Source organism: Oncorhynchus nerka, linkage group LG4, assembly GCF_034236695.1.
Source record: "Oncorhynchus nerka isolate Pitt River linkage group LG4, Oner_Uvic_2.0, whole genome shotgun sequence".
NCBI classification, from domain to species: Eukaryota; Metazoa; Chordata; class Actinopteri; order Salmoniformes; family Salmonidae; genus Oncorhynchus; species Oncorhynchus nerka.
Genome location: NC_088399.1, coordinates 11,574,701 through 11,646,789, shown reverse-complemented (window position 1 = coordinate 11,646,789; position 72,089 = coordinate 11,574,701). Strand labels below are relative to the sequence as shown.

The 72,089-nt window shown below is 42.3% G+C and overlaps 3 protein-coding genes across 4 annotated transcripts in view; 1 reads left to right on the top strand and 2 right to left on the bottom strand.

Moving 5' to 3' along the window:
* Positions 1-19,038, bottom strand: part of ca9 (carbonic anhydrase IX) — a 26,059-nt gene extending 7,021 nt beyond the window's left edge. The window contains exons 1-7 of the mRNA XM_029646628.2: positions 18,299-19,038; positions 9,028-9,060; positions 7,615-7,785; positions 7,302-7,444; positions 1,762-1,854; positions 1,445-1,511; positions 196-353 (exon numbers count right to left, since the gene is read on the bottom strand). Coding sequence (XP_029502488.1) covers positions 196-353; positions 1,445-1,511; positions 1,762-1,854; positions 7,302-7,444; positions 7,615-7,785; positions 9,028-9,060; positions 18,299-18,431 — 798 coding nt within the window. The 5' untranslated portion in view covers positions 18,432-19,038. The remainder of the gene's footprint in view (positions 1-195; positions 354-1,444; positions 1,512-1,761; positions 1,855-7,301; positions 7,445-7,614; positions 7,786-9,027; positions 9,061-18,298) is intronic.
* Positions 19,039-33,283: 14,245 nt separating this feature from the next.
* dcp2 (decapping mRNA 2) lies at positions 33,284-49,722 on the bottom strand. 2 transcript variants are annotated; one of them, XM_029646610.2, is made up of 11 exons: positions 49,437-49,719; positions 48,407-48,558; positions 47,991-48,118; positions 47,706-47,804; positions 47,402-47,554; positions 47,180-47,292; positions 39,852-39,956; positions 39,620-39,746; positions 38,122-38,205; positions 35,614-35,665; positions 33,284-34,985 (listed from the first exon to the last, which is right to left on the bottom strand). In XM_029646610.2, the coding sequence occupies exons 1-11, from the start codon at positions 49,487-49,489 to the stop codon at positions 34,843-34,845; spliced, it is 1,209 nt and encodes a 402-aa protein (XP_029502470.1). In that variant the 5' UTR covers positions 49,490-49,719; the 3' UTR covers positions 33,284-34,842. The 2 variants fall into 2 exon arrangements, with proteins under 2 accessions (XP_029502470.1, XP_029502476.1); XM_029646616.2 differs by lacking the exon at positions 38,122-38,205 and having other exon boundaries at positions 49,437-49,722.
* Positions 49,723-54,915: 5,193 nt separating this feature from the next.
* On the top strand, positions 54,916-67,697 carry reep5 (receptor accessory protein 5). Its single transcript, XM_029646600.2, has 5 exons — positions 54,916-55,133; positions 55,466-55,559; positions 57,589-57,727; positions 66,503-66,671; positions 67,299-67,697. The coding sequence occupies exons 1-5, from the start codon at positions 55,007-55,009 to the stop codon at positions 67,352-67,354; spliced, it is 585 nt and encodes a 194-aa protein (XP_029502460.1). The 5' UTR covers positions 54,916-55,006; the 3' UTR covers positions 67,355-67,697.
* Positions 67,698-72,089: the final 4,392 nt, after the last annotated feature.

Here is a 72,089-nt window from a genome sequence, read left to right as displayed (position 1 = left end):
GGTATCATTACTGACCTGCCTTCTGGACACTATGATGGTATCATTACTGACCTGCCTCCTGGACACTGTGATGGTATCATTACTGACCTGCCTTCTGGACACTATGATGGTATCATTACTGACCTGCCTTCTGGACACTATGATGGTATCATTACTGACCTGCCTCCTGGACACTGTGATGGTATCATTACTGACCTGCCTCCTGGACACTGTGATGGTATCATTGAACATTGTCCAGTTGACTGTTTGGAAGCAGGGAGGAGTGGTAAGGGAGCCATTATATCTGTAGAAGCGCTCCAGCTTGTTTGGCAAAAGATGACGGACATTGAAGGCAGGGATCTCAGTGTTAGACTCTGGAAAGGTGTAAAATAGTTCATCAATTGTGTGGACCATGTGGGTCCTTAAGCTGTCATTTTGTTTCTCCTTCATGACTATGTCTCTCCTTCTGTTGTGGATTTCTTTTAACGCACTACAGTTTCTTTATGGAATACACATTTCCGTGAAAACTGACATTAAAGTACTATCTAATCTAATCACTAAGAATGTGAGAAACACCATGGGGATTCTTAGTAATCTCTTGTGGACAGACGCACATAAATGCTGACTCCCGTTCGCAGCTAGCATACAGAAATCGGTGGTGGTAGTCAATGTTGTTTTTAACTGTAATGCAGTTGATTGGTGGCGATGACGTGAACATGTATTGGGTTTAACATTCATACAAGCATTATACTCTGATTTTACCTCAACATAGTGTGAAATATATATAAACATTAGCTTAAATGCAGGCAAAGTTTGCTGGGGGGGAAAGAGGAGAGTGGGGATCTTTCCCCAACCCGTTTCCATGGCATTCCCATTGTTTTGGTTGAGTTCCATTGACCTCTTTACGTATCTATGGAAGGGGAAGCTTTCCACAAGAAGTGAAGACAGTTGTAGGATAAGCTCATAGAGCTAAATGAATGGTTGAAGTGGAGATGCAGGTGGGGAAACCATGCAGCCTTTTCACTTCATGTTATCGTGGCTGAGTTCCTATGTCAAGCACCGGGAAATGGATTCCAAAATCTGAGAAAAGGTAAAGTCTTGTTTTTTTTCTCATTTAGCCAAATGCTCGTAATTAGCTGGATGGCTAGATTAGCCCTGAATCTCTACGAGGATTGAATGTGTATGACAGCCCCCCGAAACGCAAGAACTATGAATGCTCTTACTTCAGCAGATGTCAAATCTGGTAAATGTTGTACGGCCACTGAATTCAAATTGGAATTCATATGTTAGGTATAATACCCGTTGGGGATAATACCAAAGTGGAAATTGAATTATTGGAATTTACCTAACATTTGAATTGATAGGAATTTAAAAAAAAAAAATACATTAAAAGACTAACCTGGAATTTAATTTAATTTTGGCCACAAAAAAAAGGTCTATGGCTAGAGGTGTATCACGGGGTTACCTTCGATGCTGACATCAGCGAGCGCAGACAGGATCTTTTCATAGTTGTCATTCTCATGAAGACCAATCTAAATCAAAAAGAGTCAGAAAGAAGCAGATTAAAGTGATTACTTCTGTATAATTTATTTAATCATCTCGAGGATTCTTCTGATTAATGTCTGTTTTTAAGTGTGTGAAACCCAAGACAAATGTCTTATCCTAGAATCTTATCCAATAGTGGTGCATGAAAATAGACTAATGACACTTCAAACCTTTGAGTCACCATGATGAGTTATTATGAGGGTACTGGTATAATTCTACATGTGTGGAATAACTTACCCCGATGAAGCCCCCTAATACAGCTAGGCCATCTGATTTGCTGGCTGCCTCGGACAGATTTGCATATTTAGAGTTGTAATGAACTATGTGGATCTGGGAAGAGAAGCATGGGAACATGATGATTGCACGGAACACCCTTCCATCTCCTACTGCTCAAGTGAACAGCAAACCTGGTTTCAAAAATCAGATAAAGCAACACCTCTCCCCTATTTGACCTGAATATGTTGTATGCGTGTATTGATATGTAGGCTATGTGTAAGTGATGGCCTTGATGCTACTGAATATACATTTAATATATGAATATGTAAATGTTAAAGGCCTAGAATATGTAAGTATCGAAGAGTAAGTTTTTATTCTCAGAGTTGAGTCAGTACAGACACTGCAAGTGTCAGTGAAACTATGAACACCAGCTAGAAAGAATTAGTAGTGAATCATGTAAGTGATGAGCACTACTTCCGGGTTGGAGCGAGCGCACGCATTCGCACTTCGGCCCGCAGGTAGTATAACTTTTCATTACATTTCATTACATTTCACTATAGCACAACGGTTTGATTTGTCTAATCTTAGCAATTTCTTCTTAGCTAGCTACATAGCCGTCTTTGTATCAAAGATAATTGCGTAATTATCGTATTTCGTCGTCCTAAAGTAGTCTACACTGCTATCTGCCCAGCAACTAGCCAGCTAGCCAGCTAGCTAACATCCACCGTCTACCGAATAGCAGCACTGTAAAAACTATTACACTCAACTGAACGACTTGATTAGTGTAGTGTTAGCTAGCTACATAGTTGTCTTTGCTGTCTTCGTATCCAAGATAATTGTGTAGTTTAGAGCGTGTAGTCTTAGAGTGATTATCTTAATTTACCGAGGTTAGCTAGCCAGCTATTTGTCATCCTTAACGTAGGAGACACTGCTAGCTAGCCAACAGCTAGCCAACGTCTACCGAATAGAACTTCCTCACTCAACAACCCGGTCGCATTCCGCTTCGCTCCACAGGTAGTATCACATTTTCATTTCATTTCATTACAGTACAACGGTTTGATTTGTTTGATCGTAGCTAGCTACATAGCTAGCTACATAGCCGTCTTTGTATCAAAGATAATTGCGTAATTATCGTATTTCGTCGTCCTAACGTAGTCTACACTGCTATCTGCCCAGCAACTAGCCAGCTAGCCAGCTAGCTAACATCCACCGTCTACCGAATAGCAGCACTGTAAAAACTATTACACTCAACTGAACGACTTGATTAGTGTAGTGTTAGCTAGCTACATAGTTGTCTTTGCTGTCTTCGTATCCAAGATAATTGTGTAGTTTAGAGCGTGTAGTCTTAGAGTGATTATCTTAATTTACCGAGGTTAGCTAGCCAGCTATTTGTCGTCCTTAACGTAGGAGACACTGCTAGCTAGCCAACAGCTAGCCAACGTCTACCGAATAGAACTTCCTCACTCAACAACCCGGTCGCATTCCGCTTCGCTCCACAGGTAGTATCACATTTTCATTTCATTTCATTACAGTACAACGGTTTGATTTGTTTGATCGTAGCTAGCTACATAGCTAGCTACATAGCCGTCTTGGTATCAAAGATAATTGTGTAGTCTAGAGCGATTTTCTAGGTTAGCTAGCCAGCTATTGTCATTCTTTTAACGACACACTCAACGGAACGACTTGATTAGTGTAGTGTCAACAACGCAGCCACTGCCAGCTAGCCTACAAAGTCAACAACGCAGCCACTGCCAGCTAGCCTACTTCAGCAGTACTGTATCATTTTAATCATTTTAGTCAATAAGATTCTTGCTACGTAAGCTTAACTTTCTGAACATTCGAGACGTGTAGTCCACTTGTCATTCCAATCTCCTTTGCATTAGCGTAGCCTCTTCTGTAGCCTGTCAACTATGTGTCTGTCTATCCCTGTTCTCTCCTCTCTGCACAGACCATACAAACGCTCCACACCGCGTGGCCGCGGCCACCCTACTCTGGTGGTCCCAGCGCGCACGACCCACGTGGAGTTCCAGGTCTCCGGTAGCCTCTGGAACTGCCGATCTGCGGCCAACAAGGCAGAGTTCATCTCAGCCTATGCCTCCCTCCAGTCCCTCGACTTCTTGGCACTGACGGAAACATGGATCACCACAGATAACACCGCTACTCCTACTGCTCTCTCTTCGTCCGCCCACGTGTTCTTGCACACCCCGAGAGCTTCTGGTCAGCGGGGTGGTGGCACCAGGATCCTCATCTCTCCCAAGTGGTCATTCTCTCTTTCTCCCCTTACCCATCTGTCTATCGCCTCCTTTGAATTCCATGCTGTCACAGTTACCAGCCCTTTCAAGCTTAACATCCTTATCATTTATCGCCCTCCAGGTTCCCTCGGAGAGTTCATCAATGAGCTTGATGCCTTGATAAGCTCCTTTCCTGAGGACGGCTCACCTCTCACAGTTCTGGGCGACTTTAACCTCCCCACGTCTACCTTTGACTCATTCCTCTCTGCCTCCTTCTTTCCACTCCTCTCCTCTTTTGACCTCACCCTCTCACCTTCCCCCTACTCACAAGGCAGGCAATACGCTCGACCTCATCTTTACTAGATGCTGTTCTTCCACTAACCTCATTGCAACTCCCCTCCAAGTCTCCGACCACTACCTTGTATCCTTTTCCCTCTCGCTCTCATCCAACACTTCCCACACTGCCCCTACTCGGATGGTATCGCGCCGTCCCAACCTTCGCTCTCTCCCCCGCTACTCTCTCCTCTTCCATCCTATCATCTCTTCCCTCTGCTCAAACCTTCTCCAACCTATCTCCTGATTCTGCCTCCTCAACCCTCCTCTCCTCCCTTTCTGCATCCTTTGACTCTCTATGTCCCCTATCCTCCAGGCCGGCTCGGTCCTCCCTCCCGCCTCCGTGGCTCGACGACTCATTGCGAGCTCACAGAACAGGGCTCCGGGCAGCCGAGCGGAAATGGAGGAAAACTCGCCTCCCTGCGGACCTGGCATCCTTTCACTACCTCCTCTCTACATTTTCCTCTTCTGTCTCTGCTGCTAAAGCCACTTTCTACCACTCTAAATTCCAAGCATCTGCCTCTAACCCTAGGAAGCTCTTTTGCCACCTTCTCCTCCCTCCTGAATCCTCCCCCCTCCTCCCTCTCTGCAGATGACTTCGTCAACCATTTTGAAAAGAAGGTCGACGACATCCGATCCTCGTTTGCTAAGTCAAACGACACCGCTGGTTCTGCTCACACTGCCCTACCCTGTGCTCTGACCTCTTTCTCCCCTCTCTCTCCAGATGAAATCTCGCGTCTTGTGACGGCCGGCCGCCCAACAACCTGCCCGCTTGACCCTATCCCCTCCTCTCTTCTCCAGACCATTTCTGGAGACCTTCTCCCTTACCTCACCTCGCTCATCAACTCATCCCTGACCGCTGGCTACGTCCCTTCCGTCTTCAAGAGAGCGAGAGTTGCACCCCTTCTGAAAAAACCTACACTCGATCCCTCCGATGTCAACAACTACAGACCAGTATCCCTTCTTTCTTTTCTCTCCAAAACTCTTGAACGTGCCGTCCTTGGCCAGCTCTCCCACTATCTCTCTCAGAATGACCTTCTTGATCCAAATCAGTCAGGTTTCAAGACTAGTCATTCAACTGAGACTGCTCTTCTCTGTATCATGGAGGCGCTCCGCACTGCTAAAGCTAACTCTCTCTCCTCTGCTCTCATCCTTCTAGACCTATCGGCTGCCTTCGATACTGTGAACCATCAGATCCTCCTCTCCACCCTCTCCGAGTTGGGCATCTCCGGCGCGGCCCACGCTTGGATTGCGTCCTACCTGACAGGTCGCTCCTACCAGGTGGCGTGGCGAGAATCTGTCTCCTCACCACGTGCTCTCACCACTGGTGTCCCCAGGGCTCTGTTCTAGGCCCTCTCCTATTCTCGCTATACACCAAGTCACTTGGCTCTGTCATAACCTCACATGGTCTCTCCTATCATTGCTATGCAGACGACACACAATTAATCTTCTCCTTTCCCCCTTCTGATGACCAGGTGGCGAATCGCATCTCTGCATGTCTGGCAGACATATCAGTGTGGATGACGGATCACCACCTCAAGCTGAACCTCGGCAAGACGGAGCTGCTCTTCCTCCCGGGAAGGACTGCCCGTTCCATGATCTCGCCATCACGGTTGACAACTCCATTGTGTCCTCCTCCCAGAGCGCTAAGAACCTTGGCGTGATCCTGGACAACACCCTGTCGTTCTCAACTAACATCAAGGCGGTGGCCCGTTCCTGTAGGTTCATGCTCTACAACATCCGCAGAGTACGACCCTGCCTCACACAGGAAGCGGCGCAGGTCCTAATCCAGGCACTTGTCATCTCCCGTCTGGATTACTGCAACTCGCTGTTGGCTGGGCTCCCTGCCTGTGCCATTAAACCCCTACAACTCATCCAGAACGCCGCAGCCCGTCTGGTGTTCAACCTTCCCAAGTTCTCTCACGTCACCCCGCTCCTCCGCTCCCTCCACTGGCTTCCAGTTGAAGCTCGCATCCGCTACAAGACCATGGTGCTTGCCTACGGAGCTGTGAGGGGAACGGCACCTCAGTACCTCCAGGCTCTGATCAGGCCCTACACCCAAACAAGGGCACTGCGTTCATCCACCTCTGGCCTGCTCGCCTCCCTACCACTGAGGAAGTACAGTTCCCGCTCAGCCCAGTCAAAACTGTTCGCTGCTCTGGCCCCCCAATGGTGGAACAAACTCCCTCACGACGCCAGGACAGCGGAGTCAATCACCACCTTCCGGAGACACCTGAAACCCCACCTCTTTAAGGAATACCTAGGATAGGATAAAGTAATCCTTCTCACCCCCTCCCCCTTAAAAGATTTAGATGCACTATTGTAAAGTGGCTGTTCCACTGGATGTCATAAGGTGAACGCACCAATTTGTAAGTCGCTCTGGATAAGAGCGTCTGCTAAATGACTTAAATGTAATGTAAATGTAATGTCCTCGGTGCTTCTGGATGGAAATGTAATGTATGAATATGTAAATATGTAAATATGTAAATCCATAGAATATATGAATATGTAAATGTGTAAATGGTAACGTCCTAGAATATGTAAATGTTAAAGCCACAGAATATATGAATATGTAAATATGTTAATGAAAAAGCCCTAGAATGTGTAAATATGTATATGTTAAAAGCCTAGAATATTAGGTTTCTTTTCTTTTTCAGAACCTTTTTCTTGTTTTACATTTCTGTAGTTCTGTCCTTGAGCTCTTCTTGTCTATTAATGTAGTGTATTATGTCATGTTTCATGTTTTGTGTAACCCGGGAAGAGTTGTTGATGCTATCGCAACAGCTTATGGGGTCCTAATAAAATACTAAAATAGCTGTGTTGTCTTGTCAGTGTTGTCGCTTTTAGTATTTTGACAATGAGCCACATGCCAAAGACAACTTCCTGTCTTGACATATACATTTGATGGGCAATAAAATGATTTTGAGTTTAAACTAATTGAACCTGCAATAATTCTGGGGCATTTTTTCAGTTCCCCAGTATTTCTGACTTCCTCACCTCTGCAGGGAAATGGACGTTATCTATGGTGTGTTCAGATCCTGGCACCTCTTTGGTCCCCCAGTGGAAATGCAGTTGGGCGGCCCGGAACTCGTTGTCAAACCCACTGGTGATGCGCATGGTGTTGGGCAGGACCAGCTGCACTGGAGACACACACAGGGCACAACAACTACTTGGTTCTATTTAGTTTTTCCAGTGTAGAACCCTCTGCAAAGCCATCCACGTTTTGGTACAGCTTTATAAGGAAAAATGTTGCCTAATAAATGTTGCTTGTACCGTCAATATAATGCATATTGGACGGCCAGGAACTTACAGGTATGGCCGTTGTTCAACAGTGTCAATGCTGAGCTGTCTGTCAGATCATAGTCCTCCAGAGTTATGGGTGGCAGGCTGCGGTCATAGAGGGCTCTCCTGGTATCAATGTCAATGGGAGACTGGGATTTTCCACTGCAGTGTGAGAACTCAGAGGACCAGGCAGCTTGATCTGTCAGTAGGATGTGGGGAAATTATTAACAGAACAATGGCCCTTCGGCAGTGTGACTTAGTTAATGATAAGACACGGCTCTCTTCTTATGAACACAAGTTTTTTGCACATGAGATTTACACAGGAAATCCCAGAAGTCAATATGCATGACACTTCAAGTGTCAAAATGAAACTATGAACACCAGCAAGAAAAAGTTAGTAAGGAATCATTAAATACTAAATAGTGATGACCACCAGGAAATAGTGATGACCACCAGGAAATAGTGATGACCACCAGGAAATAGTGATGACCACCAGGAAATAGTGGTGACCACCAGGAAATAGTGATGACCACCAGGAAATAGTGATGACCACCAGGAAATAGTGGTGACCACCAGGAAATAGTGATGACCACCAGGAACTAGTGATGACCACCAGGAAATAGTGATGACCACCAGGAAATAGTGATGACCACCAGGAAATAGTGATGACCACCAGGAAATAGTGGTGACCACCAGGAAATAGTGGTGACCACCAGGAAATAGTAATGAATAAGCTCTATACTGTCTTATTTAACTCCAGGACGACAATATTTGATTAATGAAGTGGGAGTATTAATGTGTTTAGTTTAACACCTGTAACAAGAGGCTATAAATTAAAGTTCCTGATCACAACCAGTCATAAAGAGATCAACAATAGCAAACACAATTATTATTATTATCAATGAACTGTTTAATAACTATCAATCTTAGGTCACGCTAACTTCACTCATTCAGCTACATTATGGCTTCTTCTCACTAAGTAATACCAAGCTACAGGTACAAGATCGATCGTGGAGGTGGACATTAACAGTGGGATGTTCCACTCATATCAATGAAGACTAGATTCTAAGTAAGGTGTCTTGAGTATTGGTAGAGTTGACATCTCTGGCTTACATTATGGCTTCTTCTCACTAAGTAATACCAAGCTACAGGTACAGTGGGATGTTCCACTCATATCAATGAAGACTAGATTCCAAGTAAGGTGTCTTGAGTATTGGTAGAGTTGACATCTCTGGCTTACATTATGTTCTTATTTTACCACCGTAACTAAAACAAAATATGGTTCTCTCTTTATTACAGACATGATAAGCCTTTCTTTGAGCGACAGAAAGAGAGACTTGTGTTGGTAACTGATAGCTGGACTGATAAGGCAGATTAGCCTGTGCAGAGAGAAGGATACAGTGCATGTATTCTCGTAATAACAACGGTTGTGTATATTTACCTTCGTAGCCCCAGTGTCCACCATGAGGGACACCTGCAGAAAAAGAGGGAAGAGGATTAATTCATCAGTGATTTGTAGTGAAAGGCAGCAAAACAATATGAGCAAGCATGAATATATGCATTTGTGAGTTTATAATTTTACTGGTTACAAAAAAAGTTGACGTTATATTCGAGAATAATCATTCAAACGGTTTTGTGGCTAAAGCTTCAGGCTAACAAGTTGTCTCATCTGATCTTGAAATATTGTGTCTATTAAAGTTAATTGCAAACTATGCTAAAACAACATCAGGCAATTGCAGCAACCAAACAGAAATTGCCAAATGTACTCATCAAAAATATCACTTGGATTATAAGGCTGGGACATGGAACAACTGTAACCCATTCTTATGTGTTAGGCTAACCCAATACATATCCATTTATGACGAAAGTACATATTTAGGCATAACTGCACAATTCTGGTCAACCATTCAGGATGTATTTCATCAGCGCAGGTTCCTCTAATGGTTAAAAAGGAAGCAGCCAAGTTGAAAGAGCCAGGTATCTGAGCACTCTGGTCCTGGATGACGCAGATATTTGCTATTACTCTTTTAACCACACACACAATCCTAACGGTATGCTATTGTGTGAATGAGTCCATTATCAATCCCCACTGTATGCCTTTGTGTGAATGAGTCCATTATCAATCCCCACTGTATGCCCTTGTGTGAATGAGTCCATTATCAATCCCCACTGTATGCCTTTGTGTGAATGAGTCCATTATCAATCCCCACTGTATGCCCTTGTGTGAATGAGTCCATTATCAATCCCCACTGTACCCTTGTGTGAATGAGTCCATTATCAATCCCCACTGTATGCCCTTGTGTGAATGAGTCCATTATCAATCCCCACTGTATGCCCTTGTGTGAATGAGTCCATTATCAATCCCCACTGTATGCCCTTGTGTGAATGAGTCCATTATCAATCCCCACTGTATGCCCTTGTGTGAATGAGTCCATTATCAATCCCCACTGTATGCCCTTGTGTGAATGAGTATATTATCCAGCCTGCCAGTAAAGGCGTCGGCATGCTTCAGTTCGGCTGGCGCCTTGCGGAGAACCGAACAGTAGAGAACCTAACGAGTGTACTCGCATACTCACTTAAAAGACTTTCACTTGAAAAACTTGAAAAAAGCTGCAATAGTACCATTTGTCCATTTTGAGACACCGTAGCCAGTAGACACTTCCTCAAAATAGTCAGAATACATTTTTATTTTATTTATTTCACCTTTACTTAACCAGGTAGGCTAGTTGAGAACAAGTTCTCATTTGCAACTGCGACCTGGCCAAGATAAAGCAAAGCAGTTCGACATACAACAACACAGAGTTACACATGGAATAAACAAACATACACTGCTCAAAAATATAAAGGGAACACTTAAACAACACAATGTAACTCCAAGTCAATCACACTTCTGTGAAATCAAACTGTCCATTTAGGAAGCAACACTGATTGACAATAGATTTCACATGCTGTTGTGAAATGGAATAGACAAAAGATGGAAATTATAGGCAATTAGCAAGACACCCCCAATAAAGGAGTGGTTCTGCAGGTGGTGACCACAGACCACTTCTCAGTTCCTATGCTTCCTGGCTGATGTTTTGATCACTTTTGAATGCTGGCGGTGCTTTCACTCTTGTGGTAGCATGAGACGGAGTCTACAACCCACACAAGTGGCTCAGGTAGTGCAGCTCATCCAGGATGGCACATCAATGCGAGATGTGGCAAGAATCCAATTGAGCACATCTGGGACATCATGTCTCGCTCCATCCACCAACGCCACGTTGCACCACAGACTGTCCTGGAGTTGGCGGATGCTTTAGTCCAGGTTTGGGAGGAGATCCCTCAGGAAACCATCCGCCAACTCATCAGGAGCATGCCCAGGCGTTGTAGGGAGGTCATACAGGCACGTGGAGGCCACACACACTACTGGGCCTAATTTTGACTTGTTCTAAGGACATTACATCAAAGTTGGATCAGCCTGTAGTGTGGTTTTCCACTTTAATTTTGAGTGTGACTCCAAATCCAGACCTCCATGGTAAATTTGATTTCCATTGATAATTTTTGTGTGATTTTGTTGTCAGCACATTCAACTATGTAAAGAAAAAAGTATTTAATAAGAATATTTCATTCATTCAGATCTAGGATGTGTTATTTTAGTGTTCCCTTTATATTTTTGAGCAGTGTACAATCAATAATACAGTATAAAAATCTATATACAGCATGTGCAAATGAGGTAGGATTAGAGAGGTAAGGCAATAAATAGGCCATGGTGGCAAAGTAATTACAATATAGCAATTAAACACTGGAATGGTAGGATGTGCAGAAGATGAATGTGCAAGTAGAGATACTGGGGTGCAAAGGAGCAAGATAAATAAATAAATACAGTATTGGGATGAGGTAGATTGGATGGGCTATTTACAAATGAGCTATGTACAGGTGCAGTGATCTGTGAACTCCTCTGACAGCTGGTGCTTAAAACTAGTGAGGGAGGTAAGAGTCTCCAGCTTCAGAGATTTCTGCAGTTCGTTCCAGTCATTGGCAGCAGAGAACTGGAAGGAGAGGCGGCAAAAGGAAGAATTGCTACGGGTGGGTGCTGCTATGGTGACCAGTGAGCTGAGATACGGCGGGGCTTTACCTAGCAGAGACTTGTAGATGACCTGGAGCCAGTGGGTTTGGCGACGAGTATGAAGCAATTGCCAGCCAACAAGAGCGTACAGGTCGCAGTGGTGGGTAGTATATGGGGCTTTGGTGACAAAACAGTTGGCACTGTGATAGACTGAATCCAATTTGTTGAGTAGAGTGTTGGAGGTTATTTTGTAAATGACATCGCCGAAGTCAAGGATCGGTAGGATGGTCAGTTTTACTAGGGTATGTTTGGCAGCATGAGTGAAGGATGCTTTGTTTGCGAAATAGGAAGCCGATTCTAGATTTAATTTTGGATTGGAAATGTTTAATGTGAGTCTGGAAGGAGAGTTTGGTTGAAGCGTTCGGTTGAAGAGCATGCATTTAGTTTTACTTGCATTTAAGAGCAGTTGGAGGCCACGGAAGGAGAGTTGTATGGCATTGAAGCTCATCTGGAGGTTAGTTAACACAGTGTCCAAAGAAGGGCCAGAGGTATACATAATGGTGTTGTCTGTGTAGAGTTGGATCAAAGAATCACCAGCAGCGAGAGTGACATCATTGATGTATACAGAGAAGAGAGTCGGCCCAAGAATTGAACCCTGTGGCACCCCCATAGAGACTGCCAGAGGTCCAGACAACAAGCCCTCCGATTTGACATACTGAACTCTATCAGAGAAGTAGTTGGTGAACCAGGTGAGGCAATCATTTGAGAAACCAAGGCTGTTGAGTCTACCAATAAGAATGTTGTGATTGACAGAGTTGAAAGCCTTACCCAGGTCGATGAATACGGCTGCACAGTAATGTCTCTTATCGATGGTGGTTATGATATCGTTTAGGACCTTGAGCGTGGCTGAGGTGCACCCATGAGCAGCTCTGAAACCGGATTGCATAACGGAGAGGGTACGGTGAGATTCTAAATGTTCGGTAATCGTTTTGTTAACTTGGCTTTCAAAGACCTTACAATGGCAGGGTAGAATAGATATAGGTCTGCAGCAGTTTGGGTCTTAAGCTAAGATTTTTTTTAAATATGTCATTAATTTTGACGTTATGCAGAGATCTTAGTCACGCAATTTTACATCTAACTAGGATGTTTGATGCAGTATTTTTCAATGAAAAAAAATACATGAAAATGAGCGTAGACTTTAACTTGCATCAAGAAAAAAAATTGTGTGCCTGAACAGCCGTAAAAAAAAACACTGAAGTCCAAAATGAACAAAAACTTCACAAAGTGTCTTCATAATATATGCACAAACTCTTCCAAACTGTTTTGGCTGAGAAGCGAGCGGACGCCTTTAAACCTTGATCAGGGGGATCAGACGGGACAGAGAGCCAGGTTCCTAAGGGATCAGACAGGACAGAGAGCCAGGTTCCTAAGGGATCAGACGGGACAGAGAGCCAGGTTCCTAAGGGATCAGACGGGACAGAGAGCCAGGTTCCTAAGGGATCAGACGGGACAGAGAGCCAGGTTCCTAAGGGATCAGACGGGACAGAGAGCCAGGTTCCTAAGGGATCAGACGGGACAGAGAGCCAGGTTCCTAAGGGATCAGACGGGACAGAGAGCCAGGTTCCTAAGGGATCAGACGGGACAGAGAGCCAGGTTCCTAAGGGATCAGACGGGACAGAGAGCCAGGTTCCTAAGGGATCAGACGGGACAGAGAGCCAGGTTCCTAAGGGATCAGACGGGACAGAGAGCCAGGTTCCTAAGGGATCAGACGGGACAGAGAGCCAGGTTCCTAAGGGATCAGACGAGACAGAGAGCCAGGTTCCTAAGGGATCAGACGTGACAGAGAGCCAGGTTCCTAAGGGATCAGACGGGACAGAGAGCCAGGTTCCTAAGGGATCAGACGGGACAGAGAGACAGGTTCCTAAGGGATCAGACGGGACAGAGAGCCAGGTTCCTAAGGGATCAGACGAGACAGAGAGCCAGGTTCCTAAGGGATCAGACGGGACAGAGAGCCAGGTTCCTAAGGGATCAGACGGGACAGAGAGCCAGGTTCCTAAGGGATCAGACGGGACAGAGAGCCAGGTTCCTAAGGGATCAGACGTGACAGAGAGCCAGGTTCCTAAGGGATCAGACGGGACAGAGAGCCAGGTTCCTAAGGGATCAGACGGGACAGAGAGCCAGGTTCCTAAGGGATCAGACGGGACAGAGAGCCAGGTTCCTAAGGGATCAGACGAGACAGAGAGCCAGGTTCCTAAGGGATCAGACGGGACAGAGAGCCAGGTTCCTAAGGGATCAGACGGGACAGAGAGCCAGGTAGAAGGGTCCAAACAGGGGTAGAAGGGTCCAAACAGCCTGATTGGAAAACCCCGGGTCATTGTTGCGTTACATGGCCCCTGAGCCACCAGGGAGACCGAGGAGACAGACTGGCCTCCATTGTAAATAGCTCCTCCGTCAGTTTCACCATTGTGAGCATGTCATCACCTAAAGACATGCCTGATGATGATATCATCAGAATGTTGACATCACTAAAACCATGATCCAATTTGGAATACAGCTATCCCCCTTTAAGAATAGACCATAGGACTGGACTGAGGAATCTTAGTGAGAAGTTTGATGCATTGAACAACTGGCCGTGAGACTTGACTGTGAAAACCTCACTGTGTCTGTCTGAGACATACTTTAGGAAGGGAGGTGACCCTTCATTTTGAAACCGGTAGTTCTGTGAGTGACGTCTTCAGACTTAATTTAGAAACTGGTGAGAAGTCACCCACTGCACACAGCCAGACTGAGTTGACTTTCAGTTAGGTTTAATTTCCTCAAAAGGTTACCGTTTTTAAATTTTTTATTTCAGTTTACACATTTTCCCCCTTAGTTTTAGTTTACTATAACAACCTCGCCAACAACTTTGGAGGGAACGTTCAGTTGATTCACCTGTCTGTTTGATGTATGGATATACTTATTGTACCACTGAGAAAAGCCACAAGCAGAACCCCAAGTTTAACACTTGGTCAGTAATGAAATCCTCAAATTCAATATTTTACCCCAACATTGGTGATGCCTCTTTTTTTCATTCTACGGTATAAAAAGAGCCACCATACTATTGGTTTGTGGTTGTGTCTCTGCGGCAGGCAGCCACACAGAAGACAGTAGTGTATTACTGCTATTGAGTCTGACACGTGGAAGGGCTGGCTGATGAAATGCCAGACTGCACATTCTGAATCACTGCACCTTTTGCCAGGACTCTACGTGCCTTTAAAAACGTACAGTCAAGTCTCAAGGCAGAATGTGCTGTGATTCAGAATGTGCAGTCTGGCATTTAGTACCTCACTTCTTCCACAGTAAGTCAGTAGAAGGGAAAACCTGATGTCAGTATTTTTGAATCATTTCAAATAAATGTTACTATATTAGTCCACCTCATTCGAAATAATTGCATTATTACACCAAAAGATGCTAAAGAAGCACAAATTTGCTTTTATTTTTGGGTAGCTGTAATTCAACTTTTATATTGCCCATAAGGTGGATGAACATTAATTACAGTTAGGTTACAATGGTTACAATTTAATTGGGTGTAAATACTTTTCTATAAACTACTTTACCAAATCCCACTGCATCCGATTATTGTATCAAAAGAAAGATAAGAGTTAGAAATGAAAGCCCTTCCTATTCCTCAACAAGGATGTGTTAAAGTAAATGTTGAACTTTTATTTAGACAGTTCAAAATACCGCTGAGGCCAAATTTAGTTTCAAACAATTATCATGGAAGCATGTCTCTGTGTGAAAATAAACAGAAAATGTGTTTGTTCTCACAAGTGCTTAATATGGATTAGTAAACTCACTGTTTTGGTATTTGTAAACACTGAAACCCTAATTAATAAGTTTGTTGGGCAACTTCCATCGATGCCAAAAATCTTGTTTTAAAAGAGCTAAAGGATTCCTTGTTTTTGGAACTAAATGAAAATCTTCAAGTATTTTCAAAGGTCTGATTATTTGGACAAAATAATTTAACTTTTTTTCTTTCTTCTTTTTTGACACATTCTATCCATATTGGCTGTCTACTTAGCCAAACACAGCATGTCCTTTAGGGACAGCTATCTTTTTGACATATTCTATCCATATTGGCTGTCTACTTAGCCAAACACAGCATGTCATTTAGGGACAGCTATCTTTTTGACACATTCTATCCATATTGGCTGTCTACTTAGCCAAACACAGCATGTCCTTTAGGGACAGCTATCTTTCTGACATATTCTATCCATATTGGCTGTCTACTTAGCCAAACACAGCATGTCATTTAGGGACAGCTATCTTTTTGACATCCCCATTTTGCTTCATAAATCCAATGTTACAGAATGTTCATCCAGAACCTTTAAACGGTTTTAGTTTAGTCTTGTTCTTCATGAAAACCTGTCTCAGCCATATTAAAAAAAACGTATATATAAATCATGTGTATAAAATTGGCTAGATCCAATATTTGAGACCAGATGCTGCCAAGTCAAGTGTGTAGTCTACAGTGTCAACACTAGTCTTATGAGTGGAGACATGGTTTATAGGACTTGTCTTGCTGTCTCCACTTTGTAACTTCCTGTCAAAGACAGACTGAGTCAGCCACGATGAAACATCATTGGTTTAGTTGTCAGTACTCCCAATACAGCACGTATCCCAGTGACTTTGCCTGTATCCCCCCCCCCCCCTCCCCCCGAAATACCACAGACTGGCTGAGGAAAATTCCAACTTTTTTATTTTTTTGAATGAATTCCTGTGAGGCTTGTGTTCAGATCTGAGGTATTTTCTTTGGGACCGAGCACTTAATTGTAAGCTGTCAGTAGAGTCCAACCTGACGGAAATTGGTTTTACAGTGACAATATTAAATTAAGAAATTAGGCTGCCATTGGAATATTCATAAAGAGCAACAATTGAAGGTTTTACATGTCATGAAAAGAAATGGACGTAAAATATGATTTTGAATCTTTGATTACTCGTCTATGCCTTTTCATGATGGAACATCTCTAACCAGCTTAAACAAACACATGGTACAATAGACTGGTTAAATACTGAATATTGCCTAGTGTTCTAATCTCAGGTGTAGGCCTCCTCCTGTTGAAATCAAATACATTCAACTAGGAAGCACTAAGTCACCACTTGTTGGAATATAATACTCTGCAATAAACAATATCCTCAAACTATTTGTTGAAATTTGAGATAATACTGTAGGTTATAACATAATCAATACTCCTTTCCCTGCCCCTGTATGTATCGTCCATTGTCCAAAGTCTAAAGGAAGGACTCGTTTATCTAGGTGGTAATTGCGTCTGACACAATTAGGTGACTTATCTGCACTGGTAAATAAGCCTGAGGTGATCTGGAGGAGTGATTATGACAGTGGTGAAAAACACTGGCTCTATTTTCCTCGTGTTAGAACGCTTAGCCACACACATCCGCAGCTTTGCCTAATCACTCTTACAGGCTTTAAAACACATGTTTTGGGTTTAAATATGTTTTTTAATGAACTTTAATCAAAACCATTTTGATAAGACTTGCAATAAAAGGTGAAAATTATTGCTGGAAAGACTAGCTTTTGAATACAAACTTGAGTAACAGTCTTTATTGAGATGTTACAATTTTTAAAAAGCATTATTGTAAAAAAAAAAACATTTTTATATTTAACCAAGTATTCAAATAAAAAAGTGAATCATGAATGAATCTCGAAATGAAGCAATGATGCAATACCAAAAACCAGGTCCACTGTACATTCAACGTTTCGCCAACGTCTTCTGAAGCACCATACACATCACACAGCTACACACAGCACACAGCTACACAAATCACACTACTACACAAATCACACTAAACAACATAAAACATCCCACCTGACCAGTTGAAATAACACCACCACTAAACAACACAAAACATCCCACCTGACCAGTTGAAATAACACCACCACTAAACAACACAAAACATCCCACCTGACCAGTTGAAATAACACCACCACTAAACAACACAAAACATCCCACCTGACCAGTTGAAATAACACCACCACTAAACAACACAAAACATCCCACCTGACCAGTTGAAATAACACCACCACTAAACAACACAAAACATCCCACCTGACCAGTTGAAATAACACCACCACTAAACAACATAAAACATCCCACCTGACCAGTTGAAATAACACCACCACTAAACAACACAAAACATCCCACCTGACCAGTTGAAATAACACCACCACTAAACAACACAAAACATCCCACCTGACCAGTTGAAATAACACCACCACTAAACAACACAAAACATCCCACCTGACCAGTTGAAATAACACCACCACTAAACAACACAAAACATCCCACCTGACCAGTTGAAATAACACCACCACTAAACAACATAAAACATCCCACCTGACCAGTTGAAATAACACCACCACTAAACAACATAAAACATCCCACCTGGCCAGTTGAAATAACACCACCACTAAACAACATAAAACATCCCACCTGACCAGTTGAAATAACACCACCACTAAACAACACAAAACATCCCACCTGACCAGTTGAAATAACACCACCACTAAACAACACAAAACATCCCACCTGACCAGTTGAAATAACACCACCACTAAACAACACAAAACATCCCACCTGACCAGTTGAAATAACACCACAACACTCACCTTTAGGATGATGCTCCCCGCTGTCCTTCTCACTGCTCCCGCCATCCTCCTCTTCGGAGGATGAGGAAGAGGAGGATGCATTTAGCACCAAACCATGGAGGAAGAGGAGGGTGAGGAAGATCTTGAGAATCATCTGGTCAAGGTATTGTTAGGATCTCCTGTGTCAAATGAGCACTGTGGCAGTTCTCTGAAAATGGTCTGTCAGGTATTCAGTCGACAGTTAAACTATGTCATGAAGTCTACTGTCTGTCTCTCAGGTAGTCTACAGATAGACTATGTAATGAAGTCTACTGTCTGTCTCTCAGGTAGTCTACAGATAGACTATGTAATGAAGTCTACTGTCTGTCTCTCAGGTAGTCTACAGATAGACTATGTAAGGAAGTCTACTGTCCGTCTGTATTCAGTCAAACTGTCTTTAGTGAGACAGCACCCAGCTAGTTATCAACCGGACACTCAGTAGTCATTTTGTCCCGAGAAGAGAAATGTTCAGCTAGGCAACAGAGCACATTTCAACAGAGCACGTTTCCACAAAGCACACTTAGCAAGAAGGTAAGAGGAGTAAAGTTGTCTTCAATATGCCCAGCTTCAGTCTTCATACTCTTTCTTCACTCATTGACCTGTGTCTCCTCTCCTTCACCGTTACTGGATCCAGGGCCAGGACATCTGGGCTGGGCTTTTTAAAGGCAACTCAGAGGACAGCCCAGGCACCAATCAGGAGCCTAGGAGCTGCTCAAGGTGCCTGGCACATCCCCTGTTCTCCCCCACCTCCCTCTCTTTCTGCTGGACTAGAACCACACACAGGCACAGTCGGTCAGACACACACACTTGTGCACAATTTCACACACACAGACACACACACACAGTCCCTATCTAATCTCCTGCCTTGTCAGACTCTCTCTTTCTCTATCTCTCAGTCCCTATAGCTGCACAGAGCAAAGTCCAGAGGACTGCCAAGAGGAGGTGTGAGAGGGGGAGTTTGATGGAGTGAGGAGAAATGCAGGTAATGATAAGGGCAGTCAGGAATGAATGAAATATCAAAGTGAAAAATAAATAAATTAAGATGTATCGTCACATACACCGGATAGGTGAAGTGTGTTGTTTTATAGGGGTCAGTCAGAGTAGTACTGTGCCCCTGGAGCACATTAGGGTTAAGTGCCTTACTCAAGGACATATAAACATGTTTGTCACCTTCTTTGTTCTGCCTGACAAGGGGGTGTAACTGTACTTTGAAAGATAAACACATTTACTACAGCCAGGGATTTTTACTATTACTTACACATGTTGTTCACTGGCAATCCTAACAACAACACCGACACCAATAACAACCCCAATAACTACAACCCCAACAACAACTCCAATAACAACTACCCCAATAACAACAACGCCAACCCCAATAACAACCCCAACAACAACCCGAACAACACCAAATACAATGCCAACAACAGCCAATAACAACCCTAACAACAACCCCAATAACAACCCTAACAACAACCCCAATAACAACACAACATCCCAAATAACAACCCTAACAACAACCCAACAACCCCAAGAACAACCCCAATAACAACCCCAACAACAACCCCAATAACAACCCCAATAACAACCCTAACAACAACCCCAATAACAACACAACATCCCAAATAACAACCCTAACAACAACCCAACAACCCCAAGAACAACCCCAATAACAACCCCAACAACAACCCCAATAACAACCCCAATAACAACCCTAACAACAACCCCAATAACAACACAACATCCCAAATAACAACCCTAACAACAACCCAACAACCCGAAGAACAACCCCAATAACAACCCCAATAACAACCCCAATAACAACACAACTTCCCAAATAACAACCCTAACAACAACCCAACAACCCCAACAACAACCTCAATAATAAAAATCATTTAAAAAAACAACAACCCCAACCATGTTTAGCAGCAATATTGAAACATAATTTTTTTTATTCAAATAATTTCTGGAGACATTAGCATTTTGCAACAGGAGAAAATGAGCAATTCTTACTCCCTATTCTGTGGAAGCCACATTCACCCTCCATTTTGTGGAATTCATCCCCTCCCACTGCAACACACACACACACACACACTTTGGCCCTCGAGGGCATGAGTAGAGTCTATCTCAAGCTGGAGGTCATCATGGATCGGTATGATCACATCTCAATAAATCACGCATACAGATTAATTCCATAGATAACTGATCCTACTCAGATGACAGTACATGAGGCTATTCATATTCATCTCCTGTTTAGGCACTTATATATATATAGAGGTAGCTTGCTGCATTCATCAATCAAATTCATTCATATCTAAACTGGTTTTCAAAAGTATGGACCAACAAGTCATTGGGGGGGGGGGGTCCCTTTTCTCTGTGCAGAGAGGCATCTATAATAACCATATACCATACTTCTTCTTCCCTAATTCTTGGTATTTTCAGAGTCATTGAGCGTGTAGACATTTGGGAGATCAACATGAGGTCAGCCCTGGATGATGAAAGCTAATGAATCAGGTAGAGAAGACAAATAGCAGTAAGTAGCCTTGCCTCATAGTGGCAGGAACCTATCTCCGGTTTCTGTAGCATGAGGGAGCTTGATGTACAACTACACCCCCTCAACAGGACGCTAGTTTATCTCAGGGCACAAGCACAGTGAAATGCCTTTATTGCAAACTCAAATCACAACAATGCAATAATCAATAACAATGTATTACTAGAAAAGAAAAAAAAACACACAAGAAATAAGAATAAAAAATATACTATAAAGTAAGTAAGTATACTATATACAGGTAATATTTAAAAGGTCAGTTCCAATACCATATTTACATGTGCAGGGATACTGGAGTGATGGAGGTAGATATGTATAGGTGTAAGGTGACTATATACAGGGTCAGTTCAGTACCATACTATATACAGGGTCAGTAGCATATTAACATGTACAGGGATACTGGAGTGATGGAGGTAGATATGTATAGGGGTAAGGTGACAGGGATACTGGAGTGATGGAGGTAGATACAGTGCCTTGCGAAAGTATTCGGCCCCCTTGAACTTTGCGACCTTTTGCCACATTTCAGGCTTCAAACATAAAGATATAAAACTGTATTTTTTTGTGAAGAATCAAAAACAAGTGGGACACAATCATGAAGTGGAACGACATTTATTGGATATTTCAAACTTTTGTAACAAATCAAAAACTGAAAAATTGGGCGTGCAAAATTATTCAGCCCCCTTAAGTTAATACTTTGTAGCGCCACCTTTTGCTGCGATTACAGCTGTAAGTCGCTTGGGGTATGTCTCTATCAGTTTTGCACATCGAGAGACTGACATTTTTTCCCATTCCTTTTTTCCCAAAACGTTTGAAATATCCAATAAATGTCGTTCCACTTCATGATTGTGTCCCACTTGTTGTTGATTCTTCACAAAAAAAATACAGTATCTTTATGTTTGAAGCCTGAAATGTGGCAAAAGGTCGCAAAGTTCAAGGGGGCCGAATACTTTCGCAAGGCACTGTATGTATAGGGGTAAGGTGACTAGGCAACAGGACATAAGATAAACAGAGTAGCAGTGGCTTGTATGTGAGTGGATGTGTAGAGTCAGTATAAATGTATGTGCATATTATGTGTGAGGGAGCAGATGATGGAGTGAGTGTTTGTGTGTACGTTGGAGTGACAGTGTGTGTGAGTGTGTAGGGCCCTGTGAGTGTGTAGGGCCCTGTGAGTGTGCATAGAGACAGTGTAAATAATAAAAGGTCAATACTGATACAAGTTAAACTCGGTCCGTCCGTCCGTGTAGCTATTTATCCATTTTATTGCTTGGGGATAGAATCTGTTCAACAGCCTGTTGGGGTCAGACTTGATGCACCGGAACCTCTTGCCGTGCGGCAGCAGAGAAAATATTCTATGGCTTGGGATCTTTGACGATTTTACGGGTCTTATTTTCACACCACCTGATATAGAGGTCCTGGATGGCAGGGAGCTCAGCCAAGGATCAAACTCACAACCTTACAATCTCAGGGTGGACACTAAGCACGAGGCTACATAGTTGGACAAATGCCGTTAATCCTCCTGAATCCCAATGGGGATCAGCTTCCCCCCCACACATTTTATCCAGGAAGGCACCCAGCTGAGAACCCTTCTTCCCCTCATTCAAATGGAGATTAGACTGAGATTAGAATGCTGCCAAATGGCTATGGTTGGATAATAAAGGAAGTAGCCAAATGGTCTGCTTTCAATGGAAGACTATTCCAGTTTTGCATAACAAAGGAGATATGCAGAGTGTATGTCCTGGATGACACCCAGGAACCAGACAGCTACAGTAAAAAGTCCCTGAAACTTCCATTCACTTTTTCCTTTATTTAACCTTTATTAAACTAGGTAAGTCAGTTAAGAACAAATTCTTATTTTACAATGACGGCCTACCCCAGTCACCCCTTCCCTAATGACACTGGGCCAATTGTGCGCCGCCCTATGGGACTCCCGATCACGGCTGGTTGTGCTACAGCCCAGAATCGAACCAGGGTCTGAAGTAAGGCCTCTAGCACTGAGATGCAGTGCCTTAGTCCGCTGCGCCACTCAGGAGACCTAAGGACACAAGGAGTGCCAACGCGTATTTCTGATATCCAGCGTTATAAATGAATGATAGAGTAGAATTACTATGCTTTGTGTAATGAATTTCAGATATTTGCTAGCAATCATGAACTTTAAGTTATTACTATGTCAATTTTGGTATCCACAAGGAAAATACACAAACATTGGGCGGCAGGTAGCCCAGCGATTAAGAGCGTTGGGCCATTAACTGGCAGGTTGCTAGTTTGAATCTCTGAGTGAAAAATCTGTTGACGTGCCCTTGAGCAAGGTTGTTAACCCTAATTGCTCCTGTAAGTCCCTCTGTATGACTAACCTGTACCCTCGCACATTAACTTGGTACCGGTACCCACTGTATATAGCCTTGTTATAAAAATAAAAAAACTTTAGTTCATTTAACTTTATTTTCTTAAAACTGCATTGTTGGTTAAGGGCTTGTATAAGTAGGCATTTCACTGTAAGGTCTACACTTGTTGTATTCAAAAACTCATTTTTATTTGTTTTGTATAAGTGCGGCGGCTAAAATGTAAATATTGAAACAGGTTTTTTGATTGCACAAACAGAACCTAACTCAGCCACACCTGATCTGAAACTCGGTCAAGTAGACAGAGTCAAAACTTTTTTATTTACCTATGCAAGTCAGTTAATAAGAACAAATTCTTACGTACAATGACAGCCTACGCTGGCCAAAGCGGGATGGCGCTGGGCCAATTGTGCGCCGCCCTATGGGACCCCCCAATCACGGCCGGTTGTGATACAGCCTGGATTCAAACCAGGGTGTCTGTAGTGATGCCTCTAGCACTGAGATGCAGTGCCTTAGACCGCTGCACCACTCAGTAGCCACTCCCTGGAGAACTATAACTACTGCAAAGACACTCCCTGGAGAACTATAACTACTGTGAAGACACTCCCTGGAGAACTATAACTACTGCGAAGACACTCCCTGGAGAACTATAACTACTGTGAAGACACTCCCTGGAGAACTATAACTACTGTGAAGACACTCCCTGGAGAACTATAACTACTGTGAAGACACTACTGTGAAGACACTCCCTGGAGAACTATAACTACTGTGAAGACACTCCCTGGAGAACTATAACTACTGTGAAGACACTCCCTGGAGAACTATAACTACTGTGAAGACACTCCCTGGAGAACTATAACTACTGTGAAGACACTACTGTGAAGACACTCCCTGGAGAACTAGAACTACTGTGAAGACACTCCCTGGAGAACTAGAACTACTGTGAACACACTCCCTGGAGAACTAGAACTACTGTGAACACACTACTGTGAAGACACTCCCTGGAGAACTATAACTACTGTGAAGACACTCCCTGGAGAACTATAACTACTGTGAAGACACTCCCTGGAGAACTATAACTACTGTGAAGACACTCCCTGGAGAACTATAACTACTGTGAAGACACTACTGTGAAGACACTCCCTGGAGAACTATAACTACTGTGAAGACACTCCCTGGAGAACTATAACTACTGTGAACACACTCCCTGGAGAACTATAACTACTGTGAATGTTTTAGAGACCTGATTTCTTATCTTTCATCTCATTAAAGTTGGTTTTAATTCAAATCAGGTTAGGAAATTAGCTAACTACTCCCGACTGGCGCAGCGGCCTAAGGCACTGCATCTCAACGAGCAGAAGCTCTGCACTATCCAATCAGGCTCCAGTCCTACCTACCTACCTACCTACCTACCTATTCAATGCTCAGAAATTGTCCGTGTCCCCAGAAGCACTGCCTGAATGCTTTGTCGAAAATCACTATCCCAAAACCCTTTTAATTTATTCTGTACCATTTTATCTTGTGTATTGTTGGTTTGTTTTATCGTTTAATAAATGTTGTGTTTTTACAAGTGTGTTGTTTCTGGTACCACACTCTTCTAACAGCTATAGAATTCACTATACCTTCAGATAGACCAAGTTAAGCTAATGTTCTAGTTTTATCTATGTAGTTATTGTTAAAATAACTCACAAGTCAGGTCTTTTTAAGACTTATTTTGCCCAATAACGGACTGGTGCCCCGATTTCATAACTTGTAGTAGTAACTTGACACTGCCTTACACTGATATAAATAGGATTAAAAGCTACGTTTGCCGTTGTAATCCCTCATTAAATTCACGCTTTCCTGAAGGAAGTTTTAATGAATAACTCCTGTCTTTCCAATTCCCCGTGGACTGTGCAAGGCTTCCGCTTGACTGAGCCGACCCAATGCTTTTACAGGAGCAACAACGCGGTTGGTTAATGACATAAATGTTTTACAGGAGCAACAACGCGGTTGGTTAATGACATAAATGTCTTATACAAGTACCAAACTTCTCAAGGAGGTGGCCTCCCTTTGTAAGTCGTGACAAAGACATTTGTGACTTAATTCAAATGCATTCAGTTTCAATGTTCCTCGCAAATTTTCCAAATAAAGCAACCAAAAAAAGAGCCCTTTATGTACTAAACAGCTCAACTGAAACAATTCCCCCCTGGGGAATAATACAACATACAGGTTAATATAATAATATACAGGTTAATATAATAATATACAGGTTAATATAATAATATACAGGTTAATATAATACAGGTTTTTGGATGATCACAGTGAGTGGAAGTACATTAATTAATTGTTCTCAAATTGGCATATGGTTGAGACTAAAGCAGGTAGCCTAGATGTTGGCCAGTGGATAAGCCCAGCTTCAGCATAACCTTCTGCTTTAGGAGTGATGTTGGTTGGCCAGTGGATAAGCCCAGCTTCAGCATAACCTTCTGCTTTAGGAGTGATGTTGGTTGGCCAGTGGATAAGCCCAGCTTCAGCATAACCTTCTGCTTTAGGAGTGATGTTGGTTGGCCAGTGGATAAGCCCATCTTCAGCATAACCTTCTGCTATAGGAGTGATGTTGGTTGGTCAGTGGATAAGCCCAGCTTCAACATAACCTTCTGCTTTAGGAGTGATGTTGGTTGGCCAGTGGATAAGCCCAGCTTCAGCATAACCTTCTGCTATAGGAGTGATGTTGGTTGGCCAGTGGATAAGCCCAGCTTCAGCATAACCTTCTGCTTTAGGAGTGATGTTGGTTGGCCAGTGGATAAGCCCAGCTTCAGCATAACCTTCTGCTATAGGAGTGATGTTGGTTGGCCAGTGGATAAGCCCAGCTTCAGCATAACCTTCTGCTTTAGGAGTGATGTTGGTTGGCCAGTGGATAAGCCCATCTTCAGCTTAACCTTCTGCTATAGGAGTGATGTTGGTTGGTCAGTGGATAAGCCCAGCTTCAACATAACCTTCTGCTTTAGGAGTGATGTTGGTTGGCCAGTGGATAAGCCCAGCTTCAGCATAACCTTCTGCTATAGGAGTGATGTTGGTTGGCCAGTGGATAAGCCCAGCTTCAGCATAACCTTCTGCTTTAGGAGTGATGTTGGTTGGCCAGTGGATAAGCCCAGCTTCATCATAACCTTCTGCTTTAGGAGTGATGTTGGTTGGCCAGTGGATAAGCCCAGCTTCAGCATAATCTTCTGCTATAGGAGTGATGTTGGTTGGCCAGTGGATAAGCCCAGCTTCAGCATAACCTTCTGCTATAGGAGTGATGTTGGTTGGCCAGTGGATAAGCCCAGCTTCAGCATAACCTTCTGCTTTAGGAGTGATGTTGGTTGGTCAGTGGATAAGCCCAGCTTCACAATAACCTTCTGCTTTAGGAGTGATGTTGGTTGGCCAGTGGAAGGCACTCTTTATTCTTTAAGATCAATAGTGGATAATTGCAGAACATATTCTATCCCAAAATGCACATGCCTCCTCCATTTCTACGACCAAGGTACACTACAAAAGTGTGTGGACACCTGCTCGTCGAACATCTCATTCCAAAATCATGGGAATTAATATGGAGTTGGTCCCCCCTTTGCTGCTATAACAGCCTCCACTCTTTTGGTAAGGCTTTAAACTAGATGTTGGAACATTGGAAGCAAGTCCCTGCAGTATTCAGCCACAAGAGTATTAGTGAGGTTGAGCACTGATGTTGGGCGATTAGGCCTGGCTCGCAGTCGGCGTTCCAATTCATCCCAAAGGCGTTCGATGGGGTTGAGGTCAGGACTCTGTGAATGCCAGTCATGTTCTTCCAAACTAATTTTGACAAATAATTTCTGTATGGACCTCGCATTGTGCAAGGGGGCATTGTCATGCTGAAACAGGAAAGGGCCTTCCCCAAACTGTTGCCCGACCAATGAAAAACAGCCCAAGAAAATTATTCCTCCTCCATCAAAACTTTCCAATTGGCGCTATGCAATGGGGCAGGTAGCGTTCTCCTGGTTGGACTGCCAGATGGTGAAGCGTGATTCATCACTCCAGAGAACGTGTTTCCACTGTTCCAGAATTCAATGGCGTTGAGCTTTACACCACTCCAGCCGACGCTTGGCATTGTGTATGATGATCTTAGGCAGTATAATACTACTATTACACTGAACAAAAAAATTTTAAAACAAGATGCAAGAATTTCAATGATTTTACTAAGTTAGTCAATTTAAATAAATTCATTATGCCCTAATCTATGGATTTCACATGACTGGGAATACAGATACGCATCTGTTGATTACAGATACAAAAAACAAAATGGGCCTCGGGATCTCGTCACGGTATTTCTGTGCATTCAAATTGCCATCGATAAAACGCAATTGTGTCCGCTGTTCGTAAAATACAGCGCATTCGGAAAGTATTCAGACCACGGGATCTTTCCCATATTGTTACGTTTACAGCCTTATTCTAAAATGGATTACATTTTTAAAAATGGCCTCATCAATCTACAATTGTTCTTGTCTGACTTGTCTAGTTAAATAAAATGTTAAATAATAAAAAATATGTAATCAATCTACACACAATACACCATAATGACAAAGAAAAAACAGTTATGAACATGTTGCTAATTTATTACAAATAAAAAAACAGAAATACCTTAATTACATAAGTATTCCAACCCTTTGCTATGAGACCTGAAATTGAGCTCAGGTGCATCCTGTTTCCATTGATCATCCTTGAGATGTTTCTACAACTTGATTGGAGTCCACCTGCAGTAAATTAGGCACAGATCTGGGGAAGGGTACCAAAAAATGTGTGCATCATTGAAGGTCCCGAAGAACAGTGACCTCCATCATCCTTAAATGGAAGAAGTTTGGAACCACCAAGACTCTTCCTAGAATTGGCTGTCCAGTCAAACTGAGTAATCGGCGGAGAAGGGCCTTGGTCAGGGAGGTGACCAAGAACCCGATGGACACTGACAGAGCTCCAGAGTTCCTCTGAGTAGATGGGAGAATCTTCCAGAAGGACAACCATCCGTGCAGCCCTCCACCAATCAGCCCTTTATGGTAGTGGCCAGACGGAAACTACTCCTCAATGAAAAGGCACATGACAGCCCACTTGGAGTTTGCCAAAAGGCACCTAAAGGACTCTCAGACCATGAGAAACAAGGTTATTTTATCTGATGAAACCAATATGGAACTCTTTGGCCTGACTGCCAAGCGTCACGTCCGGAGGAAACCTGGCACCATCCCTAAGGTGAAGCATGGTGGTGGCAGCATCATGCTGTGGGGATGTTTTTCAGTGGCAGGGACCAGCAGACTAGTCGGGATCGAGGCAAAGATGAACGGAGAGATCAGAGAGATCCTTGATGAAAACCTGCTCCAAAGTGCTCAGGACCTCAGACCATGGCAAAGGTTCACCTTCCAACAGGACAAAGGCCCTAAGCACACAGCCAAGACAACACAGGAGTGGCTTCAGGACAATTTTCTGAATGTCCTTGAGTGGCCCAGCCAGAGCCCAGACTTGAACAAGACCGAGCATCTCTGGAGAGACCTGAAAATAGCTGTGCAGCAACACTCCCCATCCAACCTGACAGAGCTTGAGAGGATCTGCAGAGAAGAATGGGAGAAACTCCCCAATTACAAGTGTGCCAATTTTATAGCGTCATACCCAAGAAGACTCGAGGCTGTAATCGCTGCCAAAGGTGTTTCAACAAAGTACTGAGTAAAGGGTCTGAATACTTATTTAAATGTGATATTTCATTTTTTTTTTATACATTTGCAAAAATGTCTAAAAACCTGTTTTTGCTTTGTCATTATGGGGTAGTGTGTAGATTGATGAGGAAAACAATTATTTCATCAATTTTAGAATAAGGCTGTAACGTAACAAAATGTGGAAAAAGTGAAGGGGTCTGAATACTTTCCAAAGGCACTGTATGTCTGCCCATATCATAACTCCACTGCAACCATGGGGCACTCTGTTCACAACATTGAATTCAGCATACCGCTCACCCACACAACGCCATACACGTGGTCTGCAGTTGTGAGGCCAGTTGGACCGTAAAGCCAAATTCTCTCAAACAATGTTAGAGGCAGCTTATGGCAGAGAATTTAACATTACATTCTGTAGTGAACATTTCTGCAAATCAGCATTCCAATTACATGCTGACTCAAATTTTGAGACATCTTTGGCATTGTGTTGTGTGACAAAACGTCAGACCCCAACACAAGGTGCACCTGTGTAATGATCATGCTGTTCATTCAGCTTCTTGATATGCCACACCTGTCAGGTGGATGGATTATCTTGGCAAAGGAGAAATGCTCACTAACAGGGATGTAAACAAATTTGTGCACAAAATTTGAGAGAAATAAGCTTTTTGTGGTAGTGGGGTCTCGCTTGCATTTTGCAGTTTCCTGTTATACTATCATTAACATGTGTAAGCTACCTCATGCGTGTACAGGTAACTTCCAAAATAAAGAAAACACTTGAGTAAATAAGGGATATAAAGTATATTGAAAGCAGGTTCTTCCACACAGGTGTTTCCACAAAGGTTATTCCTGAGTTAATTAAGCAATTAACATCAATCACATGTAGGGTCATGTATAAAAACTCCCAGTTTCCCATTATTTTGGCTACCATGGCTAGAAGAGATCTCAGAGGCTTTGAAAGAGGGGTCTCACAGGACCATAGGGGGTTAAAAGGTGTGTGTCTCAGTCACCACATTTCAACCCAATTAAACACTTACGAGAGATTCTGGAGGTCCGCCTGAGACAGCGTTTTCCATCACCAACAAAACACCAAATGATGGAATTTATAGCAACATGGTATTGCATCCCTCCAATCAAGTTCCAGACACTTGCAGAATTTCTGCCAAGGTGCATTGAATCAGTTCTGGTTCGTGGTGGCCCAACACCTTATTAAGACACTATGCTGGGGTTTCCTTTATTTTGGCAGTTACCTGTATGTTTGGGGGCGGCGGGTAGCCTAGTGATTAGAGTGTTGGGCCAGTAACCGAAAGGTTGCTAGATTGAATCAACAAGCTGACAACGTAAAAATCCGTTATTCTGCCCCTGAACAAGGTAGTTAACCCACTGTTCCTAGGCTGTCATTGTAAATAAGATTTTGTTCTTACCTGACTTGCCTAGTTAAATAAAGGTTCAATAAAATAAAAAATAAATGTTGTAGATATGTAAAGCATATACAGTAAAACTATGACCAAAAACAAATAAAAAGATAGTGACAATTTATGTTTTTGTCACTACCATCGGTACTGTCAACCTTTGTATCCTCTAAACTAACAGACATAGGAGGCTATCCAGTGAAATAAGACGTGATTCCCATCAGATCAGGCAGACACTATGAAAGCCTGATGTCGTTTCGCTCCATTGACAGATAAATCAGATGTTGCTAATGAGGGGAGGAAAAAGAGGCCATTCTGACCGAAGAGAACAATGTCTTTATAGAAACATAACAATTAAAACAGTCGGAGGAGATTACTTCCTGGAGACAACAGATGAGACAAGCAACTTGTACATTAAATTAACTTTTTTTTTTTTACCCACCAAAAGTATGATGGACTGCTTTTCTTAATTAACTATCTTACTGCATTTACTTCACAATTTCAGTAAAAACTAATGGCAGGTCTACTTTATGCAAAAACAGTGTTTGAAGGGTACCTACCTAAATACTTAATAAGCCATGCATAAAACATGCATAAGCAGTACATACTTATGTCAACAATCACAAGTAAAGAATATTACTGTGAAATAATGAATAGATAACATTGTGGATGTTGACGTAGCCATTGATGGAATGAATGTGTCAGGAAGTCCTTACTAAGAACCCTCTCAAATGAAGTGTTACCCATAAAGTATAGCAAACGATTGAGATTCTATATGAAAGACCATCATATCCACTCTACACAATACATTTCAATGTTGTACCCTCATGAACAGGTATTTGTTACAGACACATGAGAATGAACCATACGCGGTGAATACAACACTGTTAATCAAAAGGAAAGTCCTACTTCGTCATAGTCCTGCGGGTTCATCAGCATACCGTACCGAATATCAAAAATCACATTTTTTCTCAGCAGGCACCTGGGTTAACTATGGTTCAAACGCCAAGGGACACAAAATATCTTGACTTACTGCAAGACAAAAGATGCCTCGAGAAGACCGTCGACAGCAGACCGCCTCGAGAAGACCGACGAGAGCAGACTGACGAGAGCAGACCGCCTCGAGAAGATAGGTGAGAGCAGACCGCCTCGACAAGACAGGTGAGAGCAGACCGCCTCGAGAAGACAGGTGAGAGCAGACCGCCTCGAGAAGACAGGTGAGAGCAGACCGCCTCGAGAAGACAGGTGAGAGTAGACAGCCTCGAGCAGAGCAGACCGCCTCGAGAAGACAGGTGAGAGCAGACCGCCTCGAGAAGACAGGTGAGAGCAGACCGCCTCGAGAAGACAGGTGAGAGCAGACCGCCTCGAGAAGACAGGCGAGAGCAGACCGCCTCGAGAAGACAGGCGAGAGCAGACCGCCTCGAGAAGACAGGTGAGAGCAGACCGCCTCGAGAAGACAGGTGAGAGCAGACCGCCTCGAGAAGACAGGTGAGAGCAGACCGCCTCGAGAAGACAGGTGAGAGCAGACCGCCTCGAGAAGACAGGTGAGAGCAGACCGCCTCGAGAAGACATGAGAAGACAGGCGAGAGCAGACCGCCTCGAGAAGACAGGCGAGAGCAGACCGCCTCGAGAAGACAGGTGAGAGCAGACCGCCGAGAAGACATGTGAGAGCAGACCGCCTCGAGAAGACAGGCGAGAGCAGACCGCCTCGAGAAGACAGGCGAGAGCAGACCGCCTCGAGAAGACAGGCGAGAGCAGACCGCCTCGAGAAGACAGGTGAGAGCAGACCGCCTCGAGAAGACAGGTGAGAGCAGACCGCCTCGAGAAGACAGGCGAGAGCAGGCCGCCTCGAGAAGACAGGCGAGAGCAGGCCGCCTCGAGCAGACAGGTGAGAGCAGGAGGTTATGGACTCACACAGTGGCTAATTCTAGGACTAAAAAAGTAGCCTGGTACTTGTAAGAGAGCAGTGAGACTCAAATGACTTTAAAAGCAGTTATTCCAATAAGGGAGTGATGAAGCAATGTGAAGAGGTTACAGGACACTCCTGACCACTATTTTCATTATTTATTATCAGAGCTTGCTGCTGGAAACGCCGAAATACCTCCACTCCAGAAATACACACCAACAAACATCTGATCATTACCCTGTCTCAGTGCAGAGTGCCGACCACAGATGGGGAAATGACTGCCGTTAGGAAGCGTCACCAGAACAAGATCAGTGTTTCTCCCAAGAGGGGACGTATGTCTTCGAACATCTCTAACAGGTTCCTGTTTAGACTGTCTCTTACTCAGATTGAATCATGGGACTGATTCCGTGAGATGCAACGTAGACATGTAATGAGTCTTGATTCTACACGAAGTGTGTATCTTCTACACAATTTATTTCTACGTAAACATTCTGTAACGTTGCACCCTCCTGAATGAGAAGACCATGTTCATGTATTGTTGAATAACCACCTCTGAACATGAAGTTTGTAATACTCTACTAACTTAATGCAAGCAGGTATGACACTTCGTGACCTGTTATAAACAGGTATGAGCCCTTACAATGCTTCACTGAAAATAGAAGTCTTATTAAAAGGATCATGAAGAGACGATACTTACTAAAACACATGCATTTTAACCACAATGCATTACTTAGCATCAAAGTTAAGTTTTACCATGAAATTCTCTAAAAACCTACCTTTGACTACATGTAGGGTCAATTTATTGTTCAATCATACATTACATTCCAGTCACTGTTGGGGTTCTATGTCTTGTTGCCATGAAAAACATAACGTATACCTAGCAGGCACGGTATTATGATTGAGGTCTGAAATACTTCAAACAAGCATACTGATGATGCAAGGGTGAATCGATTTCATTCATAGTCGTATGCCAGTTAGCAGTATGCTTTGTACCACACATATTGGGCTAAATTTACTAAGCCTTTGCACCTGTGCATTCAGTTTTGAATCATTTTTTAGAAGGGAGAACAAACAAAAGATAGAAAACAGGAAACATTTATTTCTGTTTTGTCTTAGGATTCCATCCACCGACTACTGTTCCCTTGTGTAAAATGTGATTTGTCTTGTTCCAGGTGTAGAATAGGTACAGATACTTTGTTAACCAGGCGCATTGTGAGAGTGATGTGTTTTGCACAGAGGAATCTTAACACAAGCTGTTTCAGTCTTACATCTCTGCCATTAGTCTCTGAAGTCAGGCTAGCTGCACCGAGCCCCGCTACAGACCCCAGACAAGACAGACATAGGACACGTACCAGGTTGTCTTTATTGCAGTCGTACTGCGCAAAAATCACATTTAACATTGTGGAAACCACATTCGTATCATATAGCAATCTTCTGAGATGCACGACTGCAAAAAAAGAAGCTTGACCTGGAACGCGGCCATTGGCATCACAGTTGGTAGGACGAGGCTACTTGGAGCGGACACAGCTCGAGCCATTCAACATGACTGCCTGTACAAGACGATCTACACCAGCTCTATGACTTTGGGGATAAAGCGTAGAAGCACAATGTACAGTACTCTGTGCTTAGCCTCAGATCAGTTCACACCAGCTATACAAACAAAAAATAAGTGGTTCCCAACCCTTTTCGGTTACTGTACCACTGCAAATGAATTTCGCTCTACCCGGAGTACCCCCTCATGTGCATTTTACCAGCAGTCCTATGGTCTCATGAGTCTTCTCAAGTACCCCCTGTGGATAGACCACGTACCCAAAGTGATCCTAGGACTCCTGGTTGGGAACCACTGCCCTAAAACATAAATCGGGAGCTCAGTTGGTAAGGCGGTGAAACTGACCAAAGTTGGACTATGTCGTCCATTAAAATTAGACAACAAAAAAAACACAAAAAAAAAAAAAAAAAAACACTGAAATTGGCAAGTTATGGGGCCTACTTCACTCACTGGCCAGATTTACTAAACATATGCTTTGTTCGTGTCAACAGGGGATGAAACCCCAAAGTTAAAACTCTATCTTCATCTACCTTTATTTAACCTTTAAATCTACCTTTACCATTATTCTTCTCAGAACCTGTATTTTCAACCCTCCCCCCACTACTTCCTGTGATTAATTCCCTCTATAAAAATACAGGTACAACATTTGCACCTGATGCAAATGCTTAGTAAATCTGGATCATATGGGCTGAATCCTAACTAGAGATCTGAGTACAAGAGTACAAACTGTTCATCCCTATTTTTTTGCCATTGACATCACTGCATGATTTCCTGGAAGCGAAACTAAGTTACTAAGAATCCCAAAGTAAGGATTCGGCTTGAATGAACAAACAGCAACACCAAGTTCACCTTTCTGTGCTTGACAAAAAAAATTAAACCTACAACAGAAGGCTTTTATATATGTGGTCAGTACTCTTCATCTCAACCATACGGTTGGAGGGGCTGCCGTTTCCATAGAACTGAAGTATCTGCTAGTGTGCCATTCCAGGGTCGTGTTCATTAGGGTATACAACGAAAAGCAAAAAAAAAAAATGCATTTACTTCCTTTTGGTCCCTACTGAACACGACCAAGGTGTCCGTTGGCTATTTCAGGAGTCAAAGCATTTCATGATGGCCTCCCTGTCGAACTTGAAGTTGAGGAAGGACCTGGAGGAGAGGTGTTCACAGTTGCTGTTGCAGACCACCTGCTGCCCATTGGTGGAGCTGCACGTGTCAGATGGCAGTGCTGCATCTGGGAAGAGAAAGGGAGCAGTTTCACTCAAGGCCAGTGGACACAGAGGGAGAGTTCACCTCAACACCCCCCCCCCCCCCCAGACATTTTGAAAATGTTGGCTCTCTGAAAATGTCTGACTGATGTTGAAGTGAACAATACCTTTCAATTCTCACTCTGAACTAATAAAAAGGTGGCCAAACCTCTTGGGGACCAACCCTCTCACAACATAATTTTGTGACATTCTAGTCATGTGCTCCTCAGGATCTTGATTGGCTGAATCAGGTGTGTTAACTGTACCCGAGCTACAGTAGTTAGATCTCCAGGAGTAACAGCCACCCCTGAGCTAGTTAGATCTCCAGAAGTAACAGCCACCCCTGAGCTAGTTAGAAGATCTCCAGAAGTAACAGCCACCCCTGAGCTAGTTAGAAGATCTCCAGAAGTCACAGCCAATCCTGAGCTAGTTAGAAGACCTCCAGGAGTCACGGCCACCCCTGAGCTAGTTAGAAGATCTCTATAGTGAAAAAGAGGGACCCAAAACAATGTGCATCTGAAAAAATGAACGTATAGTTGCTTTAAACAGCACATAAAAGCTGTTACATATCTATTGAAAACTTGTCTCATTCCTAATCTTCACTTTGTGCCATACCTGTGTCGAAGTTGTCCTGTAGTCTCCTGGGCTGAAGTCTCTTCTCCTCTTTCTGGAAGAACAGTTTTAACATGTTAAATGCAAAAAAATATGTCCATGATAAATCAACAGACTATGATCAAACTTCAAGCAAAAAAACAACAATACACACAATCACCATTGAACACATGAATATAATTGCAATTGAAAATGAGAGACCGATTTGTATTAAATTAGTAGATAATAACTAGAAAGCTTTGAGAAAATGTGTGTAGTTTCTTCAGCTATTCACTTGTTTTAGATCTAGTTTAATCTTGGACACCCAGAACTAAAATCTTCCGTAATTTTTTCAGATGCTCGATAGAGTTCTGGGGGGGTACTAACGAGACTAGCGATGTCTCCACCCCTCTCAACGGAAGCTCTCGGCCAGTTTCGGGCAAGTCCCTTCTAAAATTGGAAAGATGCGAGCACCTGTGAAATCGTGATTTGTCAAAATGATCAGCGCTGGAAAATCAGCATACCGGAACAAAGTTCCTCGTTAGTTGTCGCATACCACAGTCTGTCGACAGATGCGACTACCATTTATATTACCTGCATCTGTCCACAATAAATTAGATCTAGCTAGAAGTGTTTTTAGTATTGGTCTAGATTACATCTAGCCTGGTCCCAGATCTGTAGTCTCCTCTCCTCTAGCCTGGTCCCAGATCTGTTAGTGCTCTTGCCAACTCCATTGCTGTTATTGTCAAGCTATAGGTGTTTGGCTTGACAAAGAGTTGGCATGAAAAGAGTGGCACTCAGACTTAATCTACGTTCTTATAGTCTCGGTAGAGGTCAAGTAAATTGGTCTAGATCCTGGTCTATAGTTTAAACTAGTTAGAGGTCTAGTTTGTATAGTTAGCTTTATTTCGGGAGCGGTTCAGTTGCTCTGGACCTACATCTATGATGATGTGTAGAGGGTCTAGGTCAGTTATAGTTACAGCTGAAGTCGGAAGTTTACATACACTTAGGTTGGAGTCATTAAAACTTGTTTTTCAACCACTCCACAAATTTCTTGTTAAAAACTATAGTTTTGGGAAGTCGGTTAGGACATCTACTTTGTGCATGACACAAGTAATTTTTCCAACAATTGTTTACAGACAGATTAGAACATTTGTGGGAAGAACTGAAAAAGCGAGTTCGAGCAAGGAGGTCTACAAACCCGACTCAGTTACACCAGCTCTGTCAGGAGGACTTATTGTGGGAAGTTTGTGGAAGGCTACCCGAAACGTTTGACCCAAGTTAAACAATTTAAAGGCAATGCTACCAAATACTAATTGTGTATGTAAACTTCCGACTTCAATTGTAGACGTGTAGAGGGTCTAGGTCAGTTATAGTTAAATGTCTAGTTGATCTAGATGTATAGTGAAGTTTGATACCTCATAAGGATAGATCAACAGCTCCTGGAGTACACCCAAACCAGTCCACTGATTTAACTAATGAGAGGCTTGATTATAATGGGACCATTTAGAATCAGCTGTGCTAGTTCGGGAATACATCAATAAGTGGACTGGCTAGGAGTACAGGTTTGGGAAACACTAAACAACAAGACGAAAGGGAGACAGCGACCGAAGCGGTGTTCCTATTTCCTACACTTCTCCTATAGGGTGTGCAGAAGGTTTCGTATTTTGCAAGTTTGACACATGTAGTGACTGCAGTAGTAATGGTAGCAGTTATAGTGAGCTATTTAGGGGTGGCTTGTAGGTATGGCATTATTATAGTGGGTTAAGACAGTAAGGTAGTGTGAGTACTATAGGGGGGGGGGCAGAAAGCTGTAAGGTTTTACATCTAGTCATTTTAGCAGACAGTCTTATTCAGAGCAAGTCCCAGTTACTACAGTTGGAGCACTCATCTTAAGGTAGCTATACAAATCTGTATTGACGAAATAAAATGGCCCAATGGTTAGAATGTTGGACTAGTAACCGAAAGGTTGCAAGATTGAATCACCAAGCCGTCAAGGTAAAAAAAATCTGTTGTTCTGCCCCTGAACAAGGCAGTCAACCCACTGTTCCCAGGCTGTCATTGAAAATAAGAAGTTGTTCTTAACCGACGTGCCTAGTTAAAAAGGTAAAATTAAACCAATCTAAGTTGAGACGGCTCGCACTTGTCAACGTCGGTTTGATGTTTGTAGAGCAAACAGTTGAAGACCCATATCGAATCTAAAATGGATGGCCTATAGGGCTTCGATATTTTTTAAAAAGGAGAGAAAAAAAGTAATAGAATACACAAAATCCAGAAGTTTTTTGGCAAGCAATACAAGCAGAGTCAGTGAGAAAGTAGCATATATATAATTTTTTAAAGACTAGTGCTAGCCTGGATGTTTTAAAATTGTTTTGGCGTTGGTAGCCATTACGGTTTTGGGACTACAGGTGGCGGAGGACAGCCAATGAGAAACAGTAAGCCAGATTTCAGTAGTTGTTTTCACTTTCAGCAAGCACACCTAACAAACTATGGTGAGGCGTTACACACAGCTTCAGCCAAGCTAAGTTTCACCTGCTGGTTGCCGACTCCATTGGCCCTTTTCTTCAGGTTGGGAGAATCCTGGTGCTTCTTCCCATTGCCTTTCACATTGAGGTTCTGCAGACAGGAGCAAGTACCATAGAACCAGGACTCATACTTTGGACATTCAACAACAACAAAGATATATTGGAGTAGCCACTGATGCACTTTTTGGTTTAGGTCAGTTTTGATTAATGGGTGCTATCAGAAAAGCAGGAATTGTTGATACAATCAATTTTAATTTCAGGCTAGACACAGAAATATTTTTGCATTCTACAAGGCCTGATTCTGAACAAGGCCAAACTGGGAAGACTAGTTCTGTCACCCTCTGCTGGTAACAGAAAAACAACCCAAAACAGACCTTTTGCCCTGGAGTGAATTGACGCTGGATTGCAATTGCTGCATTGTTTTGATCACACTAAGAGATATCGGTATGCTACAGTATCCTAGCGCAGAGTAAACACACACTCAGTGTTGCCTCGCCCATTAAACAATCTGGCTTTGCCTGAGGAAGACTGACAGTGAGCATGCAATGTGTTTCAACCTGATTGTTTGTCATGCTTTTGTTAGTTTATCCGTTGTAGTATTTTTGAAGCAGATGTACCACAGACATTTCATACATCTACCCCCCCCATCTTGCATTTGGACTAAACTAAACATGTCAGCTGCAGCAGGCCTCAGCACTCTGAAGTTAAGTCTGTGGATAACTGCCCAAAGTATCCAATTTATAGAGTCTGCTGGAGCAAGTGTGGGGTACCTGAGCCGTAACATTTTCTGATACTGCACGATTCAGAGTTGAGATTAGTGCACGATAACAACTTTCCCATAAGTAATTTATTCATGTCAATGGGAGACTCGAGTTAAGCACGCGTGAGCATTTCGTCAATATATACAGATCTCTGGACGGATACACTTTCATGCCCGCTACATTAGGTTAGTGACAGAGGAATGTGCACAACACAATGACAAGAGGGACAGTTCGTGAAAGTGTGCCTTATCTACTTTGAAGAACTAGTAAAATGATTGTCAGACAGCTCTGCAGCATACTTAGGCAGGCTATATAAATAGGATCTGGGCGGCTGCTACTTCCTGAGCAGAGATGATGACTAAAGAATGAAAAATAATAAAGTCAAATAAAAACTAAATAATGTAACCAACTGAAATGTATACTTCATAGTCATTTTCTATTGATGTCTACCCAATGTGGACCTGACAGACAACATATTTTCAAAGTTTTGGCAATTGAATGTTCACCATTTTTTGCTTAGGAATTTCCATTAGAAAGCTCTAAAATCATTTTAAAAATGTCATTATTTCATTATGCATTTAACGTTTTTTTTTTTTTTTTTTAATTATCGAAACAGAAATCGAAACTATAAAAAATAAAAAAATCTAACCAAAACAACCTTAAATAGCACTAAAATCGCTCAGCACTACCCAAACAGACATTCCTGACCATAGATGACCGTTCAAACAGCAGAGACCAACCAACCTTGGCTTTCAAGAGTTCAGAGACCTCGTATTGGCTCAGCTGTCCCAGAGGCTTGGGTTGCTTCTGCTTCCCCCACCCCTCTGCTGGAGATGCCTCCGGCAACATCTGGGCCCGTCGATGCTTGGAGCTATAGAAGAAGAAATTATTCAATTCATATAAAAAAAATAAAAAAGCTTTATTGTCCACCAAACGTATATACAAATTTTCTTCAGCATGGGCATAAGTGTCTTACCGTGCTTTGTCCAGAGGTTTGCATGGAGTGCTGCCATTGGATGCAAAATCCTCATCACTGTCTGTAGACTCTCCTTTACGCTTGGCAATCCATTCTCGAAGTGGTCTGTGGAGGGCAAAGTAGAGATGCTAGAATCAAATGACTGAATTATTAAAAATGGTATTAAAAAACTGGCGTCAGCTTTATACACACAGGATAGATGATTACACAATAAAATACTGTACAAGTTGGCTACAACTATAGGGGACTTCATATTGTATTTGTGTCTCCCTTTCCCGTAAGCCTATTACATGGATCAGAGAGCGTCATTTTTATAAAATTCTGTTTTGTCAGTATCAGCAGAGTAGTTGACGTCGTAGGCTACCCTGTAATTTGTGTCGTAGGCTATTCAAAAGTGTAGGAGGAATGAAATAGGTTAATAAAAAAAGGCCAAGAGAAGAAGAAACATACCTGAAAACAGCCTAGGTTTACTCTACGCTACTACACACTCAGCTACGCATTGAACTGTATATTTTGCCAGTAACAGTAATGAAGTTAAGTTATTAGCCTGTAATGCCTATCCAATCATCACATTATGAATAGTAGGCGCTCTGACATTAGTCTGCAAATGCCAGTGATGCATGGAATGCTTTATGAAGGTGCATCCTTAATGGTGAAAATGTGCTTCACCAAACTAGAAACTCCGGTGTCGCCTTTAGCTACACCCTAAAAACATACAATAGTTATACCATTTTGTTATTCATGCTGCACTGACAGGTTATATTTGACAAACTGAAAAAGCAACACTAGAGAGTATTCCACCGTTTACTAGATACTCTTATCACATGCAGTTGGCTGTCACACAAGTCTTTCAGAAATGCTGAAAATATATTTTTATTTAAAAAAAAAGGTGTTTGTATGTGTGTATATACACATACTAGTACCAGTCAAAAGTTGACAGCTACTCATTCCAGGGTTTGTCATTTTTTTTACATTGTCGAATAATAGTGAAGACATCAAAACTATGAAATAATACAAGGAATGTAGTAACCCCCCAAAAAAGAATAGCTAAACAAATCAAAATATATTTTAGATTCTTTGAAGTAGCCACCCTTTGCCTTAACAATTAACAACTGTGCCTTTTTAATAGTACATTTGTGTAATTTAGTTCCTTCTTAATGCGTTTGAGCCAATCAGTTGTGTTGTGACAAGGTAGGGGTGGTACACAGAAGATAGCCCTATTTGGTAAAAGACCAAGTCCATATTATGGCAAGAACAGCTCAAATAAGCAAAGAGAAACGACGGTCCATCATTACTTTAAACCTTGAAGGTGAGTCCATGCAGAACATTTCAAGAACTTTGAAAAAGTTTCTTCAAGCGCGGTCACAGAAACCATCAAGCGGTATAATGAAACTGGTTGAAACCACTACTAAAGGACACCAATAAGAAGAAGAGACTTGCTTGGACCGAGAAACAAGCAATGGACATTAGACCGGTGGAAATCTGTCCTTTGGTCAGATAAGTCCAAATGAGAGATATTTCGTTCCGACCACCGTGCCCTTGTGAGACACAGAGAATTTGAACGGATTAACTCTGCATGTGTGGTTCCCTCCGTGAAGCATGGAGGAGGTGGTGTGATGGTGCTTTAATGGTGACACGGTTTGTGATTTATTTAGAATTCAAGGCATTTATTTAGAATTCACTTAACCAGCATGACTACCACAACATTCTGCAACGATACGCCATCCCATCTGGTTTGCACTTAGTGGGACAATCATTTGTTTTTCAACAGGACAATAACACAACACCTCCAGGCTGTGTAAGGACTATTTGACCAAGAAGGAGAGTGATGGAGTGCTGCATCAGATGACCTGGCCTCCACAATCACCCGACCTCAACTCAATTGAGATGGTTTGGGATGAGTTGGGCCACAGAGTGAAGGAAAAGCAGCCAACAAGAGCTCAGCATATGTGGGAACTCCTTCAAGACTGATGGAAAAGCATTCCAGGTGAAGCTGTTTGAGAGAATGCCAAAAGTGTGCAAAGCTGTCAAGGCAACAGGTAGCTACTTTGAAGAATCACCACTTTGGGTTACTACATGATTCCATATGTGTAATTACATATAGTTTGATGTCTTCACTATTATTCTACAATGTAGAAAATAGTACAAATCAAGAAAAAGCCTTGAGTAGGTGTGTCCAAACTTTTGACTGGTACTATATACATACAGTGGGGCAAAAAAGTATTTAGTCAGCCACCAATTGTGCAAGTTATCCCACTTAAAAAGATGAGGCCTGTAATTTATCATAGGTACACTTCAACTATGACAGACAAAATGAGAAGAAAAAAAATCCTGAAAATCACATTGTAGGATTTTTTATGAATTTATTTGCAAATTATGGTGGAAAATAAGTATTTGGTCAATAACAAAAGTTGCTCAATACCTTGTTATATACCCTTTGTTGGCAATGACAGAGGTCAAACGTTTTCTGTAAGTCTTCACAAGGTTTTCACACACTGTTGTCGGTATTTTGGCCCATTCCTCCATGCAGATCTCCTCTAGAGCAGTGATGTTTTGGGGCTGTTGCTGGGCAACACGGACTTTCAACTCCCTCCAAAGATTTTCTATGGGGTTGAGATCTGGAGACTGGCTAGGCCACTCCAGGACCTTGAAATGCTTCTTTCGAAGCCACTCCTTCGTTGCCCGGGCGGTGTGTTTGGGATCATTGTCATGCTGAAAGACCCAGACACTTTTCATCTTCAATGCCCTTGCTGATGGAAGGAGGTTCACTCAAAATCTCACGATACAGGGCCCCATTCATTCTTTCCTTTACACGGATCAGTCGTCCTGGTCCCTTTGCAGAAAAACAGCCCCAAAGCATGATGTTTCCACCCCCATGCTTCACAGTAGGTATGGTGTTCTTTGGATGAAACTCAGCATTCTTTGTCCTCCAAACACGACGAGTTGAGTTTTGACCAAAAAGTTATATTTTGGTTTCATCTGACCATATGACATTCTCCCAATCTTCTTCTGGATCATCCAAATGCTCTCTAGCAAACTTCAGACGGGCCTGGACATGAACGGACTTAAGCAGGGGGACACGTCTGGCACTGCAGGATTTGAGTCCCTGGCGGCGTAGTGAGTTACTAATGGTAGGCTTTGTTACTTTGGTCCCAGCTGGTCATTCACTAGGTCCCCTTGTGTGGTTCTGGGATTTTTGCTCACCGTTCTAGTGATCATTTTGACCCCACGGGGTGAGATCTTGCGTGGAGCCCCAGGTCGAGGGAGATTATCAGTGGTCTTGTATGTCTTCCCTTTCCTAATAATTGCTCCCACAGTTGATTTCTTCAAACCAAGCTGCTTACCGATTGCAGATCAAGTCTTCCCAGCCTGGTACAGGTCTACAATTTTGTTTGGTCTTGGCCATAGTAGAGTTTGGAGTGTGACTGTTTGAGGTTGTGGACAGGTGTCTTTTATACTGGTAACAAGTTCAAACAGGTTCCATTAATACAGGTAACGAGTAGAGGACAGATGAGCCTCTTAAAGAAGAAGTTACAGGTCTGTGAGAGCCAGAAATCTTGCTTGTTTGTTATTGACCAAATACTTATTTTCCACCATAATTTGCAAATAAATTCATTGAAAATCCTACAATGTGATGTTCTTTTCTCATTTTGTCTGTCATAGTTGAAGTGTACCTATGATGAAAATTACAGGCCTCTCTCATATTTTTAAGTGGGAGAACTTGCACAATTGGTGGCTGACTAAATACTTTTTTGCCCCACTGTATATGTATATTTACCCCAAAAATATATGGGGATTGCTTTAAAATTTTATCTTACCTTTATTTAACTAGTCAAGTCAGTTAAGAACAAATTCTTATTTTCAATGACGGCCTAGGAACAGTGGGTTAACTGTCTGTTCACAACGACAGATTTGTACCTTGTCAGCTTGGGGATTTGAACTTGCAACCTTTCGATTACATTGATGGAAGCTACAATATTACAGCTGAACCACCCACTCAAAAAAATAAGACAAATAATATGTCCGAAATGGGCATTTTTATCAGTGTGAAGCAAGAAAAAAAGAAGAAACCTGCACACGGCTCTTGAATAAGCTTTACGTATCGGCCTCACAGCCTTTGTCAGAGCTTTTAAAAAATGAACACCCTTATGTAGACCTAGCCCCACCCACATCCGTTCCACGCATCGAATTGGGTTGGAGTCGAGGGAAAACAAATAAGTGCTAACAAAGTGCATTTAAAAAAAAAAAATCAAATAAAGTGTGTATATAAAAACGTATTAAGCACGTCTGTAAAAACCACAATGAGGACATCGACCTACCAAGCAAGTTTTCATAAATCATTGTGTACAGCGCAAGGAAAACATCAGCGTAATCTGAAATGGGGGTATAATTCATATTCACAACATACATTAGGAAATAATGTCTGGACGGTGAAAATCCCATTCTCTTTTACTCAGAGTATTATTTATCACCTCCCTGTCTGAGATCATAACTTTCTCTATGCCACAAAAAAAATATATATATTTCTTTAAACATTTAAAATGTCATGTTTCAGGTCATTAAAATGTACTGTGACTGGATAATCCCTGTCGTTTCTCCTGATTGATCTTTTATGTTCACAAATTCTTTGAGAGAACAAGAGGTTTTACCTACATAACACAGCCCACAAGGACATTTAATCGTGTTGATAAACATCGGTGGTGGAGCACGTAATAATGCAATTTATTTGGAACTGTTTTCCTGTATGTGGGTAGCAGAAATATTCACACTTCATCATATTGTTGCACTGTGAGCAACCTCTGCATTTATAGCTACCATTCAGAAATGTGCGTAAAAGAGCCTGGCTGATTTCCTTTTGTGGCTGGCAGTTGGCATGGACCAATTTATCACGTAAATTGCGACCTCTCCTATATACAATAAGTGGTGGATTCTTAAATTCAGCTGGCAAAGCTGGGTCCAATGATAAAACATGCCCGTGTTTCTTGACAGCATCTACCACTTTTCGTGAGTTTAAAGTATAATGTAGCTGTGAACATTACAGAGTGTTCATTAGCTCTAGTGGGTCTTTTTAGTATCCGTTCATCTCGTGGTTTCCCCAATGCCAAATGAAGAGCTTCATCCACACATTGTGGAGAATAGCCTCTTAGAAACCGAATGCGCATCTCTGCTGCTTTTTCTAGATAGTCCTCTGTGGAGTGGTATATTTAGCACAGTCTGAAAAACTGTCCCAGGGTGGAAGCTGTCCCCCCTGTAATAGTGTGTTTGTCCATTAATTTTCTATACAGCATTTCTCAATCCATATGTCGAGGTAATGAACACATTTAGTGTCACATTCAATAGTGAATTTGAGATTGGAGTCAATGTCATTGAATAATGCCAGAAAGTCTGACAGCTCTTTCCCCCGTTCCTCCCCATATGCAAAAGACTGTCATATCAATACCACGTCAGGACTTTATTCAAAAACGGATTTGCGTTTTCATTGTAAACAAAACGTTCTTCAAAATGACCCACATAAAGGTTAGCATAGCTCAGAACGAATGCGGAGCCCATCGATGTTTCAATCGTTTGGAGGTGAGAGTTGCAAACCCGGTCTCAACCTTTAAGTCTTTACTGAAGACTCATCTCTTCAGTGGGTCATATGATTGAGTGTAGTCTGGCCCAGGAGTGTAAAGGTGAACGGAAAGGCTCTGGAGCAACGAACCGCCCTTGCTGTCTCTGCCTGGCCGGTTCCCCTCTTTCCACTGGGATTCTCTGCCTCTAACCCTATTACAGGGGCTGAGTCACTCGCTTACTAGGGCTCTTTCATACCGTCCCTAGGAGGGGTGCATCACTTGAGTGGGTTGAGTCACTGATGTGATCTTCCTGTCTGGATTGGCGCCCCCCCTTGGGTTGTGCTGTGGCGGAGATCTTTGTGGGCTATACTCGGCCTTGTCTCAGGATGGTAAGTTGGTGGTTGAAATATCCCTCTAGTGGTGTGGGGGCTGTACTTTGGCAAAGTGGGTGGGGTTATATCCTTCCTGTTTGGCCCTGTCCGGGGGTGTCATCGGATGGGGCCACAGTGTCTCCTGACCCCTCCTGTCTCAGCCTCCAGTATTTATGCTGCAGTAGTTTGTGTCGGGGGGCTAGTGTCAGTTTGTTATATCTGGAGTATTTCTCCTGTCCTATCCGGTGTCCTGTGTGAATTTAAGTATGCGCTCTCCAATTCTCTCTTTCTTTCTCTCGGAGGACCTGAGTCCTAGGACCATGCCTCAGGACTACCTGACATAATGACTCCTTGCTGTCCCCAGTCCACCTGGCCGTGCTGCTGCTCCAGTTTCAACTGTTCTGCCTGTGATGATTATTATTTGACCATGCTGGTCATTTATGAACATTTGAACATCTTGGCCATGTTCTGTTATAATCTCCACCCGGCACAGCCAGAAGAGGACTGGCCACCCCACATAGCCTGGTTCCTCTCTAGGTTTCTTCCTAGGTTTTGGCCTTTCTAGGGACTTTTTCCTAGCCACCGTGCTTCTACACCTGCATTGCTTGCTGTTTGGGGTTTTAGGCTGGGTTTCTGTACAGCACTTTGAGATATCAGCTGATGTACGAAGGGCAATATAAATACATTTGATTTGGAGGTAGTATTCATCATCAAACCTGAAATAGTTGTACGTCAAAACATATACAGCCAGCTCAAGAATAAAGTTTGTTGGTGGGTATTCGTTAGTATCTCTGTCTCTCAAATAGTGAGCTAGGGCTGCCAGCTACTCCGTATGGGAATGCTGTTACATAGACTCCGACATTTAAATGTGACCAACAGTCTTCTGTTAAACCCTTTATTGGCAAGATCTTGTTTATGAAGTCTATAGAGTCTTTCACATATGATGGCAATACTTGCCCATGTGAATTAATAAAAGAGTCTACGAAATTCAACAATGGCTCTAGCATTGAACCTATTCCTGCGATCACTGGTTTGCCTGGATAACTGCCTTGTTGTGTTTTAGGTTTGTGTAATTTTGGCAAAATGTACAGGCATGGAAACACATTTGCAGCAAAGGTCTTCATAGTCAGATTTTGAGATAAGGTTGTATAATATGGCTTGCTTCAGATTAGAGCATATATCCCTTTGGAACACCTGTGTGGGATCAACACTCAGTTTTCTATTGAAACGTTCATTATTGAATAGTCTCTGAATATCTTCTTTGTCATAATCTAAAACAACCACAGCACCCCCCTTGTCTACAGGTTTGATGACCAAAGATGAATCTTTCATTAGTTCATTAAGTGCCTGTTCTTTTGTCCTAGTGATGTTCTTCTGAATGTGTGAAGCGCAATAAGACCCTTACCTGACAAAAGGAATGGCCATGAAAAACTTGTTGGGGGCGAGTCCAAGTTTAGACTTGGGAGTCATGTCGTTTCTGTGACATGGTAGTTTCTCAATCGGGAACCACTCGATGTTCTAGGAGAAACACAGCACAATAGCTAATCCTAGTTGTTCTCTTCATCTGCGTTGTAAATACAAATTGCAAATAGGAACAAAAGATGAGAAAGTTAAGGGGTAACTGTACCCTTATCTCCTTCCTTGTTTTGGGGTTGAACTTCGTCTCCTTGGGTACCCCAGGTATTATGTACAATCGGGCCAACTGATCAGTGATTTTCTGCTCGATGTACGTATCTTTGCAGATGCGATCTTTGATATCGAAACCCGTCTCCTCCATAACCTAAGAGAATACAGACATGGGTATGAGAAAACATTATTGAATGAAACGTCATATATAGTATCTAGCCATTCTGTATTGAGCAAATACTTTCTTGCCAAATCAGAATTATAAAGACCTATAAAACTGAGATAATTGAATAAGAGGCAATTACCTCTCGTACAGCACAAACATGGGGAGCCTCATCTTCATTGACTTTTCCCTTTGGAAAGCCCCACCCTGACTTGGCCAAATAGCCCTGAACCAGCAATGCCTAAAGAGAAGAAATATTAAATATTATGAAAGGACATAAAACACACACACACACACACACACACACACACACACACACACACACACACACACACACACACACACCTGAGACAACTTAAGACATGAAATGTTTATCAGGAAGTATCACCATACACAGCCAGTGTTATAATGCATGTACTATACGCACATTGTCAAGCGACTCATCTAGAATAATGGCACCATAGGTTGGAACACCCATCTTATATTCCTTCCACTGTTCTAGAACCTTCTGTACATCCTCCCCATTGGGCAGCAAGAATGGACAATGATTAAAAAGTAGCATGGTGTCAAGGAGAATGTAAGGAACATTTGCAAAAAAAATATTAAGTTTAGTTTTATGTACCACCCCTCACAAGACGTTATTTGAATTGAAGGTGGTGGGGTCTTTGCAAGTTCAACAAGAAACGGTTAGGTGATGACATGTACATAACCTTTCACACAGCGGGCCTATGGTCATAAAGCTTCTTTTTTTTTATTTATCAGGAATTAACTAACCAAAGAAAAAAAGAACATGAAATCAACCCCCCAGCCCCCTCTCACATCATTATTCTCATGTAAGGATATCAGCCTTGGCAAAGTCCCTTATCCCGCACTGAGGTAATCCTGGTGCATTTTGCATGCAGAAGTCCAGGTAGAACCAATGGGCAAGCTCGATCTGGAAGCACACGCGGATAGCATTGTCTCGCTCTTCACTAGGGATGTGGAGGATGAATCGACTGGAAGAGAGGAGGGGCAAATCAGTACAGTAGCAGAACTACACGGACATAGTTAATTAGACAACATACTGTGGTCCATGTCACAATACAGTTTGAGTTATGAAACTACAACACAGTATAATGAAGTACCATGACGGTAGCCAAACATTAATGATGTACCATCATGACTGTAGCGAAGCTTGAGGTTCCGTGTATGCAGCTAGGGGCGCATTCATTACAAAAACCGTTTAAGAACCAAACAGAGCAAATCACGAGTTAATATTTGACGATTAGCCATCACTAGCACAGAGGCTGCTGCCTATATACATAGACTTGAAATCACTGGCCACTTTAATAAAATGGTACACTAGTCACTTTAATAATGTTTGCATATTTTGCATTACTCATCTCATATGTATATACTATATGCTGGTATCTTAGTCTATGCCGCTCTAACATTGCTCGTCCATATATTTATATATTCTTAATTCCATTCCTTTACTTAGATGTGTGTATATGTTGTGAAATTGTTGGATATTACTTGATATTATTGCACCGTCGGAGCTAGAAACACGTGCATTTCGCTACACCTGCAATAACATCTACTAAACACGTGTATGTGACCAATACATTTCATTATCACATTCAGATAGGTCCCTCCCCGTTTCGTTGCGTTTGAGAAACGTTTTGTAACATAAGTAATACAGCCCCTGAGAACACTGATGCAACGCACTTTCGTTAAGTCAACCCCATTGTCACTTGGAGACAGACTAACTACCGATGTATCTAGCTAGCTATCCACAACCAACGTTACGACAAGCCACAAGCACAATAAAGACACCCCTCCGGGTATAGTGTTAGTAAGAAAACAAGTTAGACACGTTTGACGCGGTATTTACCTGCAGAGGTCGTCCAATACGCCGTTGGGAATCTCCCCTCTTTTTGTCTCCATGTTGAGGATAAAAACATCCCGAACTCGCGAAACAATGAGGCGAAAAATAAACAGCGCAAAGCTACTATTTTCTTAAATCTCGAATCAATGCATTCTATTGATCAATCAAGGCGAACTATATGTGCCAGGTTCGTCAAATGTCCCTAAACTTACACAAATAAATACATGTAAGCTACGTTAGCTCGCTAAAAACAAACTCCAACACCGCGCAATCGAAAAAGAAAGGTAGAAACGTCACTGTTGATGATGTGAGGGAACGTTATTATCCAATCGTATATCAGGGGAGGCTGGCCACGTTGAGTAGGTGGTACCTTATTAGGCTAAATGATGGCCTGTCAAAATATTCTAACCAATCAAGACGCACAATAACTCGAGCACAATGTATTAAGTTTGGTTGACAAAAACAAGGAAACGGTAAGCAAAGATATTCGAGCAAGATTATAAAGTAGACAACTAGACATTATTGAGGAAGAGGCGAGGCCTGTGTAGCCATGTAAATGACATTTTATACGCGGACATCCCAGTGGCATTAGAACAGTTTCTCATTAGCAGTAATCACAATAAATAACATGCGATATCCTTGGCCACAATTACATTATTATAGGAATAAGATAAACTTGTTCTAGTAATATAAATTATTATATTCTATATATTCTATTGTGAGAGGCAAGCGACCTGTGAAAGCACTAAACCATTATACAGCTACAACCATTTATTCAGTCTACTGCCCTCGTCTACACGTGTGGATATTAATAGTTGTTTAATTCAATAAAATAGACAAAATACCTCTCATTTGTGACAGTCATTTGAAAGTTGGATGCTCTTTTAGGATATGAATGGCAGAATGTCAGTGAACCCTGGGATTGACCTTTTTGAATGAACATGCATATGAATAAAATAAAACAAATATTAGGTTATATGGCATTATATATATGACATTATAGACATTATAAATATGATGTGTTTTCATAGGCTGACATATTAATGTGTAGGCATATTAAATGTTTCATAAAGGAGATATGTGTGACTTGGCTGTAGTAGAAAAATATATCATATAAAAAATGGTTAAAGGCTCCAGCCACCCAAGTCATAGCCTGTTCTCTCTGCTACCGCACGGCAAGCAATACCGATGCACTAAGTCTGGAAAAAACAGGACCCTGAACAGCTTCTACCCCCAAGCCATAAGACTACTAGTTAGTTAAAAATAGTTAACCAATAACTACCTGGACTATCTTCATTGACTCTTTTTGCACTAACTCTTTTGACTCATCACATAAACTGCTGTTACAGTGCACTATCTATCCTGTTGCCTAGTAACGTCATCCGTACCTATATGTACATACAGTACCAGTCAAATGTTTGGACACACCTACTAATTCAAGGGTTTTTCTTTATTATAATTGGGGTTCTTTTTTCATTTTTTAAACAACTAATTTACTCATGTCTGTTCAATAATTTGAATTCCAATTTGCCCCCCCCCCCCGAGCTCAATGCACACATTGCACAGTTTCTCTAGAGCTACACTACCGGTCAAAAGTTTTAGAACACCTACTCATTCAAGGGTTTTTATTTGTACTCTTTTCTAATAATAGCGAAGACATCAAAACTATGAAATAACACATATGGAATCATGTAGTAACCAAAAAAAAGTCTTAAACAAATCAAAATACATAATCATATCAAAATCAAATAGCCACCCTTTGCCTTGACAGCTTTGCACACTCTTGGCATTCTCTCAACCAGCTTCATGAGGTAGTCACCTGGAATGCATTTCAATTAGCAGGTGTGCCTTGTTAAAAGTTAATTTGTGGAATTTCTTTCCTTCTTAGTGCGTTTGAGCCAATCAGTTGTGTTGTGACAAGGTAGGGGTGGTATACAGAAGATAACCCTATTATGGCAAGAACAGCTAAAATAAGCAAAGAGAAACGACAGTCCATCAATACTTTAAGACAAAGGTCAGTTGATCTGGAAAATTTCAAGAACTTTTACATTTTCTTCAAGTGCAGACGCAAAAACCATCAAGCGCTATGATGAAACTGGCTCTTGTGAGGACCGCCACAGGAAAGGAAGACCCGGAGTTACCTCTGCTGCAGAGGACTTAGAGTTATCTGCACCTCAGATTGCAGCCCAAAAAAATGCTTCAAAAGTTTCAAGTAACAGACACATCTCAACATCAACTGTTCAGAGACTGCGTCAATCAGGCCTTCATGGTCGAATTCCTGCAAAGAAACCACTACTAAAGGACACAAATAATAAGAAGAGACTTGCTTGGACCAAGAAACACGAGCAATGGACATTAGACGAGTGGAAATCTGTCCTCTGGTCTGATGAGTCCAAATTTGAGATTTTTGGTTCAACCGCCGTGTCTTTGTGAGATGCAGAGTAGGTGATTGGATGATCTCCTTATGTGTGATTCACAGCGTGAAGCATGGAGGAGGAGGTGTAATGGTGCTTTGCTGGTGACACTGTCAGTGATTTATTTTGAATTCAAGGCATACTTAACCAGCATGGCTACCACAGGATTCTGCAGTGATACGCCATCCCATTTGGTTTGCGCTTAGAGGGACTATCATTTGTTTTTCAACAGGACAATGACAACACACCTCCAGGCTGTGTAAGGGCTATTTGACCAAGGAGAGTGATGGAGTCCTGCATCAGATGATCTGGCCACCACAATCACCCAATCTCAACCGAAATGAGATGGTTTGTGATGAGTTGGACCGCAGAGTGAAGGAAAAGCAGCCAACAAGTGCTCAGCATATGTGGGAACTCCTTCAAGACTGTTGGAAAAGCATTCCAGGTGAAGCTGATTGAGAGAATGCCAAGAGTGTGCAAAGCTGTCATCAAGGCAAAGGGTGGCTACTTTGAAGAATCTGAAATATATTTTGATTTGTTTAACACATCTTTGGTTACTGCATGATTCCAATATGTGTTATTTAATTGTTTTGTAGTAGAATAATAGTGCAGACAATGTAGAAAATAGTAAAAATAAAGAAAAACCCTTGAATGAGTAAGTGTCCAAACTTTTGACTGGTACAATATATACCTCAATTACCTCGTACGTACCCTTGAACATCGACTCGATACTGGCACAGCACTTACACAAATGACTGATGATTGGCTGAGAGAAATTGATGATAAAATGATTGTGGGGGCTGTCTTGATTGACTTCAGTGCAGCTTTTGACATTATCGATCATAGTCTGCTGCTGGAATAACGTATGTGTTATGACTTTACACCCCCTGCTATAATGTGGATAAAGAGGTACTTGTCTAACAGAACACAGAGGGTGTTTTTTAATGGAAGCCTCTCAAATATAATCCAGTTAGAATCAGGAATTCCCCTGTTTAGGCCCCTTGCTTTTTTCAATTTTAACTAACGACATGCCACTGACTTTGAGTAAAGCCAGAGTGTCTATGTACGCGGATGACTCAATGTAACATTATAACATTATAACTTTACGTCTATCCCCTCGCCCATACCCGGGCTGGAACCAGGGACCCTCTGCACACAGACAACAGTCACCCACGAAGCATCGTTACCCATTGCTCCACAAAAGCCACTGCCCTTGCCTTCAAGGTCTCAGAGCAAGTGACGTCACCGATTGAAACGCTATTAGCGCGCACCACCACTAACTAGCCAGCCATTTCACATCCGTCACATCAACACTATACACGTCAGCTACTACAGCGAATGAAATGACTGCAACACTCAACAAAGAACTGCAGTTAGATTCAGAGTGGGTGGCAAGGAATAAGTTAGCTCTAAATATTTCTAAATTTAAAAGCATTGTATTCGGAACAAAACACTCAATAAACCCTAAACCTCAACTAAATCTTGTAATAAATTACGTTGAAATTGAGCAAGTTGAGATGACTAAACTGCTTGGAGTAACCCTAGATTGTAAACTGTCATGGTTAAAACATATCGATGCAGTAGTAGCTAAGATGGGGAGAAGTCTGTCTATAATAAAGCGATGCTCTGCCTTAACAACACTATCAACAAGGCAGGGTCCTACAGGCCCTAGTTTTGTTGCACCTTGACTACTGTTCAGTCGTGTGGTCAGGTGCCACAAAAAAGGACTTAGGAAAATTGCAATTGGCTCAGAACAGGGCAGCACGGCTGGGCCTCAGAACAGGGCAGCACGGCTGGCCCTCAGAACAGGGCAGCACAGCTGGCCCTCAGAACAGGGCAGCACGGCTGGGCCTCAGAACAGGGCAGCACGGCTGGGCCTCAGAACAGGGCAGCACGGCTGGGCCTCAGAACAGGGCAGCACGGCTGGGCCTCAGAACAGGGCAGCACGGCTGGCCCTTGGATGTACACAGAGAGCTAATGTTAATAATATGCATGTCAGTCTCTCCTGGCTGAAAGTGGAGGAGAGATTGACTTCATCACTACTTTTATTTATGAGAGGTGTTGAATGCACATGTTGAATGCACCTGAATGGACACCCATGCATACCCCACAAGACATGCCACAAGAGGTCTCTTCACAGTCCCCAAGTCCAGAACAGACTATGGGAGGCACACAGTACTACATAGAGCAATGAATACAAGGAACTCTATTCCACATCAAGTAACTGACGCAGGCAGTAAAATTAGATTTAAAAAACAGATCAAAAACACCTTATGGAACAGCGGGGACTGTGAAGCAACACAAACGTTGGCACAGACACATGCACACACACACACACACAAGATAACATACACACTGTACATACACATGGATTTAGTACTGTAAATATGTGGTAGTGGTGGAGTAGGGGACTAAGGGCACACCGACTGTTGGGAAATCGGTGAATGTATTGTAGATTTTTTAAATATAAACTGCCTTAATTTGCTGGACCCAAGGAAGAGTAGCTGCTGATAAGGCAGCAGCGAATGGGGATCCATAATAAATACAAATACAAATACCCCGTGTATATAGAAAATCGTTTGTCATTGTGTATTTATTGCTTGTGTTATTTTTCTATATATATTTTAATTTTTTTATTTCACCTTTATTTAACCAGGTAGGCAAGTTGAGAACAAGTTCTCATTTACAATTGCGACCTGGCCAAGATAAAGCAAAGCAGTTCGACACATACAACGACACAGAGTTACACATGGAGTAAAACAAACTTACAGTCAATAATACAGTATAAACAAGTCTATATACGATGTGAGCAAATGAGGTGAGATAAGGGAGGTAAAGGCAAAAAAAGGCCATGGTGGCAAAGTAAATACAATATAGCAAGTAAAACACTGGAATGGTTGGAAAGGCCCTATAAGTAAGCATGTCACGTTTAGTCTACACCTATTGTTTAAGACGCATGTGACAAATACAATTGGATTCTATACAATTTAGCAATGTCATCAAAGTATTGGGTGTGGCTGTAGACATATTGCAGTGACGTATCGTTCAGTGTGATTCTGGCGGTGCTTCCATTCATTTACTCTGAACAGCGAGAAGAAGCAGGATAGAGTTGCATGGGTGTCGCAGTTCAATAGCCAACCAGCACCATACAACACGAAAATCATGGCAGCAATGGTACAGGACATAAAAGAGAGATTCGACAAGTTTCTTCATGAAAAGAATTTCATGACCGATGCATTGGCAAAGATAGAAGCTAAAACTGGAGTAAACAGGGCCTATATCGCAATCGGTAAGTATTTTGCTGTTATGAGATGGGGGGGGGAGCACAAGGGATCTATTTATTGAAAAGAAAATGAGGGTATGCTGTAAGAGTTCTGGTAACACAGCCTGCATAGGTCGTGGCACAGTTTGTTATTTTGACAAATAACGTCAAGTCAATATTCTGATCAAATAAATTGTTGTACGTTTTGATGGGCTTTGTCAGAATACAATACGTTTCCACATGAGCATACTGTACACCATTTTTATTGTTTGACTAGATGATATTTAGACAATCACTTATATTAATCGATGACATATTTGTAGCCTGTAGGCTAATAAACAGATGTTATTATCTTGCAGTTGTCGTCGTCATTCTCGCAATTTACCTGGTTATTGGGTATGGAGCCTCCCTACTGTGCAACCTCATCGGATTTGTTTATCCAGCCTACATATCGTAAGTCTTTTTTTCTTATAAATTGGTCATTTAGGATAGCAATCCAAATATAAAATTGTTGCTGCCCTGTTCTGGGCAACAAAAAAAAATTAATGAATTGCGTCATATATGACCCACCCTACCCTGTTCCTCACACGCACGCCCAATAGCATGAACACAATATCACTATGCTATTTCAATATTGCCCACAGAAACAAGGCCCAACGGGGAATCAATCGCCCACGTTGCACGGAGAGAGCCTATTTGATCTTGTGAATAATTTTAAACACATTTTGCTTGATGGGTGTTACCAATGTAACGTTAGTCATACAGTAGCCCATGCTGAAGAATAATGTCTGGGTCCAAAGTGCATGTTTACCTTACTATTAGCTTGAGAGTCAGGATTCTTAGAATGGCACTGGTAAAGTACTCGGCAATATGCCAGCAGCATCTTACTACAAGTTGTTACATACTAACTAAGGTCCAATTGTAGACAATTTTGTCAGCAGGTCGGGTGTGTGTTTGATATCACCTTTTTTAAAAAACCTAGAGTCGATGTTCTCGCCTCAGCGGAAATCTAATTAGCACAATACAAAAATCCCCATAAGAATATGTCAATTTCAACTAGAGATGTTTTTTATTTTGCATTGGATGCGGCTCAATCCACCACATCCGCCAACGTTGCACTTCCGTGTCTGCGGTGAAAGGTGGCAGAGCTAGAGCGGTGTTTTTCAGACCATGAGATGTCCGGGAAATCTCTCTCAAAATCGTCTGTAGCATCCGAACGATTTGGCCTATAGGACAGACACTAAAGAACAAACGTTCTTTTTTTGAGTGGGGCAGCGGACTACAATCTGTTGTTCCATGTAGTGAATGCGTTTGTATGGGCTAATAGCAGTAAGGACAAAAATAATTATTAAAATATTTAATTATTATTATTATATTATGCATTAAGGGGTCTTAAAATTCAAAATCAAATACCAAGATTATCCTTGTATGACCTTAAAACAATTCCATATAGCATAGTATAACCCCCCCCCCCCTCCTCCCAGAGGCTTAAACTGTTATGGGTTAAAGGCATCTTTCATAAGGTAGTAATGTATGGTTTCCTGTGTCTACAGTTGCGTAAAATACTTAGTGCAGCAATATGCTATAGCCGTAATCCTATTAAATGTATTGCCACATGATTAACTGGCTACTTTGTGTTGTGGTTCCGCTCTCTATTGTGCAAAAACCGTTGAAACATTAAAATGTCACAATCTAACACTTTTTTTGGTGTGGATGATCTAATCAAACTCCTCTATGAATGATATAAAATCACTCCTCGGGGTGAGGAGATCACATTTTCTCCCAGACACACTGACCGTATAGATTTGCAATGAGTACTATATTTTAGTTATTCAACATGTAGGCCCAAATGTGGGGAAAAGCAGCCATGAGGCTACTGCTGCTCTTGTGGAGTGTTGCAAGAGACTGGGCAATAAGCACAGAGAGGAAAATCCAGATGCACATGATTAACCACAGAAACAAAATGTAAGTGACTCAGTCATTTCAGTTGGTCCCAACCACAGTTGCTCCTTGTGATTAACTCTGCATGTCTGGACAAAGTTCAACTGAACTCTGACGTATAGTGTTATCCTTGTACAACAAGTTATATTATTAAATTCATAACTTGTTTAGATATGGATGAGTTTACAAACGTCAGCGCACACAGTGAAACAACGCAAATGCTGTTCAAAGATAAAAATGGAACACTCACTCTTATTTGGCATGCGAAACATTGAGACAAGACTCACAATTTGCTCTGAACTCCCACTCGTGAGTCAAAATATTACCATGGAAACCTAGTTGTCAGGCCGTATGGTATCTATTATGTTCTTTCTTTAGCCTGTAGCTTAACAGCCTGGCTATTCTTTCCCAAATATAAAATCAATGCGAATTCGTGTTTGTTATGAAACCTGCTCAGTGTGTTCATGTCATCTTGCATAATACTTTTCCATTATGCTTCTAGGCATCCTGTCGCTAACATGGACTTATCCTTTAATTGCAGGATCAAAGCCATTGAAAGTGTAACCAAAGATGATGACACAAAATGGCTGACCTACTGGGTGGTGTATGGAGTGTTCAGCGTGGCAGAGTTCTTTGCTGACATCTTCCTGTCCTGGTTCCCATTTTACTACATGGGAAAGGTAATGCATACTGGTGTTTGTCCTTAACCTCAAGGTCCTGAAGTAACAGTGGTTTCCTAATCTTTGATACTATTTGATGAGATTAACATTGAGGGCATGATGTGCAGTGCACACACCCTCATTTGTCAAACTGTCCTGCTATTGTGAAACCTTCTGCACACAGTTGCCAACATCCAAACACACTCCATAGTTAAATAATTGGCTGAAATGTTTTCAACTTCAAAAGGTGTGAATTCTGAAAATAAATCACACTTACAGTACCTTCAGAAAGTATTCACACCCCTTGACTTTTTCCACATTTTGTTGTTTAGTGGGATTAAAATAGTTTTAATTCTAATTTTGTCTACGATCTACACAAAACTAATGTCAAAGTAGAAGAACAATGCTGAAATGTGTAAAACAATTAATGAAGAAAAAACATTGCAGTTATTTTTTGTTTGTTTTAAATGACTAAATCACTGATGTCTGTTCAATAATTTGAACAGACATCTGCGAGCTCAATGCACGCAATGCAGTTTCTCTGGAGCTACACTACCGGTCAATGCAGTTTCTCTGGAGCTACACTACCGGTCAATGCAGTTTCTCTGGAGCTACACTACCGGTCAATGCAGTTTCTCTGGAGCTACACTACCGGTCAATGCAGTTTCTCTGGAGCTACACTACCGGTCAATGCAGTTTCTCTGGAGCTACACTACCGGTCAAAAGTTTTAGAACACATACTTTTTCTTTATTTTGACTATTTATACATAGTAGAATAATAGTGAAGACACCAAAACTATGAAATAACACATATGGAATCATGTAGTAACCAACAAAGTGCTAAAAGAAAATCATAAAATGTTATATTTGAGATTCTTCAAATAGTCACCCTTTGCCTTGATGACAGCTTTGCACATTATTGGCATTCTCTTAACCAGCTTAATGAGGTAGTCACATGGAATGCATTTCATTTAACAGGTGGGCCTTGTTAAAAGTTAATTTGTGGAATTTCTTTCCTTCTTAATGCATTTGAGCCAATCAGTTGTGTTGTGACAAGGTAGCGGGGTATATAGAAGACAGCCCTATTTGGTAAAAGACCAAGTCCATATTATGGCATGAACAGCTCAAATAAGCAATGAGAAACAACAGTCCATCATTACTTTAAAACAAAGGTCAGTTGATCTGGAAAATTTCAAGAATTTTTGAAAGTTTCTTCAAGTGCAGTCGCAAAAACCATCCAAGCGCTATGATGAAACTGTGTCTCATGAGGACCGCAACAGAAATGGAAGACCCTGAGTTACCTCTGGTTGCAGAGGATAAGTTCAGTAGAGTTACCAGCCTCTGACATTACAGCCCAAATAAATGCTTTAGAGTTCAAGTAACAGACACATCTCAACATCCAACTGTTCAGAGGAAAACAAGCCTTTATGGTCAAATTGCTGAAAAGAAACCACTACTACAAGACACCAATAAGAAGAAGAGACTTGCTTGGGCCAAAAAACACGAGCAATGGACAGTAGATCGGTGGAAATTTGTTATTTTGTCTGGAGTCCAAATTGGAGGTTTTTGGTTCCAACTGCCGTGTCTTTGTGGGATGCAGTGTGGGTGAACAGATTATCTCCACATGTGTATTTCCCACCATTAAGCATGGAAGAGGAGGTGTTATGGTGCTTTGCTGGTGATACTGTCAGTGATCTATTTAGAATTCAAGGCACACTTAACCAGCATGGCTACCACAGCATTCTGCAGCGATATGCCATCGCATCTGGTTTGGTCTTCGTGGGACTATCATTTGCTTTTCAACAGGACAATGACCCAACATACTTCCAGGTTGTGTAAGGGCTATTCTACCAAGAAGGACAGTGATGGAGTGCTGCATCATATGACCTGGCCTCCACAATCCCCGGACCTCAACCAAATTTTGGGATTAGCCAACAAGTGCTCAGCATAGGTTGGTTACTACATGATTCCATATGTGTTATTTCATAGTTTTTATGTCTTCAATATTATTCTACAATGTAGAAAATAGTACAAATAAAGAAAAACCCTTGAATGAGTAGGTGTTCTAAAACTTTTGACTGGTAGTGTTTATCAGATCAACAGGCCAATGTTCTACATAGTTTAGCTCATAAAACGTGGTAATTAACTATAATGACCATAATCCATTTCTTATCTACTTGTCCGGAGTGCGTTATTTTGAGGGGTATCGGGCATCTCTACCTGAAAATACATGATCTAAGTGATAGTTGGTATTCAGCTGTAATGAAAGTATGCCTTATTTAGTTTGAAGAACTAGAAAAGTGATTTTTGTCAGAGAGCAGATCTATAGAGATGAGATGACTTAGATTGAAATAAAGTAATCAAATAAAACAAATGTAATACACAACAACTGAAATATTTTAAAGTAGACATGATGGCTAATAAGTGATTAGCAGTAATGGGCAGTCACTACCATCATGGAACTTTTATTGTTTTGTTCTGTTACAGCATTCAACCTAAATAATCAAAATCAAAAAAGTGTTTATTTTATAATCAAACTGAATCTGAACCAATCTAAAAAAGGACTAATCTCTCAGCACCAATATCTTGATTAGATAAGTATTGAACCCATAGTCAATATGTTATAATCACCTTTTGGCAGCAATTACAGATTTGAGTCTTTCTGGGGAAGTCTCTTAAGAGCTTTCCCCACCTGGATTGTGCAACAATTGCCCGTTTATTATTTTCAAAATTCTTCAAGCTCTGTCAAATTGGTTGTTGATCATTGCTAGATAACCTTTTGCAGGTCTTGCAACATGTAACTTGGCCACTCAGGAACATTCACTGTCTTCTTGGTAAGCAACTCCAGGTTAGATTTGGCCTTGTATTTTAGGTTTGTCCAGCTGAATTTTTTTATTTATCTCCCAGTTTCTGGTGGAAAGCAGACTGAAGTAAGTTTTCCTCTGGGATTTTGCCTGTGCTTAGCTCCATTCTGTTTCTTTATTTTCCTTTTCTTTTTTAAACCTCCCCAAGTCCTGAACAATTTACAAGCATACCCATAACATGATGCAGTTACCACTATCCAAGATGGCGTAGCAGTGAAGACGTGTTTGTTTTGGCCTCTCGTGTACTTTTGTATTTTTCGTATATATATATATATATATTTCAATTTATTTTCAATCTCTTTTCAATTTTTTATTTGATTATACCTTCCGGTAACCTGCCTCACCCAATGTGATACGGAATCGCTATTATTTTCAATTTTAGAACACATTCAAGAATCTCCAGAAGCTAACCAGCTAATTAGCTACAAGCTATTTAGTCATTGTTAACCACTTCTAGCGGCTTTTACCTTCTGCACAGATACCAGCCCTGTTTTTAGCCTGGATAATACTCGCTAGTCTACCAATATCGGACTGTCTCTCCACAACAATGCCGGATTCCTGCCGTAATCCCTGGACCACTACTTCTGATCTTCACAGCTAGCTTGCAGCTAGCTAGCTCACAGCTTACAGCTAGCTAGCTCACAGCTAGCTTTCACTCACTGTGGCACCCAGTACCGAAGCTATCCCCGAGGCCCACCTCCCGGCCTACTCAGCTGTTCACACAAACCCCACTCATACACGGCTAGAGCCCAAAACTCCACCGGATCCTTGCTGTAAGCTCTGGACCTTGGCACCGGATCACCGCTGCTACAGATTGGATATAGTGGCTAACGCCACTGCCACGAAGCTAGCACCAGTTAGCCGTGAGCCAGGCACATCTCCCGGCTAGCAAACTAAATTCCACAATACCTCTTTCACCATCTGGCTTGGATTCTCTGTCGACACGGCGCCCCGCCGCACCACCACGACTGGTCTGCCGACGAATACTCCATCCGCTGTGCCTTCATCCGGCCTCCGTCGGAGCATACGCTCCTACTAGCCCAGGGCTACTAACTTTAAACGCCGTGTCACTAGCGTAGTGGCGGCTCCCCTGTTTCATCTACTGCTGCCCCCTGGACACTATGATCACTTGGCTACATATCTGATGCCTGCTGGACTGTCCATTAATCACGGTACTCCATTCTGTTAATTAATTTTTTATCCGTCAGCCCCAGCCGCAAACTCAGGCTCTGTGTGTAGTTAATCCGACCCCCTCTGCCTAGTCATCGCCATGTTACCTGCTGTTGTTGTGTTAGCTGATTAGCTGTTGTTGTCTCACCTGTTGTTTTAGCTAGCTCTCCCAATCAACACCTGCGATTACTTTATGCCTCGCTGTATGTCTCTCTCAAATGTCAATATGCCTTGTATACTGTTGTTCAGGTTAGTTATCATTGTTTTAGTTTACAATGGAACCCTAGTTCCACTCTTTATACCTCCTTTGTCCCACCTCCCACACATGCGGTGACCTCACCCATTACAACCAGCATGTCCAGAGACACAACCTCTCTTATCACCCAGTGCCTGAGCTTACGTCCGCTGTACCCGCACCCCACCATACCCCTGTCTGCGCATTATGCCCTGAATATATTCTACCACGCCCAGAAATCTGCTCCTTTTATTATTTGTCCCCAACGCTCTAGGCGACCAGTTTTGATAGCCTTTAGCCGCACCCTCATCCTACTCCTCTGTTCCACGTGTGATGTGGAGGTAAACCCAGGCCCTGCATGTCCCCAGGCACCCTCATTTGTTGACTTTTGTGATCGAAAAAGCCTTGGTTTCATGCATGTCAACATCAGAAGCCTCCTCCCTAAGTTTGTTTTACTCACTGCTTTAACACACTCTGCCAACCCTGATGTCCTTGCCTTGTCTGAATCCTGGCTTAGGAAGGCCACCAAAAAAATTCGGAGATTTCCATACCCAACTATAACATTTTCCGTCAAGATAGAACTGCCAAAGGGGGAGGAGTTGCAGTCTACTGCAGAGATAGCCTGCAAAGTAATGTCATACTTTCCAGGTCCATACCCAAACAGTTCGAACTTCTAATTTAAAAAATTAATCTCTCCAGAAATAAGTCTCTCACTGTTGCCACCTGCTACTGACCCCCCTCAGCTCCCAGCTGTGCCCTGGACACCATTTGTGAATTGATCGCCCCCTATCTAGCTTCAGAGTTTGTTCTGTTAGGTGACCTAAACTGGGATATGCATAACACCCCGGCAGTCCTGCAATCTAAGCTAGATGCAATCTCACACAAATCATCAAGGAACCCACCAGGGACAACCCTGAATCTGTAAACAAGGGCACCCTCATAGACCATATACGTTATCCTGACCAACTGGCCCTCCAAATACCCCTCCGCTGTCTTCAATCAGGATCTCAGTGATCACTGCCTCATTGCCTGTATCCGCTACGGGTCCGCAGTCAAACGACCACCCCTAATCACTGTCAAACGCTCCCTAAAACACTTCTGCGACCAGGCCTTTCTAATAGACCTGGCCCGGGTATCCTGGAAGGATATTGACCTCATCCCGTCAGTTGAGGATTCCTGGTCATTCTTTAAAAGTAACTTCCTCACCATCTTAGACAAGCATGCTCCATTCAAAGAATGAAGAACTAAGAACAGATATAGCCCCTGGTTCTCTCCAGACCTGACTGCCCTCGACCAGCACAAAAACATTCTGTGGCGGACTGCAATAGCATTGAATAGTCCCCGCAATATGCAACTGTTCAGGGAAGTCGGGAACCAATACACCCAGTCAGTCAGGAAAGCAAAGGCCAGCTTTTTCAAGCAGAAATTTGCATCCTGTAGCTCCAACTCCAAAAAGTTCTGGGACACTGTAAAGTCCATGGAGAACAAGAGCACCTCCTCCCAGCTGCCCAGGCTAGGTAACATGGTCACCACCGATAAATCCATGATAATCGAAAACTTCAACGGCTGGCCATGCCTTCCTCCTGGCTACTCCAACCTCGGCCAACAGCTTCACCCCCCCCCCCCCCCCCCGCAGCTACTCGCCCAAGCCTCCCCAGCGTCTCCTTTACCCAAATCCAGATAGCAGATGTTCTGAAAGAGCTGCAAAACCTGGACCTGTACAAATCAGCTGGGCTTGACAATCTGGACCCTCTATTTCTGAAACTATCCGCCGCCATTGTCGCAACCCCTATTACCAGCCTGTTCAACCTCTCTTTCCTATCGTCTGAGATCCCCAAGGACTGGAAAGCTGCCACGGTCATCCCCTCTTCAAAGGGGGAGACACCCTGGACCCAAACTGTTACAGACCTATATCCATCCTGCCCTGCCTATCTAAGGTCTTCGAAAGCCAAGTCAACAAACAGATCACTGACCATCTCGAATCACACCGTACCTTCTCCGCTGTGCAATCTGGTTTCCGAGCCGGTCACAGGTGCACCTCAGCCACGCTCAAGGTACTAAACGATATCATAACCGCCATCAATAAAAGACAGTACTGTGCAGCCGTCTTCATCGACCTGGCCGAGGCTTTCGACTCTGTCAATCACCGTATTCTTATCGGCAGACTCGGTAGCCTCGGTTTTTCTAATGACTGCCTTGCCTGGTTCACCAACTACTTTGCAGACAGAGTTCAGGGTGTCAAATCCGAGGGCATGTTGTCCGGTCCTCTGGCAGTCTCTATGGGGGTGCCACAGGGTTAAATTCTCGGGCCGACTCTTTTCTCTGTATATATCAATGATGTTGCTCTTGCTGCGGGCGATTCCCTGATCCACCTCTACGCAGACGACACCATTCTGTATACTTCTGGCCCTTCCTTGGACACTGTGCTATCTAACCTCCAAACGAGCTTCAACGCCATACAACACTCCTTCCGTGGCCTCCAACTGCTCTTAAACGCTAGTAAAACCAAATGCATGCTTTTCAACCGTTCACTGCCTGCACCCGCATGCCCGACTAGCATCACCACCCTGGATGGTTCCGACCTAGAATATGTGGACATCTATAAGTACCTAGGTGTCTGGCTAGACTGTAAACTCTCCTTCCAGACTCATATCAAACCTCTCCAATCCAAAATCAAATCTAGAATCTGCTTTCTATTTCGCAACAAAGCCTCCTTCACTCAGGCCGCCAAACTTACCCTAGTAAAACTGACTATCCTACCGATCCTCGACTTCGGCGATGTCATCTACAAAATGGCTTCCAATACTCTACTCAGCAAACTGGATGCAGTTTATCACAGTGCCATCCGCTTTGTTACTAAAGCACCTTATACCACCCACCACTGTGACCTGTATGCTCTAGTCGGCTGGCCCTCGCTACATATTCGTCGCCAGACCCACTGGCTCCAGGTCATCTACAAGTCCATGCTAGGTAAAGCTCCGCCTTATCTCAGTTCACTGGTCACGATGGCAATACCCACCCGTAGCACTCGCTCCAGCAGGTGTATCTCACTGATCATTCCTAAAGCCAACACCTCATTTGGCCGCCTTTCCTTCCAGTTCTCTGCTGCCTGTGACTGGAACGAATTGCAAAAATCACTGTAGTTGGAGACTTTTATCTCCCTCACCAACTTTAAACATCTGCTATCTGAGCAGCTAACCGATCGCTGCAGCTGTACATAGTCCATCGGTAAATAGCCCACCCAATTTACCTACCTCATCCCCATAGTGTTTTTATTTATTTAATTTTCTGCTCTTTTGCACACCAGTATCACACCAGTACCTGCACATGACCATCTGATCATTTATCACTCCAGTGTTAATCTGCTGAAATTGTAATTATTCGCCTACCTCATGCCTTTTTCACACAATGTATATAGACTCCTTTTTTTCTACTGTGTTATTTACTTGTTTATTTTTTACTCCATGTGTAACTCTGTGTTGCTGTCTGTTCACACTGCTATGCTTTATCTTGGCCAGGTCGCAGTTGTAAATGAGAACTTGTTCTCAACTAGCCTACCTGGTTAAATAAAGGTGAAATAAAAAATCCTTGAAAATATGGAGTGGTACTCCGTAATGTGTTGGATTTTCCCCAAACATAAGTTAGCATTTAGGACAAAGTTAATTGCTTTGCCACATTTTTTGCAGTATTACTTTTCCTTGTTGCACTCAGGATGCATATTTTGGAATATTTTATTCTGTACAGGCTTCTTTCTTTTCACTCTGTCAAGTGGTTAGTATTGTGGAGTAACTACAATGCTGTTGATCCATCCTCAGTTTTCTATCACAGCTATTAAACTCTGTAATTGTTTTACAATCACCATTGGCCTCATGGTGAAATCCCTGAGCGGTTTCCTTCCTCTCCGGCAACTGAGTTAGGAAGGATGCCTGTATCTTTGTATTGATACACATAAAAAAATGTAACACTTATTGCACACAGAGTGAGTTCATGCAACTTATTATTTGACTTGTTAAGCAAATTTTTACTCCTGAACTTTATTTAGGCTTTCCATATCAAAGGAGTTGAATACTTATTGACTCCAGACATTAGCTTTTAATTTCATTAATTTGTAAACATTTCTACATAGTTCCACTTTGACGTTATTGGGTATTGTGTTTAGGCCAGTGAAGACTAAATCTATTTAATACATTTTAAGTTCAGGCTGTAACACACCAACATTTAGAAAAAGTCCAGGGGTGCAATACTTTCTGAAGGCACAGTAGCTCATTGTTAAGGTATTAAAAGCATGTTAAATCATAACATTATATTGACTCGATTCAATAACTTAATCTCCTTCCTTAATCTACATCCATCATGTGCTGGTATGAAGCAGATGTACTTATTTACTTCCCATCTAAATCTCCATGGCAACGGAGCTCATGCCTGCCAGCTTGTGTAATTTGCTAGAGCACTTACTCAGAGATTTATTCTTGGCGGCGTTTTCTGGATGCATTGGGTGAGAACGTTCTTTTGTTTGTTTCCCCTCAGTGTGCCTTCTTGGTGTGGTGCATGGCTCCAACTCCTTCTAACGGCTCCATCCAGATATACACGCGGATCATCCGCCCCATCTTCCTCAAGCACGAGTCCAAGATTGACAACATAGCCAAGGACCTCAAGGGCAAGGCGACAGAGGCTGCAGACAAGTTCAAAGATGAAGGTAGGCACACCGGGCATCTGTTTTCAATGTCTCTCTGAAATACGATGAATCCTTTTTTAAACCGTCTCAGCTTTTGCCCTTTTGAATCTCATCTTTACCATTTTAAAGGATTAAATATGCAGCATCTGCTCTCTGAAAGTAGCTGACGGTGATGCCTTTCACTCCAACAGGTTTTGAGGAATGGGTTCAGACAGTTTTCGGAAATGTAACACGTTTTCTTCATTGCATTATTGAGGAACGGTGAACCTGTCACATTGACAGATTTTAAATGGCCATTGTTGATATGTCTAATTTTAAAAGGTCAGCATCACATTAATTGGAATGCTCTGGTCTTTGACCATTCATTTTCATTGTCAAATGGTCTGTGACTGCTTCTCTGACAGACCGACTGACGGTGTTGTTGAGGTAGGCCTCTTGACATACAGGCAGACACACAGATAGTGTTGTTGAGGTAGGCCTATTGACAGACAGGCAGACACACAGATAGTGTTGTTGAGGTAGGCCTATTGACAGACAGACAGGCAGACACACAGATAGTGTTGTTGAGGTAGGCCTATTGACAGACAGACAGGCAGAGTTGTTTAGGTATGCCTCTTACGTCTAAAGTGTAATGTTTTTGTTCCACAGCGAAGAAAGCGACGGCGAACATAATGTGGGAGGAGGGGATGAAGAAGGACTCCTAAAGGCGCCGTGAGGACAAAGTTCCCAAAGTTCAACAGCATTGTCATCTCTGGAGTGGACTGTGTTACACAGCTCAATAAATGTTGCCTTGGATTTTTTTTATTGTTTATTATTTTATAAATTATCTGAAGGATAGCATCTTGGTCTTGCACAGTTTGTCTGTAAAAAAATAAAATAAAATAAAAAACACAGCGATAGATGGTCACGTATCCAAGAGTGATGTAAAACCGTTTGAAACCTTTAACTTGTTTGCGTACCTTTTAGGCTGTAATGAGCCAGTGATGTTGTTTCCCCTCCTGCTACGCTTTAAGGACCCAAATAAAATAAAAAAGAAACTTGCTGTTATTTCTCCATTGTTTCTCTCCCTCATTATGAATGGATTATGGTATTTTTTTACAATGTTATTTTTGGCAGAGAGTTTGTGACGTGTACTAGACCAAAAGCTAACATTTTGGCTGGATTTACTGTTTTGATTTGCATACCTGAACCTCCCCTGTAAATTGGGGCCTGCTTATAGAAGAAAGATACTGATATAAGATTAACTTTACATGGAGAAGGATTGATTTGCTGATACAAAATCCAACCTAATAAACAGCACAAACACACAAGGCTGGGGCAATCAGCATCGCTGGGGCAATTGTAGGGGTTAAGTGACTTGCTCAAGGACACGTTGGCAGTGAATAGTACCTGGGATCAGAGATCAGCAGTCATCTGTTGCCAGGTTAGTTCCAGCTTATGTAGCCCGGTCCAGCAGGGTATACTACAAATCAAGTTAACTTTGACAAACAACCAGAAAGAACCATTTAATTTCTGGTTCATAAAGCTAGATTTAGATGTGTGTTTTTGGTTGTTGAGTTAAGTAGATGATGCCAATTTCAAGCATATCCTTCTAAACAAAACTTTTTCTGAATAGGCAAGTTAGCAGGCTAACTCACTGATCCTGTTTTGACGTATACCCCTCTGGGCTTGAAGCAGAAACCTTCCCATGTATCCTTTGGTAACATGATAGACTGATATATGAGTGAGGAACAATTTGATGTACATCCATGATCAATAATGGAAAAAAAAATGTTTTGTTTGTTTATTGGGTAGAGATGCAGAGGTGAAAGGTAGATGAGAGAGCCGAACCCTTGCTGTCAGCGGTGCATGAGATGCCAGAATATCCAATGGTGGGAAAAGTACCCAATTGTCATACTTAAATGTTACTCTAGTAAAAGTGAAAGTCACCCAGTACAATACTACTTGAGTAAAGGTATTTGGTTGTAAATATACTCAAGTATCAAAAGTATAAATAATTTCAAATTTATTATGGCAGACGGACCCATTTTGATTTGAAAATGTACGGGATAGCCAGGGGCACACTCCAACACTCACAAAAGATGTATTGTGTTTAGTGAGTCTGCCAGATCAGAGGCAGTACAGATGACCACGTGTTCTCTGTTTAGTGAGTCTGTTAGATCAGAGGCAGTAGGGATTGTTTTATTTAACTAGGCAAGTCAGATAAGAACAAATTCTTATTTACAATGACGGCCTACCGGGGAACAGTGGGTTAACTGCCTTGTTCAGGGGCAGAACGACAGATTTTTACCTTGTCAGCTCTGGGATTTGATCCAGCAACTTTTCAGTTACCCCTCCCCCAGGGATGTTCTCTGTTTAGTGAGTCTGTCAGATCAGAAGCAGTAGGGATGACCAGGGATGTTCTCTTGATAAGTGTATGAATTGGATCATGTTCCTGTCCTGCTAGCCATTCAACATGTAATGAGTACTTTTGAGTGTCAGGGAAAATGTACGGAGTAAAAAGTACATTATTTTCTTTAGGAGTGTGGTAAAAGTAAAAGTAGTCAAAAATATAAAGAGTAAGGTAAAGTACAGATATCTAAAAAAAAAAAGTATTTTTACTTAAGTACTTTATACCACTGAGAATATTGAGTGTTCTCTCCCTCCACTTTATTTCACGTGTAACTGTAGGCCTGGCGCTGTGTTCAAGGATTGTCAACAAGAAACCATTACCAGGTAACCAGTATCATATTTGGGAAATGTTTTTAAGCATGATATCAGTGCAACATTGCCAGTGTCTTGGTTGTCCATTAAATGAAGGGTGAAAGGAAGCCTACTCGGTGTTGAGGACAGTGGGAGGGGCCATTGTAATGTGGTGCATTGGTGTGAGCAGCAGCACGTATCTCCATGGTTTCTGATAGAGGTGTGATGAAGTCAGTGGTTTTCCCTCTTGCTTCAGGTGCAACCTGACTGTCATTTTTCTGTGCGTTGTTGGGAATTATAAGCAGAACTGCTCTAACGCCATCAACCACCTAGTTCAACGCGGACGAGTGTAGCAGGTTCACTGTAGCAGTCAAACTTTAGTACGGTGCTTTCCATCCTGTCGACACGAACACACTTTTCATATTTGACTATACTTTTTCAAACGTTATCCTCGTCGCCATTGTTCAACCCTATACTTACAACTTGTGCTAAATTAGGATATTATACTCAATTGAATAACCCGGAATCGGGTACATTTCAACACGTCTTTACTCCATGACTGTAACGGTGTAACAAGAGCCTAGCATTTATTTCCCAAAGAAAAAATCCATGCATCAAAAATTACATTTATTTGATGTAACTTCTAATTGTGCTTACCGAACATCATTTTCTGCTCGCTTTCAAGAGAAATGCATTGAAAGAGAGAAATGAAACTACCGATGTCTAATAAATGTAACTTCTACTTTGACGTTGTCTATGATGCATGGATTTTTTTTATTCAGAAAATAATGCTGGGTTCTTGTTACACAGTCATGGAGTGAAGACGTGTTGAAATGTACATCGTAGCCAGACAAATACAGAAACACTATGCTTATGAACTGCATCTCTGAATTACTGTCACGTGTATATTTTATTTGCATTTTGGAACATATTGCACAATAGGCTCTAACGTTTTTACCAAGCTATAAATGTATCCCGTTCGCGAATCACAACACACATAACTTTGATACGCTCGAGGTATGTATACTGCAAACTTTCACCCAATGACCTTTTGCTAAGCCTGGCCCCCAGCGTTTTGGGAAACCAATTGCAGTGCTCCAATGGATAGCAGCTGTCTTCCAGTCCGACACTTTGGACAAGCTCACGTTTAAAACGTATGAGCGCCATTGAAGGCTGTGGCAAAAACTGCGGTTTCTTCAAAAAATGTATGTTTAAATGGATAAATAATTGAACAGTGCATCATGATTACTTGCTACTCTGATTTATGAATTGCAGAGCCTGTTGAGAGTATTTTTCCAATACGTGTCAGATTTTTTTGTTTTGTTGCATGAACAGTCATTTTAAAATACTGCTGATGGAAGCTCAGGAGCTGGGCCTCTGAGCTGGATCTGTCTGAGATGACTGCTCTAAACTGTGGCCCTCTGTGTGTGTGTGTGGGGGGGGGGCATCTACCATTCCATTATCAGATTAGGGGTGGGGAAAATGTATGCCTTTCCCCCCACTTTTTATCTGAAATCACCATCACCCGCTGATTAATTTATCCTTTTTGCTATTTATCCTTTAGTACTATGTCAATATTTACACTGCATTTGGAAAGTATTCAGACACCTTGACTTTTTCCACATTTTGTTACGTTACAGTCGTATTCTAAAATTGATTAAACATTTTTTCCCGTCAACCTACACACAGTAGCCAATAATGACAAAGAAAAAACAGGTTTAGAAATGTTTGCAACTTTATATAATAAAAAACCTGAAACATCACATTTACATAAGTATTCAGACCCTTTACTCCGTACTTTGTTGAAGCACCGTTGGCAGCCATTTCAGCATCAAGTTTTTTTGATTATGAAGCTACAAGCATATCACACCTGTATTTGGGGAGTTTCTCTCATTCTTCTCAGCAGATCATCTCAAACTCGGTCAGGTTGGATGGGGAGTGTCGCTGCACAGCTATTTGCAGGTCTCGCCAGAGATGTTCGATCGGGTTCAAGTCCGGGCTCTGGCTGGGCCACTCAAGGACATTCAGCTTCACCTACGGCTTCACCGTAGGGATGGTGCCAAGTTTCCTCCAGACGTGACGCTTGGCATTCAGGCCAAGGAGTTCAATCTTGGTTTCATCAGACCAGAGAATCTTGTTTCTCATGTCTGAGAGTCCTTTAGGTGCCTTTTGGCAAACTCCAAGCGGGCTATCATGTGCCTTTAACTGAGGAGCGGCTTTTGTCTGGCCACTCTACCATAAAGGCCTGATTGGTGGAGTGCAGCAGAGATGGTTGTCCTTCTGGAAAGTTCTCCCATCTTCACAGAGGAACTCTGGAGCTCTGTCAGAGTGACCATCGGTTTCTTGGTCACCTCCCTGACCAAGGTCCTTCTCCCTCAATTGCTCAGTTTGGCCGGGCGGACAACTCTAGGACGAGTCTTGATGGTTCCAAACTTCTTCCATTTAAGAATGATGGAGGCCACTGTGTTCTTCGGGACCTTCAATGCTGCAAACATTTTTTGGTACCCTTCCCCAGACACAATCCTGTCTCTGAGCTCTACAGACAATTCCTTCGACCTCATGGCTTGGTATTTGCTCTGACATGCCCTGTCAACTGTGGGACCTTATATAGACAGGTGTTTGTCTTTCCAAATCATGTCCAATCAATTGAATTTACCACAGGTGGACTCCAATTAAGTTGTATAAACATCAAGGATGATCAATGGAGACAGGATGCACCTGAGTTAAATTTCGAGTCTCATAGCAAAGGGTCTAAAT

What these genes read in the sequence shown, in the direction of transcription:
- dcp2 (XM_029646610.2), bottom strand. Translation starts at nt 49,489, where the DNA reads ATGGAGACAAAAAGAGGGGAGATTCCCAACGGCGTATTGGACGACCTC. An exon ending in AAGGGACTTTGCCAAGGCTG is followed by an intron (nt 48,119 to 48,406) that starts ATATCCTTACAT and finishes ACACCATGCTAC; the next exon opens with TTTTTAATCATTGTCCATTC. An exon ending in ATGTTTGTGCTGTACGAGAG is followed by an intron (nt 47,555 to 47,705) that starts GTAATTGCCTCT and finishes GTATTCTCTTAG; the next exon opens with GTTATGGAGGAGACGGGTTT.
- reep5 (XM_029646600.2), top strand. Translation starts at nt 55,007, where the DNA reads ATGGCAGCAATGGTACAGGACATAAAAGAGAGATTCGACAAGTTTCTT. An exon ending in GTTTATCCAGCCTACATATC is followed by an intron (nt 55,560 to 57,588) that starts GTAAGTCTTTTT and finishes CTTTAATTGCAG; the next exon opens with GATCAAAGCCATTGAAAGTG. An exon ending in CATTTTACTACATGGGAAAG is followed by an intron (nt 57,728 to 66,502) that starts GTAATGCATACT and finishes GTTTCCCCTCAG; the next exon opens with TGTGCCTTCTTGGTGTGGTG.